We start from the raw sequence: 71,694 nt of genomic DNA on the forward strand, positions 1-71,694 counted from the left end.
GTGGCATTTATGAATCGGATTAAGTACTCATTCTGAAGCTTAGGCTGAGGCTCAGGAATATGGAATATGCACCTATCCTCCATCTCATAGAAAACAAAGACCAAACAAAATGAAAATATGCAGATCAAATCTCCCAAGACATATGTTGGCTACCAGCTAAAACCTTAACAAACACAGTTCAACATATATGCATTTCAAAGCTTGGTCAACAAAAAATGCAAGGAATGTATTAGAACCTACCACCAGAGTTAAATGCTTCCTTTTTGGTTTTCACTGCCTCACATTATATGTGCATGCTATAGAGCCCAGCATGTGACCATGTCTAAATATGGCCTCTGTAATTCACCATTGTGAGTATCCAGCTTCCAGAAAGAAACACTCAGCAACTAAATGCAATGGCAGCACAAATGTACAGGCACAACATCTAACAGTGCTGCTAATTCTGAAGATTGAGTGCTTTTCTACATTCATCTCTCAGTGTAACTCTTTGTAAAAGACGACATGAAATAACACCGAAATAACAATTGCGTGTATCCTGCTTTCGAGGACCGCAAATCAGGCTCCAGCGAGCGCACTATCACCAGCTTCTGCCAATCAAATTTCAGTCTCTATATGGAGCTTGACTTTGATCTCAGATGGTCTATGAGGAATGGGGTGGGGGGAGGCTTCAGCAGGGAGGCACATGGTGCTGCTACTCCGAAAGATTTCCAGCAGTCTGTCATTCACTGAATGAAAATATGTCATACCACAGGACGAAAGAAACATTCCTTAGAAAGAGTTATGAATTTGACCAACTTGGTAAAGCGCTAAGGAGGACAAAGCAAGCACAAGCCAAGTCTGCCAGCCCTCACAAGTCTGGTTTATAAATGCGCCTTCCTAAGATTTCATTTTCTCTTACAATAAGTGTAAGTACCATTAATTTTTCCCTTCTGCTCCCAGCACGTTTAATTTACCACTCACTTCTCTGTATCTATTTGATACCTATTAGTCCCTCAGTTCCATCAAAGCTGAACAAGTCCTTCCTGATTGTCACTGTCATGGGGTCCTCAGATCAGATCAGAATGAAGTGACTGCCTTGTTTGAAGAACCCCCCCCCCCCCCCGACACCCCCTACCAGTACCATGTGTCAGCGTGTCACGGTGTCCTGCTCTCAGCAGAATGCATGTCCTTCATGTTTTGAAGATGATGATGAACATTACAGTTCAAATATAGAAAGGCCACACCCTTATTAGTGGAAGCTACCTTGAGGTGTACTGCACATATAGTGAACTACAATTTATAAGAAATTAGGTGTTATCTGTAATAGAGTATCTGATGATTTTTGGCAGGCTTTATGACATCACTGTGTTGATTAGGTTAATGTGAAACATAATCAATAAATCCTTTGTGAAAATATTATGGAAAGAGTCAACATGCTTTTTAACCCCAAAAATGGTACCCTGAATTGCCAACCCTCATTGTTGTTCATTTTTAACCCTTGATCCAATAAGTATGTGCAAACCAGTATAAAGTAGATTTCTAACTTTGTAAGAATATTCAGTTCAATTTAAATTCAGTTCAGCTTCATTTTGGTTCCCTTCCATTCAATTCCATTTAGTTGAATTCAGTTCAATTATGCTTTATAGGCATGACACAAGATATATTGCCAAACCATATAAATAATGAAAACACAATCAATAATAGGAGGGAAAAAATCAATCACAATGAATTTAATAAAAACATGGAGAATTCAATTTGTGAAGGAATGAACAAATAAATGATTGAACAGATGAATCAGTAGTAAATTATGTCATATCTGAACAGCTATCAGACACAAATAATTACACCTTTAAATACATGGAGTATGTGTAGCACTTGCAGGCATTATAAAAAGTGTTTTATGAATGCACTATAAAGATCTGTCAAAATATATGAAGTATGTGTATCTCTGAAGACAGGCTACCCTCATTTGGAATCCTATTAATTTATCATGCTACCAAAACATTACTCCCCCCAAGATATTACTGGTGCAGTTGCATGAACACAGGCAAAAATGAAACTGGGGACAACAGTACAAATCAATTTACATGTGTATAATAACTCCAAAGTGGACCCTGTAAAATGATTCTGCATGCGTATTGTGCACAGTGTGACATCGGCCATGGATTTGGCCGGGGGGAAGACGCAATATGAAAGCTCTCAAACCATGGCTAACAAGAGTGTAACTCTGCATCCGTTTATCTGGCTGTCTCACACAGGCCTAAGATTTCAAAAGGCTTCCTTCTTTCAGTTTTATATGGCTGTCAGAGAGCCCTTAAAAGATCCTTTACTTGACTACAGCACCAAACACTACATATATCTTACATTTTCTTGTCTTTATTTCATGTAAATTACCTCTTGATGTTTTAAGACGTAGCTCCTATAAAATCATAGCTTTAGGTAAAATCATTACCTTTTTAATTTAATTTTCCCTTTTTTTTCCCCTTTTTTCCCTTTGTTAGTAGTTACTAATTATACACTAGGCTTGCCAACATGGCAATGTCAACCACTGAATCCATGCAGGAGCATTGGGTCAAGGTGTGTGCAATCCTGACATGCACATATACAATGAGGAAGGAGGATAAGTGTCACTTGACATGTGTCCTAGAGTGTCAAGAGTGGAGAGATGAGGGGATCCTAGCACATCTACCCAACCTTCATTCCACTGATGTAGGCTCCCGGTAATGTACTAAATATGAATGTTCATTTAAGCAACTTAACACACTATAGGTTATGATAGTTAGGTAGGCCCTCACCTACCTAGACATAGATTTGCATTTCAAATAACAACAAAGTCATATGCTGTAACTAGCTATCACAAGGAAGCTCTTTAAAGTCAGTGATGTGTGATGTTCAAATGTACTCTATACATTTGTTTACTTTATTTACACATAAATACTTAAAAGATAAAATGGCTAAGCATGATCTTAACAACTGGCACTGAGCCCTGCAGTGTAACATGGCTGATAATCTGCCTACTATGAAAATAGTATGATTCATATTTGCGAACACCCCTGCAGTTCATTCCTCAGCCTGTTAACTTTGTCATCTTCGTCTGTGTCCTATCATTATAAAGAGAGAATGCTGATAGCCTGATGTCACTTACTCTGTAGGCATAATTGCTGTTTTCCAGTGCACGAGTGTGTCACCTCCCAGACAGATGCCACAGTAAAATGCACTGCGGGTTGGAATGATAATGATCTGTCTTAAGAAAAAAGAGAGGCGCAAGTGCTCCATGAAGCACTCACATTTGCGGGAGTGGAAAATGTATTTCGATGAAAAACAAATACGGATCACAGTAAAAAGCTATTAGAGGCTGTTTAAGTGTTGCCATATGGTCACTAAATTGAAGAATGTGTGTTTGTATGTGTGTGTGTGTGTGTGAGCCAGAGAGAGAAAGAGAAAGAGAGGTATGTATTAAAAAGAATCACAGCCTATATTCTGTACTTTTCCATCCAGTCCTGTGCGTGTGTATTGTGAACTGCCATAATGATCAGGGGTTACATTTAGTTGCACATCTATTGTGCATTTACAGATAGATGACATCATCTGACACCTTCAAATTATTAGCAGAGTTTAACACTAAGCATTTTGTTTTGGTGAGTTGTTCAGTTGGACTTCATTGAAATACACATAATTTACCCACAATTATGTCACCACACCATGTCAGGTCAAAAAGGGGTATTGCATGATTATATTATGGTCTGAAGCATTTTTATTGGCTTATATGAGGTAATCTCTCCAAGCATGTCTTTATGGGAGAGTTCCATGCTTTTGGAAAAGAAGGGGATAATTACACGCTGCTCACAAATCCCTCTGCCTCGTCTAATTATCCCTTGTAGGTGGTAAATCCCAGGGATAAGTATCCTTTATCTATATAACCATGAATGCATTATGGGCAGGATCAGTCAACACAAAGATTTACGGTAACTTAGTTTAGCCTCTGCTTCCTTCTCACTGTAAATGGCTTTCACTGACAGAAGACTGGGAGAGGGATTGTCTGTCATGGAAGGGTCATTTCTGAAAGTGGCGAACTGTACTGTACAACAAAAATGTGGGGAGGAACCGTTTTAGTCAAGCCTGGTGCCACTGGATTCTTTGCATCCTCTTGTGTGATATCACAGATCCTTAGGTTTGTGTTCCGAGACGTCATTCCAGTTGAGATCAAACCTGCCTCTGCTTGCTGTAGACTGCTATGGATTGCATCAGCTCCCTCAGCATTACCTGCCATAGTCAACGTTGTGCATTCATTCCTTTATTGTTACTGGAAATGTTATAGATGTCTTATAACAACAATGAAAAAAACAATGAAAAACATAACAATGGATGTTTAATTCGTGTCACTAGTGAAAATAGAGTTTAAAATAGCAATGATACTATGATAGTAATGTAATGACACGTTTAAGGAATATATCTATGGCATTATAAAGGTACAGACTCAATATTAAAATGTATTTGCTTAAATTGTGGATGTTCTAAATTTAGCTTAGTGTAAAAGCAATGAAATATAAAATCAACTAAAAGGATACATTGATTAATTTCAAAGCCTTACAAAGCCTGCATAAATGGCAGAAAGATATATTGGATTGTATGCTGTTTGTAAGCTTTCCAAACAAATCACAAATTTGCATAGGTTCTATGTGCACTGGATGTGGGACTTCAGTATACAGGCCAAGAATACAGGCCTTAATGAGAAAAACCATAGGAGGGCAATTAAACACTGGAAACAGGGAAACAATGTGTTGCTTCATATATGTAAAGAGGGTGAATGGAAAATATGTCACGCACATGGTCATTTCTGCCTGTGGCAACTGATATTTCCTCAACTTCTTTCTCCACACGGGAGGGGAAAAGTAACAGAGCGAGGCCCACTACTTCTGCGCGGGAGTCGCCTCGATGTGAGGCCTGCGACATTTGTCACATTAACGTCACCGATAAATGCCGCTCAGCAGCATAAATCAGGGCTGTTTCAGCGCGCTCGTCGCTTTGCGGCGACGTCAGCTGTGCGAGCACTGTTGGAAATGCTGGGAGAGCTGCTGCCTGCCCGCAGTGCTGCCAAGAGCTCTGCTTCCAGATGCTTCCCCCCTCACCCCATCCCCTCCAGAGATCCACAGCTTCCCTCATGGAACAGCAGGGCAGAGCTTTGCGGCGGGACCTACAGACAGCCGGAACTCGTCTCAGAGAGTAAAACACTCCACCCAGGGTGACTAAGGGCTTGATGCGGTGGTTAAAGCAGTGAACTGTGACGATGTGGTCATGTGGTCAAAGAGTGGTGGCACGCTGTCTTTGAATCCTTAAGAGAACATCACTTTGCTTGCTTTTCTATGAGAAAACAGCTACTGAACACAAAAGGAATGCTAAGACAGAACACTGTAAACCATAGGAAGGGCTAGGCCCCACGTGCTTCCCACAGTAATTAAACCAGCAATGCCAGAGTTAGTCTTGGAAATGTTTTTTTTATCTGTAGCAGAAGACCTGATTCTTTGAAAATTTACCAACTGCATGATTTCAAGGTTATACCAATCAGAAGTTATTTCCTCAGCCGCTTGACAAGTATAAGTCAAACATGCTGCTAATGCTCCATCACAGTTACCGTCATAGAAAATAAATTCTGTTTAGGAAAAAAATTGCCAACAAGCAAGTGTCCAACCAACAATTAAACAATGTATACTTCTTTAGAATGTAAAAACTAATATGTTTTGCCGGTCAGTCATTTAATACAAGTTGTCCACAAATGTCAGCTTTGTGTGGTCTGATGCTAACAGGTTCTCTGAGATCCACCTGGTTATTTCCATGCTGTTTTGCTGGAACACGAAAGACAGTCTTTTAGTTGCTGTTGTCTTTTTAATGTGCTATCTTGAGAGCTGCTCTTAAAACACCATTTCAGTGAGTGCTAATCTTACTGTATTAATTGTACCCTGAAAAAGATTTCTTTCCTATTTTCTTTTTGCCTTTACACCAAGTGAGATGAAAGACCTGCAAAGGGTTTTACTTCTGTTTGAATACAAAGGAAACTCATGGAGCTCTTAATGTGCATCTAGGGTTGTATTTTGCCTTCATCATAATTTATCATGACGATCTAAATCTAAACAGGGCTTGAGATCAATGCTACATCGTCATGCAAAAGTCTTTGAAAGCAAACCCTGAGAGACATCCTATAAAGCCCTCACCAGACTCAATTATAAACTTGTATATCCAACCAAACACCTCTCCTAGGTTTGATTTTCCCATAGAGCCCATAGAGTGTTTTTTAGGCAGACAACATAATATATGGTACAATTGTTTATGAGGGTGTCTGTGGGGTGTCCTTTGTTATTTAATGAGGTGTTTTTAACTGACTGAATACACTGAGGAATAGCATAGTGTCTTGTTTCTGTTTCTTTGAGTCATACAATATTTGGCCCCAGAGCAACTGAGTAACTTTTTCATAGAAAGATGAGTGCATTAGTGTTTGCGTCTCTGCTGTTAATACCCCTCTCTTTTAATGGCGTTTTTGTAGCGGCTCTTTGAGTCCAGTCTGAGCCGTTAAGTGGCAGGGCAGGGCAGATTAGTTCATCTGACAAAGGAGTCAGTAACATAACCAAAGCAAGGAGTCTAAGGTTTCATGATAAATACTTGGGCCAGAAAATTATGTTCTTGTTTTGCAAGGGGGAAGCCTCCATTTTCCATTGTATGTATGAAATACCTGAAAAGTTCTGTCTCTCAGTATTGAGTGAATAATTTTTTAATTGGTCAGGTTTTATTTACCAACTTGTGGTTGCAGCACACTTTTTTACATGGTATGGACTGTACTTGTACAGGTGGTGATGTTGCTGTGCTTAATGGCACCCGAATCTTAGCCAAGCTTGCTTGTCAGTGTTGTCCCAGCTGGGAAACCGAACCCGAACTCAACCTGTGGATTTCTGTAATGTTCAAAAAAAAAAAAAAAAAACGCAAATACAATTCCGGAGGGAATGTTCTGATGTACTACTATTCAGTTGGTTGTTGAGTATTAAAAAGTTTAAATATTAAAAGCTCCAATGATTTATTGGCATTAATCACAGATGCTTGGCATGAACTTAGCCTTATGAGAACATATTGATAACCAGTAACATGAGCTGTCATTTTTAGTCTTCATAAAAAGTTAACGGTTATTATAAAAACTGTATTGGCTGTAAATCAATGCCAAAAAACAGGCTAAAAGGTTGTTGCTTTTTTTAAAAGTACAACTTAAACCTTCCCATCTGTTTTCTATGTGCAAGAGCACACAACAGTCAACTTTTAAGTACCTCTGTTAAATACATTGAGGAAAAATATGATACAGTTCAATTAGAATATCTAATGTGTGTGTGTTAAGTGGAATTAAGCTTCATCACCCAATAATGTGAATAACAAGGAGCAGCCAATACACGAATTGTAATAAACGTCAAACAGTTAAACTGTCCCTCTTCTGTAACGTAAATGACCAAAGTATTCGATTAAAATGTTTTAAATAGCAGATTCAGCAAGATTTTTTTTTTCATTTTGCAGGATGCAGAATTGGGTCTTTAGACATTGCGCATCAATTCCAATACACCTGCGAGCACAATCTACTCTCCTCCCATAGAATGAGCTTTTGTAAATCGCTCTGGAGAAGAAAATGTAAATGTAACACGCAAAGGCATCAGTGGTATGACTGTCCGTTGATAGAGCCCAGAGAATTCAGCCCCCGCTGTGTATTTATCTAATAAGTTCGACAGCTGATGGGAGGGGCATAATAAGCCGCTCGATTTAATGGCTTTTCCCACAAAGAGGAGAACTGCAGACAATGTGTGCCGCCTCTCCCTGGCTCCAACCCGCGCTCCAAGCGGCCATGTCGTCTGATAGCCCCCTCTTTGATACGGACTCAAAGCCCCTTGTCGCGATCGCCGGCCCCGCTCATTCCGGTGGGACTGGAAGAATAACGAGGCTCATACAGGATCACCTGACGGCTGTCAACGGTAGTCTGCAGTGTCCCCCGACTGCGACTGTCTTCCTCTTAATTACCCGTCCCCGCTCCCGCGGCGAGGGCCCTCACAAATTACGCGCCATTGTCCCGCGAGGATGAGCCTGTCATCGCGCTGGGGCGTGTTTCAGGCGGTGCCATTGTCATCGGTGCCCGGCAGCGGCTCCGCACAAAAACCGCCCATTACCCTCGGTGCCAGGCGACTCTGTGACCCAGACGGCTTTCTGCCATGTCAGCGGTACAGAAAATACAGGGCTGCGGTAATCGTTCTGACGCAGACAATGAGAAAATTTGAGCTTCCTTGACGTGAGGTAGTTAGGATAATGGGCTAACGACCCCATCCACAGTTCTTTAACCCACAGGGCGACGGCAGCCAGGCGCAAAATTGCACGTGTCTGCAATGGAATCCGGATCAATCCCTTTCCTTGTATTCTAAATGAGAAAACTTACAATGAACTTCTAATCAGCTGTATTATTGTTCTGGATGTCATTTAGAACGTACTGCAATAGCCCGCATTGCAAAAGGTGAACAATATGTGTAAAGTCATACATAAGCGAATCAGGTGAAGTTGTCTGAACTTTAAATGGCTGTACAAGCAGTGCGTTAAGTTTATTTGAATGCATTTTATACGTAAATTCTCTTTCTGATTCCCTTTCACTTTTAATTGTTTCAGCCTGCTCTTGAAAATTAGTTGATAGTTGCGCTGAGGAAAATGCCGCTGTTAGAACGCAATGCAATGGAAGTGACAAGCCATTCTATGATTTGCTCAAGTTTATTATCTCATTTTCACAAATGTTATGGGTGTAGCAATTACCTTCCCGCAAGCCACTGGTATAGGATTGAACGCCTTCACCCTGCTCCTCGGTTTGATATGAATTCTAACAGTAGAACATGTTTTTTTCTTTTACTGACATGACATTTTGTTGTTGTCCTCTATTCCTACGTAACATATGAAGAATGTCATAACCTATGAATGGCAGTTCATAGAATGCAGCTGTTTCCCTTGTCTACACATACGTAAACGATGTAAATCATTGCGTGAATATGCTGCGAGCTTGTGCTTTGCGCAAAGTATCCGGCTGTATGTTAATTATGACGTTGCCTGGATATTTGTCTGAGCGCGACATATTGATGAAGACATCCATGTCCTCTGTTTAGTTCTGCTCTGTGAGTGGAAACATTTAAACTCCACATTTTCGTGTGGAAGTCAAAGTGAGAGTTTATTGCCCAGAAACCAAATCCATTCGTCATAATAACTCATAACATCTTCTAGGTTCCGAGGAGTTCTATTGGAGTCAGGCAGCTTGTAATTTATGCATTCTAAATGAAACGAGGAAAGTCTAATGTGTGTTTGATGGTTGTAAAAGAAAAGTACTAATTAACTTAATTGTAGCTCATTGAGTTAAGTGTAGTTTTAAACACAAAAAATTACTAAACGGTTTCCATGCAGTACTATGAATGCCAAATAACTATATTATAATGGAAGACTTCGCCCCAGAACTCTTTTTAATTACACTCAACACTTAAGACTGCATGTGGAGAAACATTCCTTTTGAAAGATGGAGGAAGAAGAGTGGTGTTTGTCTACACAGTGCTTCAACTAAGAACACCAGGACCTGGTGTTTCAGACAGAAATATATTTTTAGTTTTTGCAATAAGATGCAAAAGTATTTAGTTGCTCCATGATCACATAAGATCTAATGTGTTTTTCCCCGACTAGATCTTATAGCCTACTAGTCGTGATTTAAAATACACTGTGGCCCAGATTCAATGCACTTCGTCCTTTAAGAAGACATGCAAATCTGACATGAATATCCTTATTAAACCTATGTAAATATAAAAATATTTGTGATAGGCCACCTTACATATTTACACGTTTATTTGTTATTTTGGGGGGTTATTACATTACTTTACCAGTTCGGCAGTCATTGAAATTACCAAATTACCAAAATGTTCTATAAAAAACAGACGTAACACACACCAACACATAAACCAAATAAAGCGCATTGCAGTCAGACTGGATCTGGCACTGAACCATGGTTAGTCTGTTGATAATGACAGCTTTCAAGCGAAATGTATTCTTAAACCCATCTAGGTTAATTTAAGGTAGTTATTACATGGGAGACCGAGTAGGATGTGGTTGACGAACATGCTGTAATCATCTTCAAGTAATTACCCGCGGAATTCTTTGGTTTGAATACATAATCTGAATTACAAACGAGATCCGAAGTTCACAACTGCTTTGAAAGATAAAAGAGCATTCCTCGCAAGAATGTAAACAGACGTGTTTGTTCGTGATGGGAAGTCTCCGGAAATGATAATAACATATTCAGTCTGGAGTAGGCAGGGGGATAGAATCTGGTTGTTTGTACAGCATTTGGGGTAAACGGGACATTTTTATGCTCTTCTCTTTGTCATTGTCCATTACAAAGTAAAATTATTTTCCGAATGTTCAGTACAGGAAACTTTCAACCCTCATCGACCCATGGGATTAAATGATTTCTGATCTCATGTGTCCCTGCTGCATATTTCAAGATGGATTAATGCTCTGTTGAACTGATGTTGAATGCTTGTATGTTATGCTGAGGAAGAGAGCACTATGCTCCAGTGAAATAAATGCTCGTCATAAACCCGTGGAGGATAGGTCAGTTTTGCAGAGTTTATCTGATTAAATATGCAGGTACATTCCTTGTGATGTACATGGCAGACTTATTAAAAACCCTCAAAAGAACAGAGAAAATATCTCTTAAAATGGGGATTTTGCAAAGCATCTAGAAAATTGTAAGTGTAAACAGTTACGGTAACTACCATCTTGTAAGTTTTTTCCAAATGATAAGATGCTTTAAAAAGAGTAACAATTACTCCACAAGAAATTTGACCAAATTCTTACACGTATCCTTTTTAAACAAAGGTGTTCTGATCAATTCTCTTTTATGACTCCAAGTGTGATTTTGCCAAAAAAGATCAAAACAGTTCAAAAACAATTCAATGCCATCATAAATTAGAGCTTTTAAATATTTGCTTAGAAGTCTGATTGCCTTAGTCTGCCAATGTCATTAGCTGAAGCCAACCAAAGAAAATTTTGCATTAAAAAACAAACACATTGTAAATGCTAATTGAAAAACTTACAGTGTCTGGCCCAGACACATCACACTCCTTTCCTCAGTATGATCAAATGCCAGGCAAAAAGTAATCCGTAATCACTAGCATATGCTAAGCAAATGTGGAGTCCTTTTGTCACGGTCTTGGGTGAAAATGAGCATTACCCTGTAGCTACAGGCAGAGAGGACCAAGAAATAGCACTTTCCCCACCAAAGTTATTGCAGTGATATTCCACCAAGCTGGTTTCTATATAAACAGAAATTCTTCATGAACAAACACAGAAATATCTGGTAACTCTATTGAAGTGAATGGGTACTGCAAATTTTGTGAGTTTATCAACCATCCTTGGAAATGAGAGGAAAAATATTTTTAATTTATGTAATATATGGTTCAAAGTCAGTTTCATATGTCATAAGCAATGTCCCAGTAATGTAAAGACATATGTCAGAGTCTGCATCACTCTGTGTAGCTCAATTTTCGTTCCAAGAATGTTTCAGGAAACTATTTGTTTGTGAAAGTCACTATCAGTAATTTCTGTTCACTGTGAGATTGGAGTCAATGTATTTCAAGGTTTGCACAGATTAAAAAAAGGAAGATTGGTGTGTGTGTGGGGGGGGGGGGCTTTGGGGGGGTGCTGTAGAAACGATCCCTCTCTTCCTCATGTAAACTGCCTGGATAACATTTGGCGTTCATTAGAAGAGACACGGATCTGAAATGGACCACAGAGGTTACACACAAATCCTCCAGAACCACCCTATCCAGAAGACGTATAATTTAGATGTCTGAGAATCTGCTTCACATGCTTCATGCCATTAAGCCTCCATAAAACTGTAAATGGAACATACAGCACACCAGATCCACTCTCATGTCTGCAGCCCCCCACCCCCACTCGTAAGTCATTAAGTCATTACAGTAGTTTCTTTCTGACATTCTAATCAAACCCCATGCTGTATGTAGCACCTCACCAGCAAAGCGCTGTGATGACTGATGTTGATTACACTGATATAAAAACAGGTATAAATGTTACCATGACAAATTTTGCCTGTGATTGGTTAAGTGCCATTTTTAGAAAGAGAAATTTTAATGACTGGGGTCGTGTGTTTGTGTGTGCATGCATGTATGCATACAGCATTCCTGAGGAGTGTGGTGTATTCTGACATTAACAGGACGAACCAGCTTCTCAGGTTGAAAAACACTTGTTGTCTACAAAGCTTTTTAATTGTTCATGTTGCACTTCACACACAGAAGAATGCATTTGTCACTCATTTCTTCAAGACAGTTTAGCAGCCATTGCAGAAAGTATCTCATAAAGACACTGGGAAAATGCTGTAAGCTCCGGCCTTTCAAACAGAGAGCTCTTTAATAAGCACAAGAGATTAACCTGGGTTACCATTACATCAGAGTGCAATATTAGTATCGTCAGAAGCTTTTCACAGGCTATTATATCTTTAATAAATAATGGAACCGAAACACAAGTCTTGTATCAAAGCAGAACTAGACTGATTAAACACAAAGTCACTTCTGTTGTTCTTTTGTGAGAGGATTTGCAAGACTGTGAGTGACCATTTAATAGGAGAGATCAAGGTCATTGAGAAGGACCTGCACAGAAACATACAATGTTTATGTGTATAAATATGAAATGACTGAATCATTCATAACATTTAGGACAGGGTGGAAGAAAAAAGCGTCTCCCAGAGCAGTCCTCTAGGCAAGTCTGACTTGTCATTAATTAATCACGGTTTCTTTTTTGGCACAGGGGGGCTAAGCGCTAAACCATTGCCTCGAAAATCAATTAACCTAGCACGAGTGCCAGCTTTTTCATCAGGCGTTGGATGGCAGGCAAAATAAATCTGCCCCTGCCTTCCACAATTAGAGCAATACGGATCAAATTATGTTCGTGGGCTTGCGGGGGCCATTTTGGTTTTAGTCCTTCAAAAACTTGTACGGTGAACTGCACGTTCCTGTAGCATTCGTGAAATGTTCACTATAAGAGGAACGCAGTTCTCTCGATAAAGTCGGAATTTATTACAGGTTTTTGAGCCAAATTAATCCAAATAAATATATCCATTTCAATATGGACTCCAGTCAAATATTCGTTTCAGCGGTTTTCCCCCCATATAACTTAAATTGCTGCAAGCTGCTACACTTGGAAAATGTTCCCTCATAATACCATTCTTCTCGGCATAAATCACAGCTTAATGCCGCGTTTAAATAGTTACAGACAGACAATTTATTCTTGGCCTGCCTGCTCCTCAAAGCCTGCCAGTTAGTTCTTCACGGGTTGTTGCCAACCGTCATTACTCGCTGACAGTTCTTAGTCATTTCTTCTTTTACTGTTCCTTTGTGCGTTCTCCTCTCTCAAGTGTTACCGGGCCCGCCATCGATTAGCTAGGGGGTGAAAAAATACAGCAACCAAAAAAAGTAAGGAAAACAATTGAAAAAACCAACATTCAACTGACTGGCAGACTTAAAGCAATTGTTTGGCTTTAGGGGGTTAAATGGCAGTCAAATTATCATTTCTATCCCAGCCTCTGACAGCCATTCCCCCCACTTGTATATGTATACGTATACTCACACACGCACACACACATACACACACACACACACACGATCACACAAACAAACACACGCACACACACACACACACACACACACGATCACACAAACAAACACACGCACACACACACACACACACACACGATCACACAAACACACACACACACACTCGTTACGCTCCTGTGCAGTACATGACATTTTTACTGCCACATGATTTTTGATTATTAATGTTCCACTGTACGTTTTTAGTGCTGCACCCGAGAGCCTGTGGACTAGTTGAACCCTTCAGATCCACGCAATGTTCTATTCTAGGGCACAAGCCCTTGATGGTTTGGTATGAAATACGCGCTAGCTGCTTTACAAGAAACAATGGAAATAAATGCTGTCACGCGACCTGAAGCCCCTCCACTTCGTCCTTCTATAGGTCTGGCCCAGAAAAGGTTCAAGTGACGCCTGTCAAGTGTACTCTGGCCATCCATGGGTTTTGTAATCTCGTTTGAACGTGGTGGGAACACGGATAACGAATGTGGTGGCAAAAAAAAAATTGTTGAGACACGGCAGAGTACCTGCCATGCAAAGCACAGCGGCTGCTGAAATTATTTTCTTGAGAAGCTGTGCCAAGACAAACCAAGTCGGGCCCGGCAATGCTTTTCTTTTGAGGGCCTCATGTGTGCATACCTTATTACTGCAAACTCTACATGAGACTACATAACCTGATTGATAACCATTCATTAAAATTCTGAAGACCATTTAGGGACATTCATAAGAATTCATGAATATTCATGCCTATATGCTGTCCTTAGGACACATTAAATTCAGCCTTCCTTGTTGCAGCTTTTCCACCTGTATTGAGAACCCTGTTCAAATAAAAAACCACAGAGGGAAGCAAGCTGTCTCCAGCAGTCCTACCAACGGCAGTTTTCTCCATCTGAAATACATAGATAATGCGCTTAGATTGCCACTGAGTTTGCCAAGACATGCGTTCAACAAATAACACTTACACAGATCGTGACCCTGACGACTGCCAACCAGTTTGGTCTCTATAAATTTTTATTTCAGATTCAACCAGAGGGAAGACAAATGCAGCGATGGGATGATAATTGCCAAAACAAAACAGAGATTCGACCCCACTGCTGTCCTACCAGGCTGAGATTTTACAGACATGGCCCGATCCAAACTGAGCTGGGTTTAATTCACCCTTGTCTGGGTCTAAATTAGAGCCTGCGGGACATAAATCAAACCAGTGTGCGCTAGCTGTTCACTGTCATGCAGACGCTGGTAGGAACCAACTCTCTTGTTTACAATTAATTTGCCTCATTAGCATATTAACTCCAGTTCAACTGCAGGATGTCATTAAATGATCCAGTCCATGACTAATAGCAACATTTATGCTCCCAAGTGGGTCGATCAATGTGACCAATTATTCGCCTCTTCGATACTCTGGCCCACATTCATAGCCAATTATGGCTTATTTCTTGCTTTCAATCTTATTTTTACTAGGTGGATGTTTACACATAAACTCCATGATACTATGAATCTCAGGCCGATATAATGAGCTATCCGACTGGATTGATTTAACAGCTCTTGAGCTCATTTAACAGGGTGGTGTCCTGCACAGACACATGTGCATCCACGACTTTATTCAGTTCAAATTTCCTGTCTCACAAGTCCTTTTCAGGAACCACAAATGGAACTAAAAGCAAAAGTCCACTCTTCATCATGTGCTCATGTGCTTGCGTTACTAAAAGACACCCAAACATCATCTATAGAAGAATAAAACATAGGGAAAGTGATTGGTTGTCCATGACATGCATGCATATATCGGACCTGTAAGGTGAAATTGCTTAGCATGTACCTTGTAAGTCCAACCAGATTTCATGTTCATACTTTTTCCTCAAGAACAATGTCTTCTTTCCAAGCTTCAATTGGATGTAAATGTCTGATAAATTTTAAGAGAATGACCCAGAGTGCTCTTTAAAGAGTGTGGGAATGCTGGGAGTTCCCTTGTACAGTAAAACTGTTCTTACTCAGAGGTGGTGGTGGGGAGCTAGGTGGTGGGTTAGCTTCCTGACTTAGTATAAAACTTGTCACAGACTTCAAGACAAAAGGGGAGGGATAAGGGCATTCTAATGCCCTGGGACTTCTGGCACATCTGAACAGACGTAAAATAGAAAAGACCAGCTCCTGCCAACCCTTTTTAGAAATAAAAGGAAAACACAGTCAGGTTGCCCTGCTGAAACTGGATCCAGACCACAGATTTGCTGAAATCCCTCCCCCCTACACACACACATACATACTCTATTACAAAAATGACCATTATCATTATATTGCATTTATGGTTCTTACAGTGAGGTGATCCATGAAAAGATACTGGTAAAATGTGCCTTGGTCTGCATTTTATGAGCGAGGGGCACACTGCCCACTAGAACCCAAAGTCTCCATTGCTTGAGCGTTGATGAGAAACACTCCCTATACGGGTCTGTAATCTTTAGGGCTCTTCATTACTGTTTGGTCAGACACCCTCTCTCCCTGAGTGTTCGCCAGCCCGGTGAGGTGGGGGGGGTGTTGCAGTCCCGGGGGAGATAGCCCAGGAACAGCTGTGGGGACGTGTCGCACAGATGGGACACGGGCCTGCTCGAGTGTGTGGTAAACAAATGAAAGGAAAAAATCCCAACAACTTGGAATTGACCCGCCATCAATAAAACCCGCTCGATATCCCCTAATAAAAAACAGAGGGATTCGGAACCCAAACGCCCCCTCCGCTAGGAAGAGAAGGGCTTGCCTCACATGGTGTTTTATGTCACTTTGACCTCTGAGTGACAAAGGCTTGCCACGATTTTTGGGGGCACCTAGGGTGGTTCTTCTGAGAAAACAAAACCCGGGGAAAGTGTTTGGTTGAACACACCAGTCATTTATAAATCTGCCTTGTAAGACAGATTTATATGGTGTGGGTTTGGTTTATCTGACTAAACACTTTCCCTGGGGTTCATTTTAGATGCTTATTGGCTTTGGCCAGAGAACTTGCAATTCAGTTAAAGCTCCAGTTAAATATAAATGTCAAATTATAATTGTGAGGCCAAACACTTATTGTCGGGGAACAGCATTCGCTGCCTTTTAACCAAAGGTAACGGCCTTCCGTGACTATAAAATCACTATAAAAGACGTGGTCTCCAGATAATAACAGTAAAGTGTTTTATTTGAATTTACGGTTGATTAATTGCGTGGTACAATATCATTCTTACAACAATGTGATGAAGGGAAGGTGACTAGTTACTCTCAATAAAACGCTACGAACACAAAGAAAACTATAGAAAATGTTCAAGGAGAAAGAGGCTGCCATTTTGACCTATTAATCTTTCCTCACCCCTCTCGTCCACAATCGTAAAAATGTCCGAAGTGTGCGGAGCCTCTGTAGTTGGAGAGTCCTCCTCATCGCCTACATTTCAAAGGAAAAACATCATTAAGGTCAATCTGAAAGGATCACCGGTGGAACGCGGCACGCCCGTACCTCATCGAAAGCGCTTCTGTCAGAAGCCCACAACTTTTAATTTATCTGCGTCAACGTAAAAGGAGATATGACGTCATTCACCTCGTTCCTGAATTGATCACCCTGGTGTTATTATTTGTAAATGTATCGAGTTACCCGAAAGGAGCGGTCTGGAAATAAACCACATGGACTTCACCGCGGGCATATAACACGAGTCAGGTAATTGAAATCATTACTGTCAAGTGACTATATATCAGAGTGAGGGAACGTTTAGCTGCAGCTGGATGTGTCAAAGCCCTCGGTGATTGATTTGGGTTACCTCGTGCCAATATAGACCGCAACATATAGTAGCCTACAGTACACCACTATACTTTCTACTTAAGTGGCGTACCTTTTAGTCTTATCTTGAGGACAATATAAAATGTACTGTGACCAAGCTTGCTTTTCACTTTGAAGGAGGCAGTACTTATCTTTGTTTTATCGCACCATGACCTTTCACCATGGATCAGACAAAAATATAGATTAATAAAACTGTATTATTTATGCTACCATTCCTGTATTTACAATATCGTACATTTATTCCAGATTTGCGGTCTCTGGGGGAATATGTGGTAAAGTCAGGTATATTAGACAGATTTTATTTGCAAAGAAAAATCATTTCTAATGTTTCCTGAAACCAATGTGCTACACAACTAAGAATTTTTCCCGTGTGCCAGAATACTGCTTTGCAAATATCCCAACTTCTCATAAAAGACATAATAAATAATAAAGCTATGATAACAAATATAATGTTCTCTTTAAAGTGTATTTTTGGCCTTTCACATGAACAAACAATATCTAGAATGCAGCAGAGGCTTCTCCTGCCTTCCCATAGAACGAAATTCCCTTTCCAATCATGGCCTCTAGGTGGCAGTGTGGTTACCGCAGTCGCACAACAGCGCAGCTGCAAGGCACGGCTCCGGGCCTGACAGCACGGCTACATATGGATTTCATATTGGCGAGCCAGATAGTTGTAGACGACGTGGAGCCATCCTTTGTAGGGGAAAGGAAGCGAGTGGTGTGCATGTCTGCCACTGTTTCCCATTTACACCAGCAGACCTTTGGAAAACGTCCAAGCGCTCTCGCATACAACAGACCATGTGTCAGAACCTAATCCAAGATCATTTGTCAAAAAACATGGTGATGAGTGTTTGATGGTTGCTCTGATGCGTATAATATTTGCAATAATAATTAATACCAAACTGATGGTTTTGATCGTTCTTTTATCATCTGCTGTGATTTACGTCTCGTCCCAGACGGTGATAAACGTGTACACTCTTGTGCAGCACGCTTAAACAGTTGTTTTCAGATTTGAGTAAGGAAGGAATATTTAGTTTCACTCAAAATAAATATGGAAGTAAAAATAATTTTGGTGTTTCTTTTACACTTAAAATGTGCACATAAATTCACATTGAGAAAACACTACACGAAACTTTCCGGAATAGGCCTATATGTTTAATGTGGAATTCTATAGAAGTTTGTCTTTTTTATCGTGAAGCAGACAGTACAGTTGTGTTTTATAATTCGCTATAAATGTGGTCAGTAGTAGTGTTTGGTTAATCACATACTCATACATCATCATTATACTGTGCTCCCGCCAAATTAAACAACGAGAACGAATGCATTTCACTTAATGTACTCTGTATTTTCTTTGAGAGCTAATGGGTATTGCAGTTAAAATGTACTCGGCGTTTCATTAATCCCAGACACGCTTGTATCCACTCCATGACTTCTCTTAACTGGACTGTGACTGAAAGCTGCTAATGTCGGTATTATTCGTACAGGCCATTAATCAGATGAGTCTTTTCTAAATCTGAAACAGCATCCAAAGCAAAGCGGGATTTTATAATTCTGCTGCTCGTCTCCTGGTAGGTTTCTGCCTTCCATAACAACATATCCCAGTGAATCTACTGCAATTTGACTTTTTAGTACATTTTTAGATTCGCAATTTTAAACTTTTTCCGTCAAAAAAGTGAAACCAAATTTACGGAGCTCTTTGCGCCCTAATCCCCTGGTGTACGCGGGGTGGTACAGAGCAATGTGTTTTATGACTCCGTGCTGAATTACGGTAATCAAATTCTGCGCACAAACGATGAGGCCAACATCCCTGAGTCCAAAAGTCTCCAAAATGAAAAGCCTGTTGTATTTAGTGCCATGCCTCGCAGCTGTCTGTTCACTTTAATTAGCGTCTGTTCTATTTCATTGACATTTCCCATGTGATGTATGTGCACTGAAATGTTGTCTGGTCGTCCAATAACACAAAACAATTGCCATTTGATTCATTACTTGTAATTAAACTTATGACGACAAGTGTTATAAATGTCCTCTGAATGAGGCAGAATTGGTTGAGGTTTTGGTGCTCCACCCTGCGATGATTAATTCGCTAACAGGGTTAAGTTAACGGAGGAGTGAAACGCACTAAAGAAACACTTGGAATTGCACGGGGGCTCAATAGGGAAAGCGTTGTTTTAGTATACACACAGCATGTCTAATAGGCTACTGATGCAACAAGCTGTAAGAGAGACAAACGCTGAAAGCTGTCAATGCCTTTTCAAAGCTAGTACCAATATTACAGCTAAAGGGGGCCCAGACCCCTTTCAAAAATCAGTGGTTTTCTTTGAAATCCTTGCTTACTCTGTGTATCGACAAGAACAATGACATTCAGCTTAGGTTTTCTGAAAATAAACGTTTATACATGCTTGAAAATGTATCCCAGGCAAGGTTTTGTTGGACGTAGCCTATACTACGAAGCACACACAGCGATGTCCTCTAAATCACATACATGTATACTCTCAAACTTTTTTTGAGAGGACGATTATAAAGTCTACATGCACAACAACAAGTGTGCTTCGGACACCTTTCTGTTGTACTTTGTACTTTGAAGAAGCGTAGATGGGCGTGTGCATCGACACGTAGTCTACTTTATCTTTACGCTTATCATTCCCAAAGGTCCCGCCACAAATGAAGAAGAGGACAGCGGTGAGAAATTTGTCTTCAAATCGTATAGTTGCCAGAAAGGATTTTGTTTTCTCGACTTAGGCTACTTAATTAGAAATGTCACTGGGATGTTAGATCGACATGCCTAATATATATACAAAGTTAAAGGCCATGGCACAGCGATGACGCGACATATTCCAGATTGAACCATTTTTGTGCATGTGGCAGAGGCGCACACTCGCATGCTTGGTAGTACATACTCAGTAGTTTGCTCATATATACATAGGATGCATATGATGCTCACGAGGCATGCTTCTAAACGTCTGCAACGTCCAGACAACTACCTTCTCTTAGTTCTCTCACGTCAGCCTTGTTTCAATAACTCATCATATGACATGGACATGGACGGAAGGAAATGTGTACTGATAGAAGTAAGGGATGGTGTGGAGCATAATGACATATAGCTCCCGAGAAGAACTATTATAAATTACAAACAAAACGTTACCAAAAATGACACCTCATCACTTCCCTTTCAGCGTTCTAATGCCGAGAAGTGAGCCCGAGTTTAGTCGCAAGGGATGTTTTGCGGACTGTGAACAACACATGGCAGATTTTTTTTTTTTTAGACCAGGACGGGGTTATTTTAGTCGTTGAAAATCTCTCACCACCTGCATGCAAGCTCCGCAGGAACAGGCTGATAATGCTGTTTAACAAACTGCCCCAGGCACGTTACTGGAAAAGGCTTTTTTCCCAGGCACCAGCTCCACTTGTGGATATTAATTACGGCACGCATTCGAATTTGGGCACGTTGGATTCCCGATAATAAGCGTTCCCTTCCCCGGAGAAAAGATATACTAATTCACATCCAGTTAACACATGCTCAGTCAGTTTTTCAAGCAGCCGAATGCAAACTAAAGAGGCTTTTGTGCCCCAAAGCGAACGAGTTTATATCATGTTTCTGCTGCAAACTGCAAATGTACCAGCGGCAAATGTGCTGAGATGGAAATTCAGAGAAGCCGAATATTTATTTTTTTCTTGATCAAGACAAAGTGTCAAAATAACCTGTCAAGTATAACTGGTAGGCTAGAAGATCTTTACAAGAAGAAAAAAAAACAAACAAAGTGGGAAAATTCACATTCTTGGGGTGAAAATTACGTGCCATGTCAACAGGGATTTGCGATATGAGAAGATACAGACTGCATGCTTTCTTTCATTCCTTCTCCGCGGAGACTGGAGACCCAACGAAAACGCGTGTTAACTGACTGAACAATTCGAACAGACCCGAGTGCCTGTAGTCCCCCTCGAATATTGAATAGAAAGATCAAGAACAGGAAACCGGAGACGATAAAACTGTCGTAGGTGCAAGTTCACCTTGTCCTTCAAAAATCTAATAACATCAAGGCTCAGTAGGGGGCGCGTGTAACGTTTCCGTGTATAAAGGTGACATGACATGAAATGAAGGAGGTACAGGGTATTTAGAAGTCTTGACCCATTTGTAATTCAGAAGGTGTGATTGGAAAACTCTCTTTGTTTATAGCCAAAGCTTACATATTTGGTGATGAGCCTGACAGTTGTAAGGGTTAGTGCAAGCACCTATGCAAATTAATGCACAATTGAACAATTATGTAGGAATGCTCCATGTAATTATTACATACTTTCACGTATGTCTCCTGTGCATGTTTTACAGATACAGGGAAATGCTTTAATCTTAAAATACTCAGGACATAAAAATCTAGGATCTGAATCACATAAATGCTGACTGCTTTCAATTATTCATGCACAAAGGTGGCATGTCAAATTCTGAGACTTTCAAATCAATCTATGTGGAAACACCTAGTTCCTTACCACAAATTGTTCCCTATACGGTGAGCTGAAATAGGTATTGATTAACTGTTGACAACACAGCTCCTATGGCCCCTTCAAAGGAAAAAGTAAAACAACACTTGGCTATGTTTAATACTTCTTATATTAAAAAAATATGTCCTGCTAATGCTTTAAATATGTGTCAATATAAGACAGGAGGACTGGTTAGAGCATTCCGTAGCTCCATAATATGTAAAGAGAGAGCGCTGCGTGGCTCCTGACTGACTTCACAGTCTTCATCTTTCACCCAATGCAGATTCAATTGCTTAGCATGCAGAGGAATTCCAGAGAGAGGCTAGAACGAAACAGACTCAGCCAGAACTTGGACAGAATCCAGCAAAAATAAATGCACACATATATTTCTACCTAAATAAGGAGAAATCTGGCTGAAAACTGGCTTCCCTTTAATCTTGAAACAATGTATTTTTATATTGTTCTATACATTTTTTATACAAGTCATAAAATCTGTGTGTGTGTATGCACGTGTGTATGTGCGTGTGTGTGTGTGTGTGTGTGTGTGAGGTCAATAGGTATTTGACGAATACCTGGTGATTAAACTTAAGGTTCAGCTGTGAAGCTTATGGACTTGCTGACATTCATGTGATGTTCAAGTTGTTCAATTTCATGGGGTTAAATCTGACATTACTGGTTTTTCATTAGCCGTTGCAGCAATTTAGGATTCGGGGCATCAGCATGTGCCCCTCTGGGTGCTGATGAAATCCACAGATAACCGATCGTGATCGCCAGACGGATCATTTTCGGGCTCCCAAGTACTTATGCTGTTTGTTTTCTGTTCTAAATAAAACAAACCTAGGCAATAAAATATTTAGCATCTTAACTGTGGATCTTGGGAAAGTGTGCAGTACAGCAAGGCCTTTTTCCCCCACACTGCGTGACTCGGACCACTTGAGACAGGTTCATAGGCTTAAGGGTACGTAAACTACCACACCATTTCAGCAAAGTGAGGGAAAAACCAACATAATTCAGTACAATTTAGTACACTGCCTCAACATTGAATTACCAGTTGTTATTCCATTTAATGATGGTAGTCCTTCATGTATGCATATGTATTATATAGATCAAAGTCAGAGTCAGGGCCTAGGACTTTCATTCAGCTGCCTGTAACCGCATATCTGATAATTGCATATGCCATTTAATTGCATATTTTGGAGATGGTCCTGTTGCAGTCCCACTGACTTCAGGCACTGTTATGTGCATGCTCCAGTTAAGTGCAAAATATCACAGCTGTCCTAAAGCTATGTATTGAGCAGGAGTCTGTTGTAGTGTAAAAATTAAGAATGGGGGAGTCTGTCTTCATGGACCACAACATGGGTGGGGTTAACACGTGTTATCGTTGACCCATTGATGTGAACCAATGCAAGCACTGTGCTTTTGAGAGCAATGTCTTTTGATTGATTCATGATGAAAGTGATTAAAACACACGGTAACTCCACCCTTTTTGGGCTTCAAGAAGCCTCACTTTATCATTATTAATAAAATCACCAGTAATTAAAATGATTCTGAATTACTCATTAGGCTAAAAATGTTAACATAAAATACTCACTTCTCCTTCACAATACACTCCAAAATGTCCTCTTAAAGGTATTTTATCCAGTGAGGTAAAGGGAACTCAGTGAGATAAAAAGAAAATTGAAAGGGACGTGTCCTTAGAACTTGGTCATGGGCCTTTCAGCACAAAGAATTGACATGGTCCCATGAAAAAAGTTCAAAACTTTCCACAAGGAAGTAAGGAGCCAGCTTGAAGCTTGAAAGTGAGTCTTGCAAGACAGCTGCCCATGTGTTCTAATACTGTTCTAATACTGTTCTGTTGGAGCAGCACACAGGACTTAAGAGTGAGCTGTGTGCTCACCTCTCAGGCATTATTAATAGATTACATCACATTACAGTTGCTTAACAGATGCTCTTATCCAGCGACTTCTTACAATTTTGGTATCTATTTATACAGCTGGATATTTATTTAGGCAGTTGAATCGCTTGCCCATGGGTACAACAGCAGTGTCCCAGCAGGGAATTAAACTGGTATTCTTTGTGTTACAATCTCTGCTCCTTACCACCGTATCACGACACTGCTGCTCCAGCAATCACCATGCGTTCATGTCTCCCTCACCAGCTGCAGCTATGGAAATGAACCCGAAACTGGGGGTCACATGACCTTTTCAGAACGGTGCACTTGAGAGTTTGTCTCAAGCCCTCACCTCTGTATGAATGTAAACAAGAGGTAAGCCTTTGTATCCAATAGTTTTTATTGATTTTTTTTTCTTAGAATCGTCAGAATACCAAAAGCTCAGAGAGCTATAAAAGTCATTTGGCCATTTTGTAGCTGAGAGTTGTTGATGTTGTAAATAGGAAAAGAAGAACAATTTCTTTCCAGGCCCTTCCAAGAGTGTCAGCTCTGCATTTTCTCCTTCTTTTTCCATACTTGAATGTGTGCAATTTTGGCACCGAGAGGAGCGCCCCGACCAAACACAGGGTCTATAAAGCCTCTCATAAATACTTTTTAGCACTTTATTTAGTTCCATGCCTCAGGCCAATTGCTTCCAAAATCTGTCACTCAGCAACTGCGTAGGGTAAAAAAAGAGAAAGAAAACGAATGGCAATGTTGATTTAATTAACAAGCCTGGCCAGCTGCAGCCTCTGTTTGGGAAACTGTGACGGGAAGGAAGAGGAAAAATATCATGCAGACAAGTTGCCTGAACTGTTAATTCCTGCAGAAAAGAGGCACAGGGTGCTGGTGTGCATGTGTGTGTGTGTCTGTGTCTGGGTGGAGGTTAACATACAGCAAAGTCTTTTGCAATAGCTCTACTCTTAGAAAAAAATCAATACTAAGCTGTTGTCACCGTCACTGTTAATTTACAGAGCCATTTTCTTTTTGTTAGGTGAAAAATGTCACGAGGGCTTTGGTGATATGTCATATTTCACCTTCTCAAGATGTTGCTATTTCTGAATGCCCCGTGGTGCATTGAGTTAGTGGCTGTGTCTCTCTCCCCACCCTTCTATGCTTAGCTGCAGATTCAAACAACAGAGTCTGGTTCATTTGGACCTACCACACAGTGTCGGTTCACTGCCAGGTGGATCAGAACAATGTGACCCCAAGCGGTGATGGTTAGAACACAAAAGGTTCCCTCCTCTTCCATTTCTGTGTGCCTTGTGCCCACTGACCTGCCTTAGATGTAGATTATTTATGCCTGGCAAAGGCGAAGATGTTATCACCGCAAATTTACCCAAACCACTTGTATGTTGGTCACCCCCATATTTGATAGTGCAGTAGGTATGTTAGTCAAGCAGAATAAGGCGGGTTTATCAAGTAAAATACCATAGATAGAAAGTGTGCTCAGCAGTGCCTGCTCCTAACCAAGCAGTGTGGTCTAGTTAACATATCATTCATAGTTCACATGTGAAGATTCTTCCACCTACTGCAGAGTGCATCAGATCCACATATAACCAATGTCATTGTCAATATTCTTGTTGTTTTCTCTTAAACACCCATAGCAAAAGCACAAGCCTCAGGATATGGTATGCTACCATGATGTAGTGTGCTGAATCACACATTTGGCTAGACCATAAGGCTCAACTCTCTAGCACTGGAGCAGAATATGAGTCTGAACCAATGCGAGCCACCATTTTAGGTCACTTCAGAACAGCACTCGCAGATTAAGACAGGCACGGGGAAACAGGGCAGTGAAGTCTGACTTTCTCAAATTTATCCTTCTAAATATCAGTAAAACACATCTGTATTCCCTTTGGCACATATGGTACAGAGTGGCAAGAATAAATAATAACAACAACAAAAACACGTAAACGTTGTTAATCTGAAAAGTGAACATTCGACTCTTCATTTATTTCTCATCAACATCAAAGCAGATGATCACAACATTCAATTTGGCACCTTAGTACTTGACTCCAAAAATAAGAGTGTGCTGCACTGAGAAAATACCACATTCACTGAAAAGCAACTACAAAATGTGGCTAAAAGTGAAAAGTTTTTTTTACCACAAAAGCCAAATTGCTGCAATATAAAGTGATACGCAATGTGATACAACCGTACAAATGAAAATATCCAAAGAAGGCCTCTGATGCTGAACTAACCAACTGCTAATGGCCTCTGTCATATATTACATTTACGCCTTCAAAACAGAAACACTGCAACAACATACAAATATATCAAATATAAACAATTCAATAAAATATGTGTAATAATGTCAAAATAAATAAGCACATGTATTGTTTGTGAGCCAGTATGCATAAATATATACACGCACACGCAAACACATATGTAACATTTATACTGAAAAGAAAAACATGTTAGAAACAGAGGATGCACCTGCATGAAGCGTTTTAGTGCAACAAATTTCAGCATATCATCCAACAGGTTATTGTACCACACACACAATCCCACAGGCTAAAGTGTCTGTTGTTTTTCCCCCATATACTGTACTCCATGTAGCCTAAAGATGAACACTCTTCTGAAATATAAGACCAGTGTGTTAAGCCTCATGAAAGACTGTGCAATGGCTATGCAATGTTTAAATTCAAGCCTTTAAACTCCTCCTTAGTAAAATCACAAGTGAATGCTTAATATGTCAATTAACATGACTATGTGTCATTATAGTATTTTCTGTAGAACACCCAAAAAGGGCCTACCTCTCTGCACTGTATAAGTATGGGGTACACCCCACCAACCCATAATTCGACAAGTGTGATACCTGCAATCCCAATTATTCTTAAATTGGAAATAAACTTTTTTATGTCCATTTATAGACAGATATTTCCACATACATTGGTCCTCTTTCCCATTCTGTACACAGCATTAGCAAACACCTAACAAGCATCTAACAAGCTTCCAAATACAAGACAGTCAGTTCAGTGTCATTTTTAACAGCTTCTGCAGCTAGCTGCTTTGCGTAGCCGCAAGCAAGGCAGTCGTAATTAATCTGCCTCAAGAAACAGACAGACAATGTTAAATTTAACATACCACAATAATGACACAGCATTGATGCGGTCAACTTAAAAGTAATATATTAAATGAACAATAAACAGCACTAATGACCCACTAATTACCATCTGTTTTATAATGAGATGTGTCATTGCTTTACTGTGGTTTGGAGATCAGCTTTATATCCTTAAATATCAAAACAAACAAAACAACAAAAAACCCCACTATTACCCTGCGGCAATGTTCACTGACAATGCAACTTGTAGAAGATATAGACATGGCAATATTAAGATCAGAGATGAGTGTTTCAGGTCCTTAGGTGCTGCAGTCCTGCAGGAATGTGAGTTACTTTGAAGTTGGGATTACTATAAACCAGGTGAGTTGCATAGCCGAACTTTTAGTTCTATTTCAGATGTAACTCTGTAACTCGGTTTATAGGAGTCCAACAGGGCTAACAAGTACTCTCTCAGTGTTCATTTGCCACTGAGCACTTTATTGTGTGAGCTCCTGTCAAAATAATTCCAATTAAATAATTATGAGCCAAGGTGCTGCATAACTTGTCGGTCTGTCAGACCGGAACCAGCCATCTCTGACATACATCAATGATATTCACAAAGATTAATTCTCTTCAAAATAATTTCTGCCTTAAGCCACAATTGCCACAATCTGTAAAAGCATTCAAACAAACCGGATGCTATTTATGGTGCATTTCCAAGAACACGAATGGCGCTAAACTACGAGTACATAATACTGATTGTGTATTTGGTCACCAGCCAAATATGTGATGTTGCTTTTGATTTGAGCTATTCACACTTTTGTAACCTTTGCTTAGTGTTTCACCATCTGTGGCAAAATAGGAATATCCATCTGTGGTTCATCTTCACTTGTTTAGCCAGTAAAACAGTGAATGATGTACGTTACACGTTTATTATTCGTATTCAGTTTTACTATTACATGAACACTTTAGTCCATACTTTAATTTTGGCACTGTCTACACTAAAGCCTCACACTAAAACGTTACATTTTGAGCTTATGTATGCATTGCCATCAGTCACTGTGGTAATGTGCGTTATTTCTGTCACCGTGGTAACACGTGTTGTTTCTGCCACTGTGGTAATGGGTGTTGTTTCAGTCACTGTGGCAATGTACATTGTTTCTGTTGCTGTGGCATTACGTCTTGTTTCTGTGTTGCTGGTGTGTATGGAAATTCATTACAGGAGATGAAACTACCAGTGTAGCATTGTTGTTTTTTTGCGGCTTTGTTTCATTTAGCTACCATAGCAATATAACATACTTTATGCAATATAATACAATATAGAGGTAATCTAATACTGATTGTAGCATAGCATGAAAACAAAATGAAGAGAGCTAGAAGCTGTGATCGAGCAGGCACCCAACGATGTGGGCATACACTGCTTGGTAGCAGCACAAGTTGATGAGTAACAGGAAATGACACTATACAGAACTATACAGAACAAACCCAGCACTTATCCAGAATATTTTCCCAATTACTTTGACCTCTGACTTCTAAAGCTTATGACATTTGATGTTGCGATATGTATTGCCTGCTTTAAAACTACAAATGTATGCATTTGAAGCTACTGTTTTAAAAACGTGCCAACTTATTGTTTTCAAAATGCGTACTACTGACTGTACTGACTGTACTTGCTTATGTTATACAATATACAAATTTAAGCATAAATTCACTAAAAACTACTCATGTGGTTTAAACAGGGCCAGCATGTTATCTAGAAAGGACTTTAAATGATGTACATGTTAAACTGAACAAAAACCTACAACACAAACCAAGAAATAATTTAAATGAATCCATTTAGTAAGGCTTTTGCAGTGCGTTCAGATAAGTTAACCTCTACAGAATGTTTTCATAACTCAGTAAAAAATAGAAACTGATCTGTTTGCTAGGGAATGATGTTCTAAGAGTTTTTTTAACTTACTGCAGTGTCTGTCATGGCTGTTTGCTGTTAGTAAAACTACAATTACCACATTTTTTTAGAAAGATCACATGGCTTTGCTCTATGTGTTACCTTACGCCATGACTGAGTGTCTCATGTTTTCTCCCCTTACACAATTTTAGGAGATACAGGGATCATTATTTCTTTCCTTGGAAAATCCCATTCTAAACTTAAGGGGTATTAAAAAGGGACATTTTCCAATTTCCCACGTTTTCAAGATAATACTGTACACTGAAAGTGAACTTCCTCAGAGAGATGGAATAGTACATTGCATCCTCGTTACACACAGACACACACAGACACAGACACACAAACACACGCACATACACACACACACCAGTGGCAGCTGGTGAGCTGGAAACAGGGGAGGCTTTAACATTACCTTTAAATCTATCAGTACTTTCAACCTGTTCCCCTTTATTGTTAATCAAGGAAGATAAAACAATTAATTCACAGAATAATTAACACCAATCATGTAAATGGAGTAAATGATTATGCTCGCGAAACAGCGTAGATTGTCTGTAGTTTGTGTGCTTGCGAAAGCTGCAATGTGAGATTGTTTAACAAGGATGGCATTGATTTAAATTACATTAAATGCTCATGACACATCACAGCTTTTGTGAGGTCTGTGTTTTAAATGTTATTGTTCATTGCACTCAACCCAACCTAAAAGTTTATTCTCAGTAATTTAAATCGCTCTAACTAAATTTAGCTCCGTTTTGTAATGCAAGAAAGCTATAATGTGAAACATTTAAGAGAAAGCTTTGGGATTACTTGCCACTTAATTGTTCAAATTGCCATCCTTGTTAATTAAACAACCTCATCCTGTAGTTTTTGCAATAGCGCACAAACTACAGACAATCTGCGCTGTTTCGCGAGCATAATCATTTACTCTATTTACGCATTGGTGTCAATTATTCTGTGAATTATTTCTTTTATTGTTAATCAAGGAGGATAAAGGGGAACAGGTTGAAAGTAATGATAGATTTAAAGGTAATGTTTCCCCAGCCTCCCCTGTTTCCAGCTCACCAGCCGCCACTGACACACACACATACAGTACATGCAAACACACACATGCGTACACATACAAACATACCCACACACAGGCAGAAACAACCTAGTACAAATACACACATGTACACATGGCGCGCGCACACACACACACACACACACATACACACACAATCATCCTTGTCTGGGGAAAAACAGCCTCTGAAATAGGTACATTCCTAAACAACTAAGATCTTGTTTCATTTGTTTGTTTGCTTTGCCTCAAGAGTGTGACACCCCAGTGGTTTGACATATATCTCCACCCCCCCACCAACCCAAAAAAAAAGACACATTTCTTAAACAATAGTGGATGTCCGGGTAGCCTCGCTCGTGCGACGCTCTACTGACGGGACCGTCCAGACTCCTCTGTGGCCTTCTCTGCATCCTTCAGCGCATTGATTACAGGTAACCATGATGATGGCAGCAGCTCCGGGATGGTCCTCTTGGCCTGGTTGAGGTGGCTGACAGCCGTGTAGAGGCTGCCGCGGGGGGCTGGCTCCTGCTGGGAGAAGTACATCTCCAGGGCAGCCGGGGTGCAGTGCTTGTGCTGTGGATTGGAGCGGAATGACATCACAGTAACAGCACAGTGGGAATCTGAGCATTGTGCCCCTTCAACTTACATGCTATATACATAAAACACTGAACACACATCCAGACGCACGGATGTCACTTTTTCAGGAGAATCATCTCGCATTTTGCTCATGGTTCATTCCATCTTGCCCTTGAGCTACCGAACACAGAGGGGTGAATTTTGCGCACTGTATCGATCAAGGAGAGATGGAAAAGTTCTCAATTTGTTCACCTGTTAGGGGGCGCTTAAGATGGGGTTGAAGAGTGGTGGTCAAAGCATTCCCACAGGGAAAATTCACAGAATTCCTGATCTCCAGTCAGAGTTTTCACAGTGAGGACATAATGTGGTTTCTATGAAAGGCCAGTGGTGGCGTTCCTTTTTTCGGTCTTGCCGGGTATTGCAGGATATGCTAATGGACACTGTGGCTCCAACATCAAAGGGCGGCGGAGGCAGCCCCGCAGGGCGTTAATTGCAGTTTAGTCACAGCCAGTCTAATTAAAGCCACCCCGAAATCTCTCGGGTTGGTGCTGATCCGTTCCACAGGAGAAAACCTTCAGCCTCACGACTCTTTACCCAGGGGCCTCGGCTGTGGCCCCCTTTGCGTTCCCCCAGCTCAGGTGTCGTGCAGAGATAATGAGACGAGATCAAAAGACACCAGGCACCCCCGCGGAGAGGAGCCATTTCCCCTGTCGTAACTCGCTGATATAAATAAATCATTTGCGCCAAAAATGGCAACAGTAACAACAACATCAAAAACAACAACAACAAATACCTGCTGACTGCTGGCGACGTGAGTGATTTGTTAGGCTGGGTACACTATGGAGTTAATGGAACTGTAGGTCTGTGGACCATCGTTATGTGCCACTGAATGAAATGCAATAAAAAGGAGAGAGACAATGGTAGCATGCAATGCCAAGGGGTACGTTTCTGTTCATGGTTTCAATAAAAACTTGCCATTGGACGGTTAAAAATATATAACAATACCCTCCACCCACTTGCTATGCTCTGAGAAACTGATGCTTCCAACCTTCAATTCACGATGTTGATTAACTTAAATTCTTGCAGTCAGAATGAAATAGTTTAAGCTTCAGATATACTGCACTGTACATGTTTATATTTTATATCAGAAATCATGCTGCAATAAAATATGGAACAGGAACATGCTGCTCAGCTACACAATATCAGATTTTTAATATGAAATATTTTCAAGTGGTTTGAAGCTAGTAGCAGAATTCTAAATATGCAGAATATAGTGCATCAGCTTTCTGCAAGCACAGGGATCATTTTCAGTTCTCATGCCAAACAGTAGTTTCCCCTGCTGAGCCAACAAAAAAAGTGAAAAATATGAAATCCAATTGTTTGAAACAGAAGTATGAAATCCAATTTTAAAACAGGTTCATGCCACACCACAAGCGACAGCAGTAGGTTACTCTCTGAAGTCACGGCGGCAGTGGAAGCCTCTTGTTTTTACACAGTAGACCAGGTTTTGTACCTTTTCTCCATGTGATAACATCCAGATTTTAATAGTTCTGGCTTTCTGGCTGTCCCTGTAACATGTGTTTTGAAGTGATGTTTATGATCAGTTTAAAAGCACCAAACACATGACCACTCCACTGACCCAATGAGGTTTTCAAGTTCTTGAGCCATTGAAATCACATATAACAGCACCTTAAAATGAATATTATATAAAACTTCTATAGGAAAAGGTGTTGTGTCATACACTACAGCACACAATGTACCTGCAATTTTCCAACCTTAAAATTTGGACTTCAGCAATCTCCCTGTATTATAAAACAATTCAAACACTGTTCAGTTCAAAAGTCACAATTGCTACCATTGTAGTCTTTAAAATTCTTGTGTCATATCAAGTATGTATGATATCCTCATGTATGATATCTCACTTTAGAGAGATCACATACCTCTGTCACATATTATGGAAGCAGTACTGATTATGCCAAGCATGAAAAAATGCCTCTCCGCTCAAAGTCTTTCAGCTTCATTTTTCCTACAGCACCTGAACTTGCAATAAAGGAAGCCAATTACCATACCCACAATAACATTTCTTCTGAGCCTCGGCTGATTTGAGAGTCTTTGTGGGTGAATGCGCCCTTTAGTTAACATTTGTCATCTGACTTTCACACCAGTAATGAAAACGAGCAGAGAGACTGCGATAATGACGCACAGTACAGGAGCAGCTTCCAAGAGCAACAGCTCTTTTGTTACAACAGAAGAGGAGCCTTAATGTGAGGCAGGAAAAAGCTATCATGAAAAAAAAGACCTTCCTCAGACAGCCTACAAGATGTCCTTTCAGTTTACCACAGGGAAAATCCCTCCGGCCTTTACTGAACATCCAAAACATTGTAGTTTATAATATTCTGGACCTATTAGTACCTTTTTTAATGCGTCAAGTGCATGTGTTGCGTGGTGCTGGTCTTGGAAAGACTTTCTAAATCAATTGCTAGCTTTAACCATAAAGTACCATTAACAGTCTCTCAAATGGGCCATGTCCAGGGAGCAGTATTCCTGCTTGTTTCCCAATATTTTGAGTCAAAGAGGGACGGAATGACGAGCTGAATACTGAAGCAGAGCGGCAGGATCCGCGGGATATATGCATAAAGGCCTGCTAAACCAGACAGAAATGCCAGCACTAACGGTTAACCATGCATAAACGTGTAACAAACAAAATGCATTTAGTACAGCATCCTCGTTTTCCCATCACAAAACAGCCAGAGATCTATTATTCATACTGATGCTCTCTCAGCCCCTCCCAGTGAGCCAAACACAGCCAGGGAAAACCGCTACACCTAAGGATGCAAAACTGTCGTAATTTTTCCGCTAAAAGACAACATCGAGCAAATTAGGCTGCGGCCTGAAATTGGATGATTTTGTCTGTCGAGGCATTAACCAAATGGTCTTCAGGCCCACCATTTGATTATGGCAATCACAATTTGATTATGTGATTGAGGATGCAGTCACATAATGCAATTCTAACCTCTACTGATAAATGCTCCTTTGGCTTGATCACTGGGCCTATCGGCAAACATCAAGATCCCCATTTGTTGCTGAATAACTGGTTCATAATTAGTGGCATTTCCCCGTGATGAATATACTTAGGCACAGGCATCACACTGAGGAACCGAAGATTACAGGCACCCCTAAAGCTTTCAAGCCTGAGCTATAGTCAAGAGTAATGGCTGAGAAGTGTGTCAGGCATGAATGCTGATAAAAAATTACAAATCTTGTTTTGAGAATGAACGCAGAAACACATACAGACAATGGCATTTACCACACCAGGTGTGAGATGAATAAGTACCTGCTAAAAGTCTTTCACATCTGGAAAATGTGTTCTATGTACACAGTGGTCACAAGGAATAAATGTGTCAGATATGAAGAGTTGTGTCTTGTGACCATGCTGGTTGTGGCATGGAACTAAAAGGTATGACAGGAAAGTGTGGAGATCTACAAACCACTGAGCTGAATGTGACCCAAATGAATGAGTGCCATCAAAATGTGTTTTAGGTGTAAAAAATTGCATTTTGTGGCCATAATGGGTGAGGTGTATAATGTAGGGAAAATTAAAAAAATACACATCATGACACCATAAGCCAAAGATGATCCAGATGAAGTGAAAGGTTTGACCCCCGGTTCAACCTGCATGACGGCAGATTCCCAAGTTTGGGTGTATAAGGACAGGGCTGGAACTGATGAGCTCACCTTGAAAACAAAGCCTTCAGGGCAGCTGAGCTGGTCATACCACAGGGCTTTATACATGACCAAGAGAAGGAGGCAGGCCAGGAACGCCATAGTGATGAGGATTAGGCCTGTTAACTATGACAGACAACACACACACACACAAAACAAAACGTCAGTCTCTGAGGGGCATCAGCTGACCAACACCGCTGTCACAGCTGGGTTTTTTGTGAGTCCAGCACTTACCTTGACCTTCTCTGACACCTCGTCATAGAGGTTGATGTTCAGTTTCTTGATGCCAGGAACGTATAACTTTTTCTTCTTCTTCTGCTGGAGCTGGTACTCTGTTGTGGTCTTCACTATGACCTGAGGAGAGGTGTGATGTAAGCACAGGCCACTCATGCTCTCCAATGGAGGTACACAGATACACAGCCAATCCACACGTGCACACTGGCAGGGCAGTGCATCAACAGCCACACATGGAAAATGGTCCTGAACCTTTCTTTCAAGTATGTTCTCTGAATTAAAACAAACGCAAGGAAAGTGATGGTATGTACACATCAAATAAGGACATTAGTTCATTAGCTCATTACTTGACATAAAGAAATTAGCAAAGTAGCTAAATTAGCCAATGACACTCAGCAAGTCATAAATGCATGAAACACCTTACCAGGATTCATAGTGGAAGCAGAGACCCTTAGAGTATTCAAGACTAGGCTTGGCACAGTACTAGATACACTCTAGTGTATAGGCAGAATGAAAAGGCTAGCCAGTCTGAACAGCCTGTTCTTGATATTATGCTTCTGTTCTGATTATATATACTTGGTACTGTGCATCAAGACACACCTTTCCCATAGAACAAATGTAACACAGTGTTCAATTACCTGCTGTCTTATTCCTGAGAACTTTCTGTAAGCTCCTATTATGTTTATGTAACGTACATACATATACGTATGTGAGTGGGTGTGTGTAAAAATAGATAAATATAAGCATTGATCTTAAGAAAAATAGCCCTTATTGTCCTTTGACAGCATTAGGTGGTGAGATATGAAAGCGAATAGCCTGTACACAGACAACCACAGACACATACTACAAAAGCATGCTGCTTCAAGTCACACGTTTCATATGTTTATTCTATACAATCTGCTGCTGCATGTACCTTTCTCAGACCAAGGGCATCGACGTGAAAAACAAGAAAGCTGTCTCTCCTGTCCTTCAGTTTCTCCCTTACCTTGTCGGGAAAAGGTGGCTGGAGCTGACTCACATCCAGTGGTGTTAGAAGTGGGATGTTGTCAAAGCCATCCTCCAGCAACTGGTCTCTCTCAGGCTTCCCTGCCAGATTGGTCCCCAGCTTCACCATGATCTATGGAGAAACAGCACAGAAAATTACACAGTCTTGCTCTGCTGTACCACCCAGCGAGGTCTTGACAACATTAAAAAAAGAGCCTGCAATTTTCCTAGGCTGCCAGTGATAATTTCAAAAAAAGATTGCAGGGGAAAGGGAGAGACCGTAGAAGGTGGAGGATAGAAGGTGAGGATATCATTTGACAGGCCCTAATGGTGCACCGAAGGGCACGCATTGTCCTTTTCTGTCAAATCTTTAACACATTATTTCACTAGAGTGTGACACATCTCAAGTATTCTGGGAAAAGTCATGACGTATTTAACAAGCCGGGGAATGTGTTTAGATGCACTGTACCAACCACAACAACAACTTGGTAGTTGTTAAAAGTTTTGTTAGGGACCTCAGAGTGGCCCTGCTGGTTACAGTGCTTGGTCTGAATGCAGGCTAAGCCCACTGTGATTAGGTGACATTGATCGGCTATCCACAGCAGTGGCACCCAGGATAGGGTGGGGTACATTGGCAGGTGTCCCCTTGTCCCACTGCTCATTACAACCCCTATTGGCTCACTAGGCACCTGTGTGTAAATAAGAGAATGTCAATGGATATGTGTCTATCCTCCCTTCAGTGTCCATTCTGCTGTGGTGCACTCTGGGACTTGTAGTGCAAAACATTGGAGGATTTCATTCACCAGGACTCCTGCACAAGGATGGGCAGAAGTGATGGTGCACCACCTCTAAATGTGCGACTGCGCATTCCAAAGTTAAAGGTGAAAAAAGAGGGGACAAAGCACTTAAAAACAGCTTGCTACTTTATGTCAAATAGAACACATTTCCTAGGCTCTAACTAAACCAACCTACTAACTGAAGCAGCCTGACATGCTTTTGACTGGCAATCAGAAAGCCACCTGCCAAGACTAACTATAGCATATCAATAACATATTACATACATCTATGAAATACAGATCCGTGTTCCACTGATGATCTATCATAAACACATAAACATTCTCTGAACTGTGTACAGTGAAGAGGGATTAGCTAAGACAGCAATGTCAAATATTTTATTCAGTGATCTGACATAGTCATTACTTGGTAAACAAATATCATACAAACGTGAGGTGGATTTCAAGGATGTAGGGAAGCAAAATAAAACCATGTAGACTGTTTTGGTTCTTAATTGCTTTCTTTGTTGCAAAGGAACATCTGATTCAAATGACTGAAATGAAGCAGGACTGACATCTTAGGGTGGGAGGACGAGATTTCAATGGAAAAGGAAAGACACAAAGAAGATCTTGGACGTGCACAAAGTATATTACACAGACATATTACTCTTACACAGACATACACAAGACACAGAGACATACAAAGAGACCCATTGTTTCTCTCAAGCTCTCTCTTTCCTACTTTCTCTTTCTGTCATCCAGGAGGTCAGTTGGTACCAATTTCTGTATTTTTGGAGACTGGAGGATAGAGTCAACTGCTGTGCATGTAATGACTCCCTTTTCATTTTGGAGCTCCGCTGTAATGTCACACAGACATTTGACATGGCATACGCTTTTGTGTCCTGCCAGCCCGTCAAAGGACCAATTTCAGGGAGTGGGTGCTATTTTGCTCCTGCCCTACATCAAAATGCTGTCTATTTTCAGGCTACATATGGTGTACTAAGGCACACTTGATACCAAGGATGAAAAAAGTTCTCTTCCATGTGATTAGATACGGAAAAAAACTATTCACACAGTGCAGCACAATTCAATTATGTCTGCAATCACTACAAATGCACAGGACAAGAAAAGACCAAATGGAACATGCATGTTTCACAAGACACTCTAGACAAGCATTCGGTATATATCACAAACACTTTCCCTGGCAACCGGACAACGTGAAAGAAGATAGTGTATTTTATAAATAATTAATCTGAAGCTGAGCAATGAAGGATATGTGCAGCTTCGCACTGTGCCACCTGCTCTCCGCCTCAGCCAGACTTTCTGTTCCTCTCGCTCTGAAAACCGAGGCAAGAGACTTCTTAGTCCTGATGAGAAATACTGTTTTACAGGAGAGGAAATACATCCTGGTTTTCATCAACAACACAGACAACCTTTTTTTATCACTTACGTAATAGCATGAAACATAACCGCAATGAAAGATATACAATCCAACCATCTCTGATATTCTGAATAAACACTATACATAGACTGGCTATCAGTTGAGATGAGACTGCAGTTAAACAAATTTACAGCAGAAAGTATTTTAAATTCAACAGTACATCCTATATTGTGCTATATGTGTGTATTAGCTGCCTGTGAAAGTCACATTTATAGGGTAAGTATCAGATGTTGAAAGCAGTGTAGGACCTTTAAGAAAACATAGCAGTAAGACCATAAGAACATTGCAGCTTTCTGTTCTGAAAATCTGATTATGAAGTTATGAGAGCACTTGGAATTCTGACACAGCAGGACTTCCTGAATTCTTTTACATGTAATCAGCTTCCTCTGGATCTCAGTAATAATACAGTCCATTGGCACAGAGCCATTTATCTCCTGGACTCTTAAGAATTTTTCCATGAGAGAGCGGGGTCATGGGCTTTCTGTTTTTGCTTTCACATTGGAATCCCTTCAAAATTGCATTCAGAAATATATGAATCTAGATAGATTCAATTTCAAACTGAAGTTAAAAGACGTATGTCAAGAGGTCTGATTACTGAACTGACTTCAAAGGACAAACGAAAATGTTTTAGTTTTTTTTGGTTTACAGAAAGAGGGGAGATTATGATAAAAATCAGACACACAAACTTCAGAAGAAACAACCTACAACAGGTTTTACTAATGTCTATTGGTTAATTAATATAAATGTGCAATTAAAAGGACAGGAACGGTGCACACTGCAATATGTCAATATTGTGAAGGTTTTTCTGTAGGTTTTATAGCTCCACCATTTCTGTAAAGAATATTCCTGCACACTTAACAACAAAAACATTATGAGCGATTTTTCATGATGGTGAGGCATGGTCTAAATCCAGACTCTGTAGGTTTAATATGATCCGTTCAACTTTCTAACACCCACCAGAAGTCCATTCCAAGCTCCATTTGAGCAAATATCAAACAGGCAACTCAGATGCAACAGTCTTGTTTTATTCGTGTGGCTTTGCAGAGAGAGGAGTACTTGCTGGAGGCAAACTTCCATATCATAAAAAAACATGTACCAAAACATCATGTTTTCTTTAAAATGAAAAGCAACAAAAGCACTCAGATCACAATCTGAGAATAGTACCATTTTACATCTTCCCCAAATGGCCACGGTAGCCTTTGAAGGCTCAAAGCCCGACAGGCTGCAATGTGCTGGCAAAGATGCAATCTTCTGAGAACTCCAATCAAAGTACTATATCCTGGACAGCTATAGATGGTTCCTGATTGGGCCTCGCATGATATGCTCTGGAGGGACTTCAGGCCACAGAGTGCATCAAAAACAAACGTGGATAGGGAAATAGGTTGGACAGAGAAATAGGTTGGTGTTGGATTTGAAACTACAAGAGAAACGTAAGGTAATAAATCCTATAATCGCACCATGTATGCATGTGCCAGTAAACAAATTTCCACATTTGTGGACAATAAAGTCATGTTATTAAATGGAAGCCACGACGTACAACAAGTGTGAAGTCTGAAATTCCCTTTTATAGAACTTGGCTATCTCTACCATGCGACAGCCCTCTAGAGCAAATTTACCTTTTAATTTTAAAAGGCCAACCATGTATTTTATAATATTATACAACACAACTATTAATACTACTTATTTATTATATCTTGTCTTTATGTATATGTAAGAACATAAGATTTAATGATTAAAAACAGGTCACTCAGTCCATCCCGACATTTTATTTTGCCACTGGTTTCCCACGGGTGTCAAGCCTATGTTTTTGCCTGTACTACAAATCCTAGTAGGCCAGTCCATGACTTAACAACTCTCTGTGAAAAAAATCCTGTGTTAGTGTGAAACCCTAGTGTTAGTGTAAAATGCAGCTTTAACTCATTTCCACCTACACCCACTTGTTCTGCTGACAGAGCTAATAAGGAGAAGCTTGATAAGAGGTGACATTTCTGATGTACATGCTTTCCTTTGTCCTGTGTCACATTCTTCTAGTTAACAGAGGGACCGGCTTAAATATACATAAATCCAAATACAATAGATTTAGAAAAAAAATACAGCACAACAAACCATGTCATATGCAGACAACAACTGACACATCTCTGAATCTTTTAAAATTGCTTTGCACAGCACACTTTGATGGTTTGTTTGGATCATCTGTCGTGGAGAGGAAGTAGCAGTTGTCGCTGCTAATTGCTGCCTTTGTCAAATATCGTCCATAAGGGCTTTAGAAAGGCTAGACCCATGGGAATAATTGCAGATGCAGATTGCAGATTGCAGATGCTTTCACAGAGCGGGCTCCGGTTGCTTGACTGATTGAAATTTCTTTTTTGTTCTTGTTGTAGTTTTGTGTTTCTCCTGGTGCCACCTACAATACAGCAGGTGTTCACTGTGGTGCGAATAAAATGGAAAGGAAATGTTTCAGTTTTGAGAACCTTGCCTGATGTGATCCCTGTGAGGGCTTCTCAGACCCCGTCATGATGTCAGAGGAGAAACCTCTGCCTTTAACCTTGCCCCACTTTTTGAAGTTTGCAACTAGTACACATCTAGAAGCCTGTAGAATAGCAGGCTCGGTTAATGTGTCTCTGTGCCTCATTGAAATTCATCAGAAAAAGAAGAGGTCACTTTCCATGTTGTTATGTAACCGGAGAGAATGCATAAAAAAATCAAAGTGTAAAAATTAGCTTCTGATGCACAGCATGATTACAAAAGCTTTACATAAGGTGGATGGTAGGAAAAAGGCCTTTCAGTGAAAGCCCTGAGAGAAAAAAAGAAATGATTGGAGTTCTCAGTCTTCTGTTGTTTTTGCTTTCACAGCAGTCCTTTCAAAGCTCAGAGAAGTATTATTACTGCCCTGTCAGGAGAGATAAGATCCCACCCAGTGGCCACAGAACAGCAAAACCTTTAATTTCATTGATGCAAGGTGCGTTAACTTCCACATGTACTTTAAATTGCATTGCTGCATTTCAACAGCACATCATTTAACCAGCAAACCACACCTGTCAATCAACCAATTAGCAGATGCTAAAAACTCCAAAAAAAAAACAAAAAATACACACCATTGTATTCTACTGATCCCAGCTTACATCTGAATTTACAGCATTGTGAAATTACATCTCCTTTGTTATCACTCCTTTCCAATTATTTGCTTACATGTATTTCCTAGACATTGATTCAATATCTGCCAAAAGTGACCCTCTATGACCAAAGCTCATAAAAGCTGCAAGTCCTCAAGAGCTGTTTCCTCTCAATAGAAGGCATCTACAAAGACCTTCACACCGTTACTCCTGTTTCTAACAGAGAGCTGGTAAAGGAGGGGGTTAGAAAAATGCTTATGCCAGAAGCACTTTGGTAACGCCCCTTCATACCCCATAAGTGCTAAAAAATCCAACCGTTTACAATAAACTCCATTTAACCATTTTATCAGAAAATCAAATTCAAGCCCAGAAGCGAGAGGGCATGCTATCTGACTCTATTAGGCCTCTATACTTCTTAGGAGGCTACATAAGCTTTTGAGAATTGCTATATTTATACCTGTTTCCTGCGAACAAACACAGCGCACTCTGCCACCATTTCAAGGAAATGTGTCATATTTTTCCAAAAATCTGAAACTGGTAAACAGCCATTTCGTCTATGGCGATACAGCAAAATATCTTGCACAGCCTTCCAGTCTATGAATGGGCACGCATAACATTTGATGAGACAGACACCGCTTGCTGTCGTCTGTGTGCACATGTATGATGACTTCTTCCACAAACTACAGCAATCAATTAATTTCTCAGAAAAGCAACGCTGTTGTGGGATGCTGCATGCACCCTTTACAAAGGAAATAAAATTGTTCTGTATTTATTGATCAGTGCACATAGCTAGGGAAAGGTGATTCAATCTGTTGGAAAGGTCCACAGAAATCAATAAGTAATTTAAGTTTTAGTCTTCCACAGCAGTGCAATGCTCCTGGTGGTTCAAAGCAGACAAATGCAAAAAGAGTTTCACTCAACACCTGGGTCAAGAAGGCATAAAATGTTAAATGTCATCCTAGCATGCTTTGCCATTTGTTCTTGACCAGATTAAGAGATTACTTGGTCAGTAATTTGGTAATAATAACCTTCTGCCATTTTATGTTGCTGGATTGGTTGCGACAGCTCTGGCCTGATGCAGCAGCCCCATGGCCTCTCCTGCAGAGGAAGCTTGGCGCTCCATTTTATAATGAGAGATAAATAGCTCTTTTAAATGTTTAAGTATCTGCAGCAGATTTTACCATGGTGTTTGCGATGATATCAAAGCCCTTAATAGCACCTCAAGGGAGTAAGCATGGTTTATGCTTGAAGGTGCTTTTTTATTGTCAGCCTGAAACAGGTTGTTAAGTCCTCTTAGCACATCACACCCAGCACTGCAGAGGGTCCGTGTCTAATAGCCTATCAGATGCAGTGCTGCGCAGGGGCAAGGGAGCAACACTCCAAAGCCCATTGGCTCCCTCACACAAGAGCAAATTCTATTGGACGGGGCGGCCTGGGGCACCCCAGGTGGACCGTGACTCACGATCCAAGCTGGCCTCAGTTCAGCCTTCCCAGTCTCTTTACTCGAGCCGTGTCGTGTCATTGGCTCCACCTGAATAAAGAGCCAATCTGTTAGGCATGGAGATCAGAGGGTGCTCGTCTGCCTCTGATTCCCCCCCCCCCCCACCCCCCCAGCTTCGCTTGCAGGGCTGGTGGGCGTGAGGTGTGGGCACAATTAGTCACTCCAAATCGGCAGCGCCAAACGCACAGAGGGCGGCTGTCTGTGACTGTTCCGCAGACACTCGGAGGGGGAGGACGCCGGGCCGTTCCTCCTCGAGAAGGTCACCGAGAAGCATCACCTCCACAAAATCCGCCTGCGTTTCCACAGCGACCGCTCTGAAGAATCACCTCTGCACCTCACCTCAACTGATCTTCTCAGTGACGTGCAGAAAATTACTGATTGGCGATCGGCGAGGCAGAACAACCTTTCACACATGCAGGCCCAGTAGCTTGGCACATCTCCTCAGCAAAACTACACTTTTCCCCCTTTGGTTGGTGGTGCCTTTGTGTTCGAGCAACACCTTGATCCCACACATGGAGTGCTTCAAACACTCGGTGCGCTATCCCTGCACATTATTTTCAGTTTGGCCTGAGATGGCTTACTGTACGCTTTCTCTTCCTTTCCATCTCCTCTCAAGCAAATCAAGGAGATTAACTGTCTGTCATTTATAAATTTGTGGTGGATTACGTTTTAATGCCCAGTTCCTTACAGGCCTTTAAGTAGGACATTAAGTTTTAATGTCAAAAGTCCTCTGTGTGAAATATTTCAACTGAAATTATTTACTCGATGAACGTTTCCTAATTTGTTGAAAATAAAATAAATACAGCATGTTTGAAATGCCACACTTAGTTTTAAAAGATAAATAACTAATAATTTGTGCCACACCACTTCAGCACTATGGTATATTTAGGGTAGCAACCAGTCATTTGGCTCATAGTTAATGAGATCAATCCAATCTTTCATAAGGAAGAAAATGTTTTAATGTCCAGATCTCTAAGGCCTCTCTATATTTCAAGTTGAGTAATTTATTGAATTAATATTTTCCCATTTCTTAAACAATAAACGCTGGCTTTTAAACGTATCAAGTTTGAAAAGACAGGCTAATATATTACCTCACAACGCTTCAACACTATAGTACATTTAGGGCGCCTACTGGTCATTTGACTCATGGCTAATTAAATAAGATCACCCTCTTTAGAACGGCGCACTGCTGCTCAAATTTGGTCGAATTCGTCGCCGAAACGCGGGCAGAGAGCAGCTACGGCACTGCCTGCTGCAGTAGCGGGTGCAGAGCACCACTGCTTCTAGCAGCATCTCCGGCAAATCACCAGAACACGTTATGGACACAAACAGTGTGGACCAAGCATATTCAATGACAGGTTTAGTCATAGATCCCCGAACACACAGTTATTAGCGTTAAACTTTGTAGCCCCAAACCTATTAGCCGGTATCACCTCATTGAGGTCCGCAAGGGCGGAGGCTATTGCTAAATGGATTATTTTATATCAATTTCGATTAAATGTTCACGCTTGGATGCAGGCTCCGAGTCATTTTTACGACCGAATTCTGAATGCATGAGCAGACTAGGCACCATTTTTGAGATGTCTGTTTCCTTAAAATTAGCCTTTGTTCTATTCGAACAAGAAGCGCGTTTTTTTCGTATTATGATGCATTTTAAAATGAATGGGTGAGGAAGGTTTTTTGTCCCCTAATTTTCTTTGCCTTTATTCAATCTTGAACCAAACCGGCTTATTATTCTGCTCTCATCGATATTTGTGCGCGCAATAAACTGTTAAGAGTAAAAACGATGAATGCAATGTAATGTTAATATCGCCTCAATAACATCAGGCCTAATTGTACACATTTTAAATATCTGTGCTTCAAAGCTATCAAATCAAGCATGACTTACTGTATTCGCGGGTGATAATGGCAACAGGGATGCGCCTCCTGATGCTTTGCACGAGCGAGAAGGCAGGCTAGTGGAGGCTGGTTACCGTGGTGATGAGTTCTTCAGTATGGTTTGCACCAGCACACGGCTACTCGCCGCATCGCTCAGGAAGTTGTCAACAGTCTTCGTGAATGGCGCAACACCGCGCTTTTAAAGTGACAAACAGCGTGAGGTAGGCTACTGTTATTTCCACGGAGTGCCTTGCTGTGGATTTGTAAAATACCCGTTTAGTGGTGCACATCTTGTTATACGAGAGCTGTATCAAACGCCCAGCTGGAGAGTACAATAACAGCTTGGTATTTAGCAAATATATTTTAACAAGGTCATCCAAAAATGCAACATGCAAGTTCCGCTACTGCTGTAAGAGATCACTGCAAGTGTTTATGGTGTAGTTTCAACTACGATTTAAACTCAAAATGCTTTGTATCACGAGTCTCTGGTTTCAACCAAAGGGCCCGTGGAGGTGGTTAGTTGTAAATGAATAACTGCTGGCTTATGTGTTATTGAGGTGTTCAGCACAAAGTACAATAGCTGACTGCGAGAGTAGATTTGAAGAGCTGCAGCTGCAGTGGAACAAGACAATGAAGTGCAGTGCCAGCAATTTATGCTGCACAGCTCGTCAAGCACACATTTATATCACAGTAAGACTTTTGTTTGCATCAGCGTATTTATTAGGCTATATATGAAAAGTCTGATATGTTAAGTTTATCTCGTGGTCCAGCTGTGTTACAATAGGACAACAAACAACTAACAGTAAAAACGTGTACATGCTTCTGTGTCTTGCTCGTCAAATGACAATTATGACATTTGGGATATCTGAAGATACATTTCTTATTCTTCTTAATATGATGGACATTTGGGCATAATGGAATTTTTATGCAACCCTGTCCATCCCAGGGGTATTTTTATATTATTTGTGAATGTGACTGTTAATGGGGAAAAAATGAAGCCCAGGAAACAAAATCCCGTCACTCTTCTTCCAGGGTGAAAGGTAACACAACCTGCTGCTTCCTCCACAAAGGGGGAAGGAATGAAATGTGACACCCTCCTCTCAGAGGTAAAAGAAGGATAATTAACGGTAACATCTCTGAAAGGGGTAAGGGCCATCTGGGGCTTTCTTAAAAACAGTAGCAGTTTACCACACTGTTAACATTTAACACATATATTTAATTGTAGCATGAGGTTCATTTCTGAATGTAGTATTTGATGATGATCTGGGGAATGCCATTCACTGGATTTACCACAGGCACATTAAGCTAATGGTCCATGTTTTAAGCTGCCTTCAAACTGGTTTCCCTGGGTTTACATTTGCTTGTAGACTCATACTAGGTGGCATTTTATTAAAGCAATAATGAAACAGTAATTGAATACTAAATAAAAAGCTCACACAATAAAAAGTACACACAATAAAACAAATCTCACATGTCACGGTCATTTACTGAGCAGTTGACTGTAGGCCCAAACCATACTGTAGTACTGAAAGAGTGAAATGCATAGACAGAAACAATTGGCTTAATGGTTGATGTAGCAGTTTATGCAACAAAGCATATGATGCAGTATGTTATACTTATAATTGAGGTACAAAGATCTGTAACAATCTGTTTATCATGTGACCTTTACTCCACTTTATTGCAGTGCAGTTGAGTTGTATTTTACCGTTGTGTTGACTTCCTTCATCTTCATACTCACGGGAGTTAAGGGGGACACCATGTTCAGGTAAGAACCACAGGATTATAAGAATAGTTATGTAGGCATATAGAGTTATCCCTCACTGCACGCATATGTGTTGTTATTTTTCGTAGGAGTGGAATGTTACAATATTATTTTAATAAAATAATGTTACTAATTATTTTATACTATAGGGTGAAAACTAGAGGCACTCAGATCAAAAGAATTGTAGTAGCTAGTAATTTTTAATAAAGATGAAGCTGATGATTCAAACCTTTCAGCATACTGCCTTCATCAGTGAAATGATTTAATTCTGGCTGCAATGTGTATACCTAACTCTAGAGCTTTTCTAGATGTTTACAAGTTGTTTACAGAGGAAATACCAATCAGAGTCTGTTTTCAGTAAGGCTGTTGATTAGCTGTATTAATGTAGCTACACAGATAATTGTCAGACATGTATTGATAGTTTTACACATTTACAAAAAATGGCAGCTGATTAATATCAACAATTCATAACTTGTCATGGTGAATGTTCCCATGACCAAATCTAAGATATCCCATTATTGAAACTATTTACTATATGTAATAAAAAATTTGGTTCAATATCTGACATTGAGCTGAAAATCAACTCAATTGCCATAATTTCAGCTAAAACCTAATGTACTACAATCATAAAACTACTGTAATTACAGTTGTTTTCAAACCTTTAACACACATCGCATCTTGGCTTTGTTCTTTACAAAGTGTTCCCCAGAAATAGTGCATCTGAGATTGGCACATTTTTTTTGCTTGGCCCTGCTCACCACCTGAAACAATCAATTTTGCTTTTAAAAAACAACAAAAAGTGTGACATTAAATCAGTAACGCCCAACGGTTATATAAGGCTGTAAACATAACATGATGGTTGCGATGGCTGCAATGAATGTGCATGCACAGCTCACCATAGCCCCAGCCTCGTCATCATCTTTTCATTTACTTTTATTATACTTTTAGCTTAATTTAAATTTACTGCATGCTGTTGAATTAAACCACTGGCCCTCCAGCTAAGGATTAACTGCAAACCTGGGACTCTTTGTATTTTTTTGTGTCTGTAAGTTTATTTTAATGTAGTCGTAAAATTTTGCACACAAGAAAAATCACCAACTATACATCCGTCCATCCAGTCTTATTCAATTATTTTTGCTGCCATTCTTATGTTAAATCTCCCTGGATGGATACGACTAATCCTCTAGGACAAAAAAAGGTTCTCATCTTGAATTGATGATGAGCTTCTGGTAGAGAAGGTAAACACCAGGTTTGTGCTTGCATACAGATTTTGGGATATCATTTACATTGTTTTTTTTTTCCCAGGATTCCTCTTCTGATCAGCGTTTCATTAATCCTTCATGGCATCACAGCCACACCTTACTCTAGGGTATGTATTCAGCCAATCAAACTGCAGGTACTTCCTCTGCATACTGTATGTGTGGTATGTGCAGGTTAGTATTTTCTGCCTGCATTGCTGTTATATGGGTATGTAAATAAATTTGACAACCAGCATCTCCAGTCTTTAATCAGCACAGAGAGTAGAAATCTTTACTGTATAATTGAATTTATTTGGACTAAACACAGAAAGATGCCTTTAATAACATTATAAGGTTCTTATTGCTTTTGGTAATGCATGGCCTCTATGAACAAGCTGGCAGTGCAAATAAGGAGCTTAATTTCACTGTATCAGCACTGGCCAATGCACCACATGTCAAATGAGGAGATGGAGCAAACTATCATAAAAGCAAATGATTCAGGGCGGCAGTGTACCAAAGTGGTTAAGGAGCAGGACTTGTAACCGAAAGGTTGCTGGTTCAATCCCTGCTGGGACACTGCTGCTGTACCCTTGGGCAAGGCACTTAACCCACAACTGCCTCAGTAAATATCCAGCTGTATAAATGGATAACATTGTAAAGAACTGTAACCTATGTAAGTCGCTTTGGATAAAAGCGTCTGCCAAATGAATAAATGTAAATGTAAAACAGCACATCAATGCTAAACCATCCTTGAGCCAAGCACTGCTGAAAACAGCTGTGCCCTGCTCTGTAGCCACACACCTGTATTTAGTGCCTGCTGATTATTGCAGGTGTGGCTTCTTACCCAATTGCTGGTTCACATACACAATCACAGAAAATGACAATTACATTCAGACATTAAACAATTAACCTGTTAAGAATGATGCTGATGAGGGTGCTATTTCACACTTTTAAACAGTCATTTTAAACAAGGATCCTTCATTAATGCAAACCTTTAATATGTAAAACAACTCACAACGACAATAGTTTTAGGGGGGGAGGTGAAGGCTTTTCCTTCACACTGACAAATACACATATTTTGATGAAGTGCCTTTACATTTGTCATTTGATAAGGGCAAATACACCCTCGCTGATGAAATTTTTTTCAGGTCATAATGCACAAGATTTTAAATACAGTCCAGTACTCCATTAACAGCTCGATGAAGCCCAATTTAGAGTTCAGATGGACCCAAAACCAAAAAGACTGGGATTTGGGACACGCTGTACAGAACACATTTCCAAAGTTTTTTATGGACAACTCTGAGTGATTGGCTCAAAACCCAGCAATCCCGAAAAGTTACACAGCTAAGAGCTGGTTTTTCCCAGAGAATTTTCGCTATCCGAAATGCTCAGAGTGAGTGTTTTGCATTTCTAAAATAGCTTGCCTTCACAGCAACAAACATGCCAGGTGATGTGTTAACAAGTGCGTGAGTGGATTTCACTGAGGAGGCAGACAACTGTCATCTTTAAGCAAATTTACTGAATAACCATTTACACACTGTCTTCACAGCTCTTCATAGGAATTTCTGCAAATTTAATAAAACAGCAATTCTTAGCAATAATAAAACATTGCTGTTGTAGCATAGTAGCACCACAGAAAGACAGGTTATTTTTTAATTTAATAATCACTGTAAATATGTCCTATATGATTTACATTGAGAAGGGATATCATCACAGTATATTAAATTCATGTAGCATACACTCTTATCAAGAGTGTCCTCTAGGACAGAAGTGTATCCATTCAAGTTGAATGGCCAGCAGATTGTATTGTAATGCGTTAGGTTTGCATTCTGTTTTGCAAAGTTGGTTGATGCTGTGCTGTTTCTGTAGGACAAAGCAGGAGACAGCCAATACCAAGAAACCATCAAGTGAGTCATTTTTGTTGGTTTACAAACACATCTGTCATTGCCTGTAAGGAATACATAACCATGTCCAATTTACATAAAAACTCAAAAAAGCCAACGTGTATTCCCCTCACGGCATTAAGTGGCCAGTCCCTTTAGCATCTTAAAATAAGCTGCACTACCACAGAGTTTTTCTGCCAAATGACTTTTGCATGGTTATGTTTTCTAGTACCAAGTAGCATATGAGCAGGAGAAACCAAATGAAGATAATCTACTATAGATGCATGGTCTTATCTGAAGCATTTTCTTAAAGAGCAGTGCAAAAATATATCAAATTCCAAGCCAAGCATGACTGGGAATTCATATAAAAGCCTTCATTTTACGGGCAGGAACAAATTAAAACCGCACTTAACCTAAACGTGTTGTTGGAAGCTGGAGGCATACGAGAGGTTCCAAATACTGGGCTGTGACAAATCTTTTATTTTAACCGCGGTGCTTTCCTGACGCAGGGCTGAGGAATTCAATGGAAAGATGGCTTTGGGAATGAAGGAGGTGGAGCCCCCAGAGGACATGGCGACAACCGATGACGACATCGACCCTGACATGGTGATCTGGAAAGCCATGCGAGCATCAAGGGGGCAGAAATACGCAGTGGCAGAAGAGGACAGGGACGAGCTCTACCACCCCTCCATGGTGCACATGGCCGAGGCCCACGAGCAGCTGGCCCCTGAGCCCGATGAGGAGGAGGGCGTCCTCGGAAACTCCCCGATGGCACGGCTGTACCAGCGAGCTGAGCCCGACATGGACGACGTGTTCCACGGGTTCCCCGGGGCCGGTGGCCTGGAAGACCCGCCCCATGTGCAGGAGCCAGAGGAGGACAAGGACGACCTGTACCACGGGTATATGCCTGAACACAACCTCCAGCAGCAGCCCCAGCCAAAACAGGAGCAATCTGTTCACAGGGTATACACCCAGCCTGAGGAGGACAGAGATCACCTGTACCACAACTAGCCAACAACAGCACATTTTTAAAATGGGACGCTAAAAGTATTAAACGAGGAATTGTCATTTGTGTTGATAAGAATAAAGAAATCGCACTATGACTGCTTGTAAACAATGGCAAAAAAGTATATTTAATTACAGGGACAATAAAAAGTTTGAGCCACATGTTATTTCCTTCAAGTCCAACAAAGTCACCATTTCAGACATACTGTAATACAGCTTCCATTTCTGCCACATATCTCTTCTAACTGTACTAATGTATGAAAAAGACACATTTTATCAACAGTGAAGAGTCATTATCATCATCATCAGCACCATTACTATGATTATTATGACCAAATAAAACATATTTGCTATAGGTTAGACAATTACAGTACATCATACAGCCACAGTATTGTCCCACATCAAAGCTTGTCCCATTTTGAAAAAAACAAGGGTTTTGCCTCAATGTAAGTGGAAAGTCCATGCTTATTAATATTATTATTAAAATAAAACATACATGATGTATGTAAACCAATTACAATTAATATTGTGCAGGTACAGAATTTCCCCACAAAAGCTTCTCCTGTTTTAACATGAAAAAACAAGGAACTGACAGCAAACTGAGTGAACAGCCAGTGCTTTATAGAAATCATTTAGAAATACTGTCCGACTCAGCAGAGAGGCGGTGCTGTGAACGCGACCCTTTAGACAGCAGCTGCAAGGCACAGTGTGTGCAGTGCAAACACATTCTCCAATTCGCAGGTCAGCACAGATCCTCAGGAGGAATCACCCCTTTCTTAATGATCAGGTTACCGTACAGAGATGCCTCCCTAGGACAGAAGAAGAGAGAAGCCAGACCTAAGACTCTAAGCATGAGCAAAAAGAAATGCATTGATACTGTGTCCTACTGAACAATGGAGGTAAGACTCTTTAACAATGAGCTAATAGCAATTTCAATCAAACATGCTCTTTCTGTACTGCAAAACCACACAGCTAACATTCTAACTGTGAGTGAATAGCAAATGTACTATTACTCTGTCCTATTAAACCACAGACATAAGACTCTATCTATGAGTGAAAGATAATTTAGATTTAGATAATTTACTGTAAATCTGCCCCATTCAACCACAGAGCTAAGTCAACTAAGACCATAACAGTGAGTGAAATACAAACGTACAGTTTCTCTGCCCTATTAAACAACATGATATAGTAATGCCTTACCCTGTGGCAACCACAGCAAAAGATTTCTTGGCTCGTTCATAAAATGCAAACCTCTCCACCCTTTCTAAAGGCTTCTAAAAATATGAGAGATGAAACACATACAGAGAGTAAGCAAACAACAAAAACCGGATGATTGCTACTGGACCTGAAACTACATTTCAAATAATATACATTATGTACATTAAGCTGGGAATTACATTCAAATGAATGGCCTTCTCATGAAGTGAATGTGTAGCTTCTGGTGTGCATTAAACAACTGACTGTGATACTATTACTGCTTAATTATACCTTCATTTCATGGACTGTTAATGTTAAAATCTTGGAACTGAAACAGCAAACATCAATCTCTAAAGCCCCTTTCAGACATGCACTGCAACCCCGAATTTATCTAGACATTACCCGGAGGAGCTATATGTGAGAACGCAAATGTCCGAATCAGTTGGACTGGACATTAAACGGACTATACCCTGCCAGCTCCCTAGTACAAAGTCTGTGTAATGTCCGACTGAGTCCATGTGTGAATAGAGCAGGTCATTGTCCAGAAAATTCACAGCGAGCGAGTGGGCGTGTTGATGACGTTTCTATCATGCGACTGGTGTGAAACCGGAAGAATGCAAACATCCGAGGGTGAAGAAGAAGGGTCATTTACACGAAGACGCCTGCTTGCCTGTATATTGCTTTCCACTCTTTTGTTGATATTGCGGATACGTCCAAATACATGTAGTATTGATATCAACGCAAAAACAGTCATCGTTATGGACGAGTTGGTAGCCTCGTCCACCATCTTCGATGTGCTGTAAACAAAACACTGATTTCCGCAGCATACTTTTTGCATCATGTCCTGCCTCCTGCATGCTGTACCCAGGCGCCACCTCTCACCTAATCAAACTGAGTATTTCCAGTAGGTGAGAACGCATCTGACAAGGACAATCTCCTGTTGTGTGCTACATGTGTGAAAGGGTAACTCCGGACAATGTCCGGACCCGATTCCCTGGACATTGTGTGGAGTTCATATGAGAAAACGGCTTAATAAACGGCCACCAGCAGATGAGAGGCAGTTGGAGTAAACAGGCAGCTGAAAGACATTCTTTGCTGTGATTTGTCAAACCAAGCCTTTCTTTAGTGTGACTGGTCAGTCTGAGTAGACATGCTTGGGCAAATAAGCTGTGGTGTAGCTGTCAGACATAACAGGCCTTGGGCATTTCAGTTAGTTCAACAGGGTGTCCAATTGCTTCAGTGTCAATGGGAAATGCATTTTTATGGCTTTAAGCGGAAATGAGAATAAGGAGATGCAGTAGGATGCAGTAAAATATGGACATTCAAAACACTAGACCAAATTATTTCACTTTCACAGGTTACTGCTACTCTGGCAACTTTTTTTTTTTTTAACTGTAATCAGCTGCACTTGCAGAATGGCTGTTTTAACTGTATCTGTCAAATGCCAATGGGAAAAAGGGGAGATTCATAATTACCAGCACAGGCTGAGTAAACACAGAACAGGCATTCTTGATTAATGAGTGTTATTCGTGTGTGCTGTACACTAGGGAGGGGATGGGTGCCTGAAAACCAGCTCCAGCTCCAGCGTCAGTACGCAGCGGCTGGTTCAGGCGAGCGGGCTAATTACAGTAACGACAGGAACTCACATCTGATCCGGCATTCTTCAGCAAGCACCTGTACTTCTCCCACACAGGCACGGACAGTCCCCTCTGCCTGTCACTCTCCACCAGCTCCATGACCGCTGCCTGTCACACACAGCAGCATACAGTTCAGCAACAGGCTAATGAACTATACCTGTAAAGCTGCACGCTGACACTCAGAGTTTTCCATGGGTGTGATACCAGAAACCAACTTGACCATGAGGGGGGAAAAAAAACAACAGTGAGGTTGCATAAACCACAAACAAGAGCAAACCTTTGAATAAACCTGCTGACTCATACATTTTCAACATATTAGTCTTCATTCCCAACACTGTCTTTTTGCAGAGAACAGAGAGTTGTCAAATACTATTAAGCATGGGCACATTTTAGGATTTTAAATGCTTGTGTTGCATCTCATGCTGAAAGTTGCATTTTGTCAAAACAATAAAACAAATAATTCATAGAATAATCGACACCAATCGCATAAATAGTGCGATTGGTGTCGATTAGTTTCGCGAGCATAATCAAATGATTATGCTCGCGAAACAGCGCAGATTGTCTGTAGTTCCTGTGCTGGCGAAAGCTGCAACGTGAGATCGTTTAATTAACATGGATGGCATTTATGGATATAAATTACGTTAAATGCTCATGACACATCACAGCTTTTGTGAGGTCTGTGTTCTAAATGTTATTGTTCATTGCACTCAACCGAACCTAAAAATTTATTCTCAGTAATTTTAATCGATTTAACTAAATTTAACTCCGTTTTGTAATTTGAATTTCGTAACACAAGAAAGCTATAACGTGAAACATTTAAGAGAAAGCTTTGCGATTACGTGCCACTTAATTATTCAAATGCCATCCTTGTTAATTAAACAATATCATGCTGCGCTTTCGCAATAGCACACACATTTCAGACAATCTGTGGTGTTTCGCCAGCATAATCATTTATTCTAATTACATGATTGGTGTCGATTATTCTGTGAATTGTTTGTTTTCTTGTTAATCAAGGAGGATAAAGGGAAACGGGTTGACAGTAATGATAGATTTAAAGGTAGTGTTTCCGCTTCCCCCGTTTCCAGCTCACCAGCCGCAACTGGTCAAAACAGGGGCTCCGTATGGCTTACTTGACAACATGAATTTAAATTTGAAGTTTAATGACCTACCGGAGAATCAACGAAGCTGTCAAGAGGAAACAGCTTTAATATGGCTTCCAAAAGTTCCGGAATGCCCACACCTAGAGAATAACGACCAAACTGTTACCACAAATGACTGCCACACTGATGGGTTTCAAAAACCAGCAGCTTGACTTTTGTGCCACAGAAGCACATTTGATTGCTTGAAACTGCTCTAATACGCAAGTGATTAAACACCCACTTAAAATGGAAGACCCATGTATCTTAGGCATCACATTTATTTAATGGTTTATTTAGTCACGGGAATTGGAAAATTGTACCAAGCTTACCATCAGCTCTAATTTCATTTGGACCACACCTGCACGTTGAAGAAGTCGGAAAGTTTGTATCGGCGAGAACTAGAGTAATTAAAAGAGAATATACCATTAAAGGTAATTAGGACACAGTGAAATCGTGTTGTTTTATATTTAAATTCTCAAAGATCAGGGTGAGCTGGCTAATATAATTTGTGCATTGATGCAAGATTGAATTGTGCGATTTGGCATACGTCTCCATGTTTACTCACTAGCTCATTCGCTGCCAACCAATCTCTAATCAATGTAAACGAGTTAAACCTGGTTCCGTTCATCTAAAACACTGGCTAGCCAACTAACAAGCTAATCTAAACGCGACAGCTGTACAGCTCCGATACTGATATTATTACTACTGCTACCCGCAAGCCAGCCACATCAGCTACAGTTCCGTGTCGCAACGCTTGTTTTGACTACTGTAACCATTTGACAGTGAAGACATTCCTCTGTTGAAGTCAACGACCCCAAGTTTAAGTCGCAGTCGTGGGTAACTCATCTTCGCTAGGTTAGCTCCGAGGTTACTGTGGCTCAACTATTTACGGTGTTTGATTCAGAGCTGTTCGTTTTGTTCGGTTTATCGGTGTTCAACAAAGTGTAGGCCATCCTTACCCAGCTCATCGCCATGACCCATTTTCGCCAATGTATACAATAACTCTGGAGAAAGTATGGAAGGTATTCCTTTTAATACAACCATCGTTCAATCACAGCAGAACATTCGGCATGAAGAAACAGGAAATCACGGGATCACACCGTGTTCATTGATTGGCCGGGAAATTGCGGAAGTGTAATGTGGTCAGAAAAAATGTTTAAAAGTAAACGGACATTATTTGTCCTCACAGAGGTATAGCTGTGTGAATCACTTTGTGAAACCAAGATGGACCACAAGAAAGCTCTTTGGTGAAATTAAAGGTAGATGAACACTACTGTTGTGATGTCAATATGCCATGCTTTTGTAATGTGCTATTTACCCTTTGTAGCAACGGAGGTAGCTGGCTAACGCCAAGTGCTCGCGAATCTGTCAGCTGTCAGCATCGCATAATACACGGAGCCCTCTAGTGACAGATTTAAGCGTTGCGTCACATGACTACCGTAATCACACTTTAAATATACTTTCCTTCGTTGTACGCATTTTTCTGATGATAAAGATGAAGCATTTCAATGATGTTAAACGTAAACAATTTAGAAACACCACATTCATAGTTAAGTCATTATGAAAAAGTAGGTTATTAAAGTAGTATGATATCGAGCCAACGGCAGTTATATATCTGTAGCTATATGAGTAGATGAAACTGAACCATATGCATAGCCTACTATTGCCTATAAAATTCTTCTACCACATAAAGCATAGGATTTAATTGGCAAAGTAAACAAAATGTAGGTATTTAATGTGAAAGTGGAAACTAAATCAACAGCAGTACGATGTACTTAGTCTTTTAGTAGGACTTAAGCCTTTAAATGTAGAGCCGTATTACTGAGTAGCAGCCTATAGTAGGCGGGTAATGTACCACTATGAGTTTGTCGTAAGTATAATCACAATAACGAAGCTCATCAGGGCAATTAAAGTATGCATGGAGTAAATCTGTGTATGTGAATTAAGTATTTAATCAATCCCCTTGTAACAAACTGCCTTGCATGAGCCGGAATTCAGAGAGCGTGCAGAGGTTCTTGGGAACCGAAAAATTGTTTTTCGAGAGTTCTTGCTTTTGATGCTTTGTGGTCACCCTCTGTAAGGGCTATGATCGTGTATAGCCCTCTTTTCGTAATTCTAAATTTTATAAGTAATTTAAAAATGTAATTTTGATTAAAGGTATCTTCCATTAATGTCCAATATAGAGAGGTCCGTCGTTGTTGGTAACCTATGTAGAATTTAACAGGTTGTTCTTTCCAATGCAGTATTAGGCCTATTTAATTTTATATTCGTTGAATCATTTACATTAGTCGTTGTGCAAAAAAAAAAAAAAGACAATGAAGCAAGTTAATGTTGCCAACACGGTTTCTGATATTATTGAAATAAATAGAATCCTATACAGATATGTTATAATAAAATACTTTTTGACATTGTCGTGTAGTCTAAAGAACAACTTTAAGGTCTGTCTACAAATTTAAATTCGGATGAGAAATACATCTAATAATATTATGCAATCATGCGTATGTTTATAATAATTTAAAGGCTGGATATTTCTCAGTGTGCAGCGGGATTGTATATCTTGAAACTGTGCGCTAATGTTATTTTTGACACTCCTAGGTGGGCGCTGCATTTGAACAAGAGACTTCTGAAGCTTACTCAGATACATCACCCAATGCCAAAAATCTGAGATTATGAAAATATTTGTCAGATCAAAACCATTCCACTCTGACTGTTTCGTCTGGAAGCGGGACAATTTTTAGGATGGAAAAAATGGGGGGAAAGGAACGTACCGTGGGCTATCGAGTGAATTTTAATTCTGTATAAGCATTAGATCTGCATAAAAAAGGGTTTAGGAAACCAAGTCAATATGCGTAAATAGGGCTCGCGCCTTGGTAAGAATAACAGCCCGAACGTGCAGCTGCTGCTAATGAAAGGTGACTTTTTCTCCACTTGATGAGGTTGTAATTTAGAGGAAATTTCTATTTTGCCGCTGTGAATGAAAGTGTGGAGGCGCTGCAGCTGCAATATATGGAGGAGAGTGGAAAAATAGACTGATGGGGGGAAAAGAAAGGAGCTGCAGAGGAGCCAAGACTGTCTGATCAGATGAAAGCTCTTTTCTTTGCGCGAGGACCCATGCTGCTCCCCCGTTGATTTTGCTTTTTTAAACGAGTTTATCACGCTATGAGGGGCTGCCTATGCCAAAATGTAACGTTTTGCCCCCTTTGTCTCTCTTGAACGCTTCAATTGGGTCTACATTTATTATTTTGACCTTTCGTTAGCAGGGGATAGACTTCAAAGTGGAACCTCCGTTTTTTTTTTCTTTTAAGGGAACTTTTGTGCCGTCGCCTCGGTGTGAGAAGACCCCTTTCTCCCTTTTGGAAGTTCGTTCCAGGAGCCGAGAAAGAAAGACAACTCTGGGGGAATATTGAATGAAAATAAAAATCAATTAGGCTATGGACTCGTGAAGATATAAGGAGGCCTTTAGTGAAGAAAAACTGAGAGCACAGAAGAAGTGCCTTCAGAGATTGCGTGGAAATGAAAGGCCCTTTAATCAAATCTGCTATGGATTTTTTTAACTTCTAAAGTGATGTGCTATAGGCATAGACTGCATTGAAAAAAGCTGCTAATTTATTCGTGCAATTTTAGTGTATCCATAAATGTCATTGTTTTAACTTCAAGGGAGTCGTTTATTTTATAGTATTTATTTTTACATATAGAATACAGTGAGGTTGCTACTACTAATTACATAGAACACAGAAAAACATAGAAATACGAAAAACGTTACAAGAGTACACTTCACAAACACTTGTTGATACATACATTCAAAAATAATCGAGTCATATTCCGCTCAACATTTCAGGTTCGTCTCAAATATCAGGATTAAATATACAAACCTTGAGGTATTGACGATTGTCTTCCTGCAAAAACGTCGAACATAGCTTGAGTGGAACACCATTTAGCTTGAATTTGAACCTTGAAGGAAAATCAAGTACTTTTTCCAGTTGATAAGCATTGTGCTGTAATTAAAAAAGAAAATTACAGCAGCGGACAAATCGACCCCTTTAAGTGTTTTTCGTAGAGCCTGACGGACAAACGATGCTTCTATCTGGGTCAAACTTATTTTAAGGTCGCACTCGCATATTACATATTCCTAAAACAATATTGTACTCACACTTTGAATCTGTCTCACTGTCACATTGTCTGTTTTATCTCACTTGAACATATTTGATTGCCCTCATTATGTCTCATCAGCTGCGCTACCAGCATATCCTATACTTTCAAGCTGTTTCGGTATCAGCATGGCTATGGAAATGAAATAGCTTGAATATGGTCTAAACTTAGGAAACACTTTACTAAAAAATTACTAAACCAAAAAAAACTATATTATTTGGATTTATTTTTATTTTGAAACCTCAAATCGAAGAGATTACACTTTCAATAACGTTATGGTTGAATTGTTATTTAAACAATTTACCAGCTGCATCTTAGAAAAATGCAACTGGAAAGCGCTTCAAACCGCACTTAAGAGAAAACAGTAAGGACATTCTCAGCTAATATAGGTTGCTATTTCATACAGGGGGTAGTAAACCCAATAATTGTTGATTCAGCTATATATGTAAGAATTACATATATTTGGGAGACATGTTATGGTACACTTTGAATCCAGTGAGTGTCTCGGCGTGTTTGCGCTGTCTCTCGTAGGACTTCGCTAAATATGAGGCAGCTTACTATTGTATCATTTTTTAGGATGAAAAAATGGTGCACTTTATTGATCCCCGTAGGGAAATTTGTCTTCTGCATTTGACCCATCCGAAGCAGTGGGCAGCCGCAGTGTAGCGCCCGGGGACCAACTCCAGTTCTTTTGTCAGTGCCTTGGTCAAGGGCACTGACAGGAGTATTAACCCTAACGTGCATATCTTTTTGATGGTAGTAGGAAACCCACTCAAACACGGGGAGAACACGCGAACTCCACACAGAAAGGACCTGGGACGGTTGGGATTTGAACCCAGCACCTTTTTGGTGTGAGGCAACAGTACTAACCACTGAGCCACCGTGCTAAAGAGATGTTCTATCAGATGTTCTATTAAATACAACAGCAATTATTTTTTGGCCCTCTTCATATTAGCATCATTCATTTTGTGCGGAGACATCTCACGTAGGTAAACCCACTTCAGTACAAATTACCTTTCGCCAGCAAATCCATCTGTAATTTCAAACCCCGTACATAGACTCAAATTCCCAAAATGCGTTGCGAGAAAAAAGTGCCACATTCGATGCAATGATACCACCTAGCGATTAAAATAAGTAATTGATTTAAGGTATAAGTAACCGTTTATATGCCTTGTGATTCAATGGAATAACAGTTCAGATAAATAATTACACGCACACACTCACACACACATCTCTTGTAGTATACTGTAGAATTTAGATTTTCCTATTTCCTGTGTTAAAGTACAGGATAAACCAAAATCACACTCATGTATAGTGAAACACTTTATGGTTAATTAATCAAGGAGCACATAGAACAGTTCTATAGTAATACTTCTCCCAGAGTGAATATTTCCTTCCAGTTCAATTTCAGTATATTCACAGTTCAGGTCACTGTACTTTTCTCCTGCCATTTGGTGCAAATCACACTGATCACTGACAAATTGAGTCTTACTTTACATTGCATGAAATATTCATTATGGTGCAAGGTGGACAGCAGTGGCACGGTTGACTAAGTTTCTAAGTGGTTTCTCATAAGTAGTTGTCATTTCCACATACAGTACAGTACAAAGAAAAGTCAATTAGGAAAAACCTAAAGAATAGGTTCTGGTATTGCAAGTACTTACAAGGACAGAGGATGTACTCCTCTCTAATTACTGTGTAACCCAACCAACTTCACTGTAAAGGAAAGTCAATGGTAGTAAAATGCTGTACCACATTTACCATTTAAACACAAATGGCTGAGAATGTTCTTACCATTTCATTGGCCAGAAGTCAATAGCCGTTTGGACTTGACCATTCAGCTGTTTATCGCAATAAACCTGCTTAAAGAACGTCCAAAGCCCATTCTGACAGCTTAACAGGACAGGTAAATACCAAATTACATGACATCATCTGTAATATTTGCATTAGCATCTGGTCTACCCGATGCAAAACAATCTTTAATCAGTATGCCTTCAGCACCCATTTGAAAGGTGGTCTGTTTAATTTTTGGAATACACATACTGAAATATCAGGCAGTAAAAACATTTATTCCATATTTAATCACTGCCTACCAAGGATTCAAGTGATTCTTCATAGGGGGAATAAAACATGTAGATACTGTCCCTGCTACTGAACACCTGTAACATCAAATAAATAAGCAAAAAGTGTGCAGATGTGCAAACAATTACAGTTTTATTCAAAAGATACACATGGATTTTTTTCATAAAATGTTATTTTAGCCTGCCAGTAAAAACAAACCAAAACATAAATCAATGATGACAATATTTAATGTTTTACCATATAGTGCTAAGTCTGACTTGAGTATGGTTTGGGTAACATGGATATCTATCAGGTTTGAAAATATCCCATACAACCAAGAAGGAAGAAGTGGTATGAAACCACAAGGCAATACTGAAGCTCAAGAATCATTTGACTCAGAACCTATGTAACTGTTCTTTCAGAGTTATCCAGGTTTGAATTCACACTCCTCCATTACTTGTCCTGGAAATCAGCCTTCCTCTTCTCTACAAATGCAGTCATTCCCTCCTTTCTGTCATCCTAAGGAAGAGGAGAAACAGCCGACAATAAGAGCATGAACAAAATTGTGCAGATCTAAACTAATATCTGAGAAAGACTACTCACAGTGGCAAACGTTGCGTGGAATAATCTCTTTTCAAGGCGATTTCCCTCAGCCAGTGTCAACTCAAAAGCTGAAATTAAAGTATGTCACAAAGATGTGTTCACAAAGTCATACTTTTGGAATACATACCCCATGACAGTAAATGATTTGATGTATATGTTTTGTAAATGTATACTTTTAAGAAAACTAGTTCTAGAAAAGAAATCTGTTACAGGCCTACTGAATTAACTCTTTAATGACTGCAGCACAATCATGATGTGTAATTATACACAAGTATACTACTGACCCTTATCTGTGACACGTCTGCATAAATTCAAGTTGAGTATGTTTAGATGAATAAAACATAAAAATATAACATGTTACAAGTATAATGCACATTTAATATTATTTTGCAAAAATTGTTACTTAGACTTTTTTTTTTACCAGTTTCAGAAAAGCAGTGAATGCAATTACACAAAATCTGCCAGAAAAACGTTTTAACTTTTAAAAACCAGATTTGGTGTACATACCTGCATTGACAGCTTCTTTTGCCATTGCAGAAACCAGCTTAGAGTTGCCAGCAATTTTCTCTCCACATCTGATTGCTTCTTGTACCACCTGGTCCACAGGATATATTTTACTCACAAGCCCTATAAGAGAAATCATATCAGGTGGCTGATACAGCTTCAATTGTTTGCAGTACAGCAAATTTTATTAAAAGGGCATTGAAAATGTATGTGTGTTAGACATCAAATTGGGCTGGCTTTACAACAATGAAAATAACAAAAAATGTCACCAAGTTGCAACACAAACATTCCTAATCTCAAATATGCATACACTTTAGTGGCTGTTTTCCAACCATCCTGTCACCTGCCCTTGGTTTATTTTTCATAAGCAGCAAACCATGTGTGCACATATGAAATACCAACCTGACTGTTTGGCTTCTTGGGCAGAGATTCGATCCCCTGTCAGTACCATCTCCATAGCAAGGGACTTCCCGACTGCCCTTGTTAGTCTCTGAGTTCCACCAGCACCTAGAACCCAGGAGCTCTGTCAGTCCCTACACAGTGAGCATGCTTTATGTTCAGCAGCACATTAATATCACATCAACTTCACTCAAAATAATTATATCTGTTACATAATACATTACTTGCATAAATACTGCAAATAATTCCTTTCCTGAAATTCTGAAATGAATTATGCCTGACCACTTACAGGACACAACATATGCTGACACAACCTTAGGCCTTCATTAAAACTAAGCTCCCTAATTAATGCCCTCTAGTGGCCATTATGATACTATTTCCATGCGGAGATGCCTTATATAGTCCCGCATGCTGACTATTATCAGCCTTTGCACATTCATGTCATGTTTTTTACTTCACTGCCCATGTAGAAACTGGGTGATATTATTTTTGATTTTTTTTAAAATGTACTTTCAATTCTCCTTTGTCCCAATTGATTTGAGGGAGAAAAGCATCACTGCTACTACACAGAAAAAAATATTGTATGCACCTGCCAGTACCACAGAAAATAAGTCTATATAATTTGTGTGCTTTGTCTACACATACTAATGTGAAAATATAATTATATCATAACATACACCATATGGTAGCATAATGGTACTTTAACCCCCATAGACCATGAACTGCTTCTAGAAATGAGCAAAGTTTTCACCTGGGATAGTTCCAAGTAGGATTTCTGGCTGTCCAAACTGTGCCTTCTCCCCAGCATAAATAATGTCACACATCATGGCTAATTCACATCCTCCGCCAAGCTGTTGAGCAGAGGGCAAAATCAGGGAGAATAAAAGTGTTGGGTTTTTAACAGGATCCTTTACGATGACCTAACAGAGGAGGTCTATCCGGTCCCTGGAGGGCTATAGCATCTTTCCTTCTAATCTCATTCAAACAACCAACAGGCATGGTCATCTGGATCAATGTCCATACAGGATTATAATAATTTGGGGCTCTGGTTTCATCCAAAATGTTATGAAAAGTATGTTCAACAAGTTCAACATGCCTCACTGCAGGAGGCTTAATGTTGTCACCCTATCAATGATGGCCATGCCATTAGATGGAATGTGGGCCTCCAGGAAGCTAAGTATTACTGAAACAGAAACAAAGCAACACTACACTTGAATAAGACTATGCTGTGATTGTGTTGTCTCTACAATGGCATATCTGTTACTCTTAAAAGCACAAAAAGTAAATCATTAAAAATTCCCTTTGCATAATACCTACAGCGAATCCATTCACAGCGGCTATGACAGGTTTTTTCACAGTTGAAATCCGATTCCAGTGTGCAAGGAAGTTTCCACCATAGCACTCCTGAAACGTTCTGTTCTGCATCTCTTTTATGTCTGCTCCAGCTGAAAGAGACCCACCCCCATGTTTAACAGACATTCTTCAGTGTGTTTATAACTAAAAGCAAGTGCACACGTTAAAAATACACTTCATACTGTTAGGTCTGCAAAGTCTACAAAATTACACAGATGCAATAGTAAAGCCTAACCAGCACAAGACAATGTTCAGAGCCAACAAAGCAGCCCTATTCTGATGTAATACATACAAGAAGAAAAAAAATATTAATATTATCAGCTGTTTTTGTGTCTTGTTTAATTATGTGCACATTTAAAGTTTAAAACGTGAATATCCTCACCTGCAAAGGCTCTCTCACTGCCGGTGATGACAATAGCCCCGACCTCTCTGTCAGCTTCAAATGCATCTAGGGCCTGACCAACTTCCGTCATCAGACTGTCGCAGAGAGCATTGAGGGCTTTGGGTCGGTTCAACTGAATGAACCCCACATTCTGTTTTTCTCCCTTCTTGTCCACCAGAATGTGCTGATACTGACCACCTGACAAAAGGTAATATTTGCATAATTTTATATATATATATATATATATATATATATATATATATATAGCACATCCATCAACAGACATGCAGCCAATATGCATAACCAATTGGTAGAGAGTTTCAACCAGGCTGCTCAGAAGCTGTGGTTCAAGGTCCCGTGGCTATAAACTTTCATAACTGGCCATTTGGAACAGCAAATAGCAGTAAAGCCTCTAGATAAATTCCCCCATGTAGGTATATGGATAGTTGCATGAGCCTCTTTAGCCTACTTATAAACAGCAAGATTTGGTTAAACCGTATTTGCGGTCTAATTTTCTAAAGAAAACTGTCAACCGAATGCACTTGTTTGTACGTAGGCACTAAGCAGTGGTCAGCAGGCCTTATGACCGCATTCAGCCAACGATTCGTCCGTCATCCCGACCGCAGATAAATGCGTGACATGACCACCAACAAAAATAAACGTAGCTAAGTGTAGTAGACCAATTAAGTGAACACCATGCAAATAACAGCACAAATAAAACAGTCTCCAATGCATGGCCACAAGGTCCACTTGAGAGCTGCCCGCTACTCAATGAAATTGCATTGCAAAAATCAAGACTGCAATTTACTCATGAAGACACTGTATTTTACCCAGATACACCGTAAAAACACAAAGTTGGTTCAACAGCGGCGCACCGTTCATGACGCTTATGTCATTGCCCCACTCCAACACCTTGCTGGCCAAACTGCACAGCAAGACATACGTACCTGCGCTACACTGCCGTGCAGCTGTCAGTGTGTATGTTAGTGCTCTCGTTGGTTTTAGAAAGATAGCAGACCTGCAAAACATCGCCATTTTGCCAATACTATTCACAAGTACACATGCAACGAGGGCGAGCTGATGATCTTGACTGAAACATACAACACTGCCTGAAAGAAACAACAACTCTCGCGATATTTCCCGTCCAATGAAAGGTCCTGGAACAGTAGGAGGACTCCAGCTGTCCAATACCATCGATTCAAGTCGTACGAAGGCGGTCATTAGTGCCGTCAGTGTTGATCCTGCCTGAATAAGTTTATCGGTAAGTGCTGATTTAGGAACATGTTCCCCAATCATCCGCTCAAACATTATCCTTTATTGACTAACATCATAACATCCTGCATTATCACTAACGGACAGCTACTGCTTGGAGCTGTAAAATAGTAGGCAATACTAGTGTCAATACATAACTTTTTTAGATGATTATTTTACATCGAAAATTTTCCCAATGATTAACGTGCACTGAACGTCCAGCTGACGTCACAATAAGAGTGCTACAGCTGCGACAGACTGCCTCTGAAGTGAAGCTTGTAATTACGGTTGCTACCTCTCACTTAAGAAATGTTTTTACGAGATGTTTTTATTAACAGTAGACCTGAACATGCAAGCAAGATAACCGGCTGAACACAGAATTCCCTAGATGGCAACTGCATTACCTTTGTTAGAATCAATTCAATAGCAAGCTAGCACGGTGGCTGCCTAAAGGTGTAAAGTCGCTTTAAGTAGCTGGCTAGTGAGGTAACCCCCCCCCCCCCCCCCATTTTTATGTGTAGCTGCATAAGAATGTGATTATGTAGGTAGTCTGCGAGTTAGTTAACCAGTTAGCTGGCTAACACTGAATAATGAATGTTCTCTGTTTTCACAAATATGATCTGAGAATTTCGCCTTACCCGGCTGAGAATTGGTTAGGCCATTTAAAAGATCCATTTCAGTATTAGCTATATCACTACAGGTAAACATATTTGTCAGGTCTCATGTTTCTCATATTGTTCTGATATTCTCAAATATCATCTTATGTGACATTTTGAACTATGTGCAAGGTATATTGAACATTTTTTACGAAGCTATACGATAATACTATACTATAATTGTAGTATAACTTTGTGATGTTTACATTTGCGGTGACTGAAGTCTCGTAAAACATAACTGCAGTATTTACAAATGTATCCATATTAACTATCCAACATTTCGTTGTTTACGTTTGTGATTACTATCAAAATCTCGGATCCACGGCTTGCCTCGCACGTGTTCAAATCCTAGCGACGCCCCTGCCACACAACGAGAATAGAAAGACTTTTTTCAAAAGCACAGGAGTAATTCCAACTACTGCTCATTTGTGTCGATTGTACGTGTCCAGTGAGCTTGGGGAACATGTGAACAATACATAAAATAAGCGTTAGAATTATTTAAAACTGCATGCTCTTTTCTTGAAGGCAGTGCACAGTCAGCCAGGCCACACTTAGAATTCAGAGGTTCCCTTTGAATGTAGCGCAGCAAATACACAAGCTTTAGCGCAATGTATAGGTCGCATAGAATGTCGCTTCAATTTTTATTTGTCCAAAGACGTTAATATGGGAAATGTGTGCTGTTACTAAGTGAAGTGAGGCTGTTCAAGGCCAGAGTAATCGTTGAGAACATACAAGAGTGACGAGTCGCCAAATGAAGACACTTTTCGAGCATATTGTAAAAAGGAATCGTTTGACTGTCTTGCCAGCCCAAAAGTTGTGATGTTGTCTCGAAGCATCCTCTGGTGACCAGTGCGCCTTTAATGTTGAAAGTGAACACTGTATCCAAGATCGTGCTACAATAAATTCGGGGCAGCACATTTCGAAGGCACTATGTATTCGCAAGTAATGTGTTTGAATTTAGGACCCGCGGGATGTGCAACTGCACCTTAACGTGTTCAGTGGCTGCTTATCAATTAGCTTGCCGTTTCCTGCTTCTAATTGGAGAGATAGCGACATACAGCGATTGACAGTGCGATTTAGTGAGTGATAGGCTAGATATAAGGTTAGTGATACATATTGATTGCTAGGCCAGATTAAGATGGAGAATCCACGTAAGAGATCCCAATCTCTGGTGTGGGATCATTTCCACTTGGAAACCCCAAATGAAGTGAGGTGTAGCCTATGATTTCCTAAATGTCATGTCTTACACATGAAAGTGAAATACCAAGCAACTGAAATAGCCTCACAGATGTTAATAAACACACTGCTCATTACAGTCCCAATTTGCTGTCTCTGACAACACGAAAGCTTTTGTTTCTTTGTTTGTTGTATGGTGACTTCTAAATATGTATTGATCATATGTATTGATAGCCTGGCATAACCCACCAGAATGATAAGTAGTTTAGAATTTGTCAACGCTTGTCTGAGTCGTTGTTTCACAGAATAGCATTATCAAGATGTGAAGATCGCAAAAGTAGCCAGTAGGCGTCACCGTGGAGATTCGAAACCTCGAAACAATTTCCGGCACAATTGCTTCAAACGTTTCAGTGTTTCACAAAGCCTCGCTTCGCCCACCACTACCTCTAATGTCAAATTTCGATGTCACACTTCCTTGACTTTTTTCAGGGGAGGTTAAAGTTCAAACAGGAAGTTTTGTTATCATTGCCGGGGTGCCGTATAGGCGAAAAAAACGCTTGTATAAAGAACACTAACTTGTCTTTTAAAGTTATATTTATGGCTAAGTCGTTATACATAAAGAATGTACTATTTTCATTATTACTGTTTTAACTGACTCCATTGGTTTTCTCAGCACGATGCGCAGTAAATCAGTACGCACACATTCATTACGACTACGTTTACCACAAGGCTATTTTATGGATGCTATTTTGAGGTTAGTGATTGGTTGGTTTTGTTATACGTCTTTTGAATGTTGATATGAGCGGTGCAGCTGAATTGATTGGAGCGAAAAATCGGCGAATTTCGACACGTGTTTGTTATCGATTGACCTGGAAAATCAAGTGAGTTTATCAATATCGGCTGGAATGTGAGTCTAGGTGTTAGCCCCGTGCCCTGTCAGTTCTATTCTAGAATGCTAAGGAAATGTAGCCACAGCGAATTTCCGAATGGTCAGCGTGGTTCCTGTGCACGCTTGATTAGCTAATTTGACTAGTTGCATAGGATTTTTGGGCTATGTAGGTAGGTTGTTAAGTTAGCCAACAACTAGTCTGCATCGGAAGATAGATGTCATGCACTAGCTCGTCAGGTACCTAGATTCATGATCATTTCGTAACATCCTAGCTAGAAATTGCACCAGTGGCATCTAATATAAGCTATCTTGCAACCGATACCTTGTGTGATTTATCAAAAATGAAATTGCCCCCAGACATAGGAAAATGGGACTTTCCATCTCATTCTGTGGTTGTACGAGTAACAAGCTGGCATACCTCTTCCAAGTCTGTATAGCTAGTCAGCTAACTTCATGTTTAGCTGTCTGTTTGTTGCTATTGACAGCTGTTGTGTTAGTATTACGCTGGACGTTTGTCACCATAGCTGTGACACCGTATCAAAACGAATTTTGCTAAATATTCAGAACGCGTTTTGCTATTAACATGGACATGCCTGATATACTAGTTAGCTAGATGAACTGGAATTTACAACAATAACAAAACTGCATTATGTAAAATTGTAATTATTTGAATGCATTCGCATTTAGTTACTAGAAGTTTATATTATGTAACAACGCAGGCCTGATTTTCTTATGAGTGTCACAGCCTATCCGTGGTTAACAAGCAATCAGTTTTTAGTATGAAAGATGCGAATAACTGCAGGAGATTGCTTGGTTTATAGTATGAAAGTAAATCAGGATGTGGCTCTGTCTGTGAACGCAAGATAAGGCTACTGAATCACTTTCTTTACAATCTTGAAGGGATGGCCAAAAAGGGACTTTGAATGCAGTGAACTGTTTCCTGGAGTGTAAACTCCACGTTTGATATTAGGAGATAAAATACAATGATTCACTTAGGCCCCAAGCCTAATTACAGGGAGCCACCAACTGTGTGCTGTGTGTATCATTTCCAGGGCAGCTGCACCATGTCCCAGGAGCCTGACTCCAGCCAATCCCAGGCTCCGACACAGTCACAGAGCAGCTCCAGCTCTTCCTCCGCCCCAGCATCCGCCAGCCAGTCCTCCTCCTCCTCAGGCTCTGGGACACTTAGTTCTGTGGACACTGCTCCAGTGCGGGACCTGGCTTCCATACCGGAGGAGCCAGAGGTACAGCCCTGGGGGCGTCTCCTTCCCATGGAAAGGGGATTCAAAATACACAGTGAGTGGGCTCTCATCCTGATCTGAATCTTTATAGAGGTTGGGGCAGTGGTATGTGAGGGTGTGTGTCAGGATGTAGGCTGGAACTAGTGGTATGTGCAAGGTAAGAAGGCCGAGAGCATTCTGGGAGGGTAGACCAAGAGAGTAGCCCTGGACTGGCCAAGGAGGCAATATTGCATTAGCAGGAAATACTACTGGTGGGTGTTTAAAATGGAACAGGTGAGGGAAGAGATGTGTCTTGGCCAGTTATTTGGGGGAACAGGCTGTGAGGAAGGGATAGACTGATCTTAAGAACACTGTTTACAGCCACTTGTTTACAAGCCCAAACACTGAAGATGATAAATTAATTACCACTTATTATGCACAAATGTCAGCAGTGTTTAGATCCAACATTGTCACATGTTGAAATCAGTCTTACTGTTTATAACCACAGACAGTGTGGACATGTATGAAGTGTTGTGCAGGGGGATGCTGGCAACAAGCCTTGGATAATGTCCTGATATACCTGTAACCTGTAGGTTGCATTTTCAGACACAAATGCAGTCACATTATTAAAATCGATTTTGAGATCTTGTAAGCATTTCTTGATGCCATCTGCAACCGAGGAATGGTTGAAAAGTACACGGTCAGTAACAATGAGTTTCAGTTTATTAGAGACTGATTTTCCTTGGAGAACAAATAAAATATGTAGAACATAATGGTATTTTCTGGTCTTTAATGGTATTATTTGTTGAATCCTCCATAACTAACTAGAGATACACTGTTATGTTTCAGTAAGTTCTTAATTTGTTTTTATTGCTCCACTGTTTGACATTCTTGCTCAAAAATGAAAGAAATTTTTAATTGTGAAGTTTTGTCCTTCATCACTTGCATAGGTAAGCAACTTATTATTTCAGTATCAAATATAGTATCACAAGAAAGACAGCATGATACTGATATGGTAACCAGTCATTATAGCAGTGAAGTCTGACTCTAAAAAGATGCTTATTGTTGAAAGGTTTGAACTGACTGGATGTGCAGACATTTTTTATGTGGTCATGATGACCTTTAACAAGGATTAATAAGGATGTGGCTAATGACTCATATTCCTGAAGAATAACTTTGCAATATCATCCCACTGTCTTTCATAGACTGATCACAGTGTTTCTATAGGCAGGTATGGCATTATCAATTACATCAATTATAGTAAAAATGGACACCAAAAGAGCTAAAAACGTTGTAGAGGGTGACAACAAGCAAGACTGCTGTGGCATTGAGTCCATTTAACTTACCAGTGGCAAGTGGATATGTGATATTGAAGGTTGTGTTGTTCAGCAATGTTATATTAGCCACTCTTGTCCATATGTGAGAACTCCCATCATTTTGTGCTTTTCCAGATTGCACAGAGGACGAGTACTGGTTTGGACGGGACCGGACATGTCATTACTGTTTCAATGATCCTATTTTAAGAGCATCTGAAAAGTTTACCACTTACAGTAAGAAACACTTCAGAATCTTCAGGGTAGGTCATGCTATTTTTTAATCAAAGTGGAATTTAGGTAGTATAGCCAATCAGGATGTTACAGAGTGCTCCTGCATTTTAACAAGAGAATTAAAAACATACAATTAAGTAGGATTTCCCTTTATTTCATCCAAATGCAATGCATCTTTTGATTCTGCTTTATTTTTTAGTTTATTGGAAGTATACCTGTTTTAACATTGTCTTAATTTTTTGAAGTTGCATTGAGTCAAGGACAATATTTTGCAGGAACAAGACATTGTCTACATTGAGGACACAAGTGGGAATGGGACCTTTGTGGATGGAATACTTGTTGGGAAGGGCAAGAAGCTTCCACTGGCTAACAATGCTGAGCTGGCTCTCACGCAGCCCCACCACAAAGGTAGGAACCACACCTGAACTGTCAGTAAAGTTATTTTGTATGGATTAATTACACCCCAGTTACATTTTAATTGTTCACAAAATGAACAGTTCTGTATTTCTCATAAACCCTCCATTGTAAAAGAGATACCACAACTCAGTGGATCTTCCACATGTGTAAATGTTTAATAGGTTTTAAAATATTTCTTTGATGTACAAGACAAAATTCACATCCAGGATGTGACCCATACTGATATTTTACAATGAATAAGAACCTTTGTTGTTTGCCATGTTTGACATACAGACATATTGAATATTAAAATCCATAAATTTTCCAGGCTTATAGAGCCTGGGGTTATCTGTAGCATTTATGACATAAATAGGTTTCTTTCTGATTTATCTGATTTATTCTGATTTTACCATGTCAAGGATTAACCAGAGAATACCCGGTTTGGCATTGTTTCTTTCCTACAGTGTTTGTGTTTATTGATCTCATGGTGGCTGAACAGTCAAATCTCCCCAGAGAGTTCACAGACAAGTACCTGATTTCTAGAAAGATTGGCGCGTGAGTAGATTATCAATCAATAGATTATGTCAAATAGGTCACTGCACCTTTCTCCCCTTTATGTGAAATGAGACATTTTTCAGTATCTATTTTATTGTGTTGTTCTGTTCCAGAGGCGTTTGTGGTGAAGTTAAACTGGCATTCGAAAGAGCAACATGCAAAAAGGTAGCCGTGAAGACAATAAATAAGAATGACTTCCCATGCACCGGAGTAAGTGCAAGGAATATAACATTATTTTTTCCCCTTTTTTGTTATGCAGTGTCTGATTATTAAATGACAAAGGCCATCCCAGCCAAATACAAATAATGTCTTCTCTCTCAAACTAGACTGCCGCACGAAATGCAGAGAGAGAAATTGAAATTCTGAAAAAAGTAGACCATGTACGTAAGTATTTTGAATCGTAATCATTCTAATTCAGTGGGAGGGATTATAGCCAACACTGTTCAAGGTGCTAGTTCTATCCCTCTTTTAAGCATTTCACAATGTTTTCATATATGTACATTTCAAAAATATTACTCCAAAGATATTGTTTGTGGCTGAATTTTGATAATA

The 71,694-nt window shown here is 40.1% G+C and overlaps 5 protein-coding genes across 8 annotated transcripts in view; 2 read left to right on the top strand and 3 right to left on the bottom strand.

Annotated features, from left to right (window-relative positions):
• Positions 1-30,016: 30,016 nt before the first annotated feature.
• On the bottom strand, positions 30,017-44,392 carry LOC118790499 (neuronal vesicle trafficking-associated protein 1-like). The gene is made up of 5 exons (XM_036547435.1): positions 44,151-44,392; positions 35,436-35,567; positions 34,451-34,570; positions 34,229-34,342; positions 30,017-30,490 (listed from the first exon to the last, which is right to left on the bottom strand). Exons 2-5 carry the CDS (start codon positions 35,562-35,564, stop codon positions 30,284-30,286), a joined length of 570 nt encoding a protein of 189 aa, XP_036403328.1. The 5' UTR covers positions 35,565-35,567; positions 44,151-44,392; the 3' UTR covers positions 30,017-30,283.
• An 821-nt stretch (positions 44,393-45,213) lies between these two features.
• On the top strand, positions 45,214-50,050 carry si:ch211-217g15.3 (uncharacterized protein LOC368914 homolog). The gene is made up of 5 exons (XM_036547434.1): positions 45,214-45,246; positions 45,825-45,905; positions 47,208-47,271; positions 49,010-49,047; positions 49,533-50,050. Exons 2-5 carry the CDS (start codon positions 45,898-45,900, stop codon positions 50,032-50,034), a joined length of 612 nt encoding a protein of 203 aa, XP_036403327.1. The 5' UTR covers positions 45,214-45,246; positions 45,825-45,897; the 3' UTR covers positions 50,035-50,050.
• A 34-nt stretch (positions 50,051-50,084) lies between these two features.
• fuom (fucose mutarotase) lies at positions 50,085-55,065 on the bottom strand. Of its 2 annotated transcripts, none has more exons than XM_036547437.1 (6): positions 54,961-55,065; positions 54,331-54,399; positions 54,032-54,102; positions 53,020-53,076; positions 51,229-51,302; positions 50,085-50,837 (listed from the first exon to the last, which is right to left on the bottom strand). In XM_036547437.1, exons 1-6 carry the CDS (start codon positions 55,043-55,045, stop codon positions 50,771-50,773), a joined length of 423 nt encoding a protein of 140 aa, XP_036403330.1. In that variant the 5' UTR covers positions 55,046-55,065; the 3' UTR covers positions 50,085-50,770. The 2 variants fall into 2 exon arrangements, with proteins under 2 accessions (XP_036403330.1, XP_036403329.1); XM_036547436.1 differs by lacking the exon at positions 53,020-53,076 and adding an exon at positions 52,872-52,970 and having other exon boundaries at positions 50,092-50,837.
• Positions 55,066-60,416: 5,351 nt separating this feature from the next.
• Positions 60,417-64,550, bottom strand: echs1 (enoyl CoA hydratase, short chain, 1, mitochondrial). Its single transcript, XM_036547026.1, has 8 exons — positions 64,400-64,550; positions 63,453-63,650; positions 63,035-63,162; positions 62,469-62,568; positions 61,721-61,825; positions 61,322-61,441; positions 60,815-60,882; positions 60,417-60,730 (listed from the first exon to the last, which is right to left on the bottom strand). The coding sequence occupies exons 1-8, from the start codon at positions 64,485-64,487 to the stop codon at positions 60,665-60,667; spliced, it is 873 nt and encodes a 290-aa protein (XP_036402919.1). The 5' UTR covers positions 64,488-64,550; the 3' UTR covers positions 60,417-60,664.
• A 93-nt stretch (positions 64,551-64,643) lies between these two features.
• Positions 64,644-71,694, top strand: part of LOC118790116 (serine/threonine-protein kinase Chk2-like) — a 15,273-nt gene continuing 8,222 nt past the window's right edge. The window contains exons 1-7 of one of the 3 annotated variants that reach the window (XM_036546948.1): positions 64,644-64,713; positions 68,477-68,720; positions 70,096-70,220; positions 70,467-70,599; positions 71,052-71,142; positions 71,256-71,352; positions 71,469-71,522. In XM_036546948.1, coding sequence (XP_036402841.1) covers positions 68,489-68,720; positions 70,096-70,220; positions 70,467-70,599; positions 71,052-71,142; positions 71,256-71,352; positions 71,469-71,522 — 732 coding nt within the window. In that variant the 5' untranslated portion in view covers positions 64,644-64,713; positions 68,477-68,488. Of the gene's footprint in view, positions 64,714-67,225; positions 67,290-67,333; positions 67,417-68,476; positions 68,721-70,095; positions 70,221-70,466; positions 70,600-71,051; positions 71,143-71,255; positions 71,353-71,468; positions 71,523-71,694 lie in introns of those variants that run through there. The other 2 variants (XM_036546947.1, XM_036546946.1) reach the window with 2 other exon arrangements.

This window comes from Megalops cyprinoides, chromosome 15 (assembly GCF_013368585.1).
Source record: "Megalops cyprinoides isolate fMegCyp1 chromosome 15, fMegCyp1.pri, whole genome shotgun sequence".
Classification (NCBI taxonomy): Eukaryota; Metazoa; Chordata; class Actinopteri; order Elopiformes; family Megalopidae; genus Megalops; species Megalops cyprinoides.

Excerpts from the sequence above, each read along its gene's own strand:
- LOC118790499 (XM_036547435.1), bottom strand. The coding sequence starts at position 35,564 with ATGGTGAAGCTGGGGACCAATCTGGCAGGGAAGCCTGAGAGAGACCAG. Across the intron at positions 34,571-35,435 it reads AGCCACCTTTTCCCGACAAG|GTCATAGTGAAGACCACAAC; the intron begins GTAAGGGAGAAA and ends ACCTCTCCTCAG. Across the intron at positions 30,491-34,228 it reads CTGAAGGCTTTGTTTTCAAG|CACAAGCACTGCACCCCGGC; the intron begins GTGAGCTCATCA and ends TCCAATCCACAG.
- si:ch211-217g15.3 (XM_036547434.1), top strand. Across the intron at positions 47,272-49,009 it reads CAGCCACACCTTACTCTAGG|GACAAAGCAGGAGACAGCCA; the intron begins GTATGTATTCAG and ends CTGTTTCTGTAG. Across the intron at positions 49,048-49,532 it reads CAATACCAAGAAACCATCAA|GGCTGAGGAATTCAATGGAA; the intron begins GTGAGTCATTTT and ends TTCCTGACGCAG.
- fuom (XM_036547436.1), bottom strand. The coding sequence starts at position 55,045 with ATGGTTGTATTAAAAGGAATACCTTCCATACTTTCTCCAGAGTTATTG. Across the intron at positions 51,303-52,871 it reads TGAAGAATGCCGGATCAGAT|AAGCCTTTAGAAAGGGTGGA; the intron begins GTGAGTTCCTGT and ends TCATATTTTTAG. Across the intron at positions 50,838-51,228 it reads TTTGCTGTGGTTGCCACAGG|GGAGGCATCTCTGTACGGTA; the intron begins GTAAGGCATTAC and ends CTTCTGTCCTAG.
- echs1 (XM_036547026.1), bottom strand. The coding sequence starts at position 64,487 with ATGGCGATGTTTTGCAGGTCTGCTATCTTTCTAAAACCAACGAGAGCA. Across the intron at positions 63,651-64,399 it reads TGCACGGCAGTGTAGCGCAG|GTGGTCAGTATCAGCACATT; the intron begins GTACGTATGTCT and ends ACCTTTTGTCAG. Across the intron at positions 61,826-62,468 it reads CCTACTTGGAACTATCCCAG|GTGCTGGTGGAACTCAGAGA; the intron begins GTGAAAACTTTG and ends CCTGGGTTCTAG.